Here is a 71,530-nt window from a genome sequence, read left to right as displayed (position 1 = left end):
TTATGTGGTTTATCAGTGTGTCCTCATAGGCCTTACCCTTATAAAGACAGTAATTAGAGGGTCCCTTTCTTATTGTTAGCTTGTGTTTTGTCTCTATAGGCCTACATATGAATTTGAGTCAGCACTTAAGACTTTTATCCTCCCTCTGTAGATGACTGGGGGTTTACAACACAGTCAAAATAAGTGCTTTGCTGATAAGTGACAGAAAAAGCCAGACCAGCTCAAGCCTGTTTTTTTGACTGAGACAGTGATGTTGTCAAAAGCTATTTCCAAGAGTGCTGTTTAACAAATGATCCCTATACTTTGGCCTGCTGCTTTTTATGTTGTTGTTCATCTTACATCAGCTACAGGTTTTTCACATGATGAAAAACATGAAATCTCCTTAAAGGCTAATACTGATGTTTGTTGGCTGAACAGTAGTTTAACCATGAAACACTCCCACTAGGGCTGTGGCAATCATGACATTTTTGTCAGCTGGGGATAAACATAAACACGTTTAGCATCTCTTGGCTTCCACTCATAGCCTACAAGCCACTGATGCAGACCTTTTGGAACATCTGCATTTAAAATGTCTAATTCCATTTAATATAGCCTACACCGTCACAATAAGTCCATTATTTATTTTAGACGGGTCTAAAGAAACATGTTATGAAGAAAAATGTAGTCTAGTTGTCCTTATGTTAGGCCCTGATATGGCTGTGGGCTACACTAGTTCATTTAGCAGACAAGATTTGCTTAGAATTACATGGCATTATTTTTATTGTATTCAATTTTATGAAGAATACAATTGAAGATAGCTGAATAACATAGAAATGATATTTTCTCCAAACGATTTCCAAGGAAGTGCGCAGATGCGGCTATTCTGTGTTGAGCGGTTATCAAAGAAACAGGTCCTCCTATATGCTTAATTTTGAGTTATTTATGCAACTTTAGTTGTGAAACAAATGTTGGGCTATATGTTTTGATTTGTAATACATTCAAAGGCTGCATGATGCGACTCAAATTATGATTTGAAAAAAATTGCATGAAAGGCATGAGCTCTGATTTTGTTTCTTGTGCAGGCTGCACACACTTCATCAGTACTTGATAATAATCTCACCAGGTCTTGAATTTCCTGGCGGCATCCCAATTGTGTGGCCGTAATGCCCCCTAAAAAATCCATGCCTTTTTCTGCCAAAGTGGCCGTGGTGCTCTTGGGCTGAATATGATAATTATAATTCCCTTCCCCTGGCTGCCATGCTCCGAAGCACCTCTCACTCACATGGCTCTCTCAGATATCTCAATTCTTATTCGCCAATGCCTGTCACATGATCAGGTCCTTTTCACAGGCCTTTAGCTAAGAAGTAGGCTACAAGTGAAGACTGACACATTGGGGACACAATTGCGCTTATTCGAATTCTGAGGTGCATATTGAAGATGCTGGATGAACTGTCCACATTTAGCCTATTTTACAAACAAAATTATTATGCCTAATGAACAGCAAAAGCACTGTCACGTATACTCCCTCTCTGGCCTCTAGGTCATCAGGCTGCTGATTATCCCGCACACCTGTCACCATCGTCAAGCGCACCAGCGCCTCATGACACTCACTTGGACTCCTTCACCTCCTTGATTATCTTCCCTATATCTGTCACTCCCCTTGGTTCTTTCCTCAGGTGTTATTGACTCTGTTTCATGTCGGTGAGTTGTTTGTGTTTCGTGTTTATTGTTTTGTTTATTTATTAAAACACTCCCTCCCTGTACTTGCTTCCCGATTCTCAGCACACTCATTACAGTATAACACCTCACCTAAGGGGTGTCAGTGTAAATGACGTTGGGTCCGCGAGCCGCCACAGGCTCTCATGCCTCAGCCAGATTGCCAGGCTCCCCTGCCTCAGCCGGCTCGTCGGGCTTTCATGCCTCAGCCGGATCACCAGACTCCCCTGCCTCAGCCAGCTCGTCGGGCTTTCATGCCTCTGCCAGATCGCAAGACTCCCCTGCTTCCACCGGCTCGTCAGGCTCTCATGCCTCAGCCGGTCTGTCAGGTTCCCACGCCACAGCCGGCTCGACAGGTTCCCGCGCCTCAGCCGGCGTGACAGGTTTCCACGCTTCAGCAGGGGTGACCGATCTGCTCCTGATCCCCGGGTTTGTCTCCTTTGTTGGCGTCCTGTGGCTGGAGCCGCGCGTCGGGGAGGGGGTAGTGTCACGTATACTTCCTCTCCGACCTCTAGATCATCAGGCTGCTGATTATCCCGCACACCTGTCACCATCGTCAAGCGCACCAGCGCTTCATGACACTTACCTGGACTCCATCACCTCCTTGATTATCTTCCCTATATCTGTCACTCCCCTTGGTTCTTTCCTCAGGTGTTATTGACTCTGTTTCATGTCGGTGAGTTGTTTGTGTTTCGTGTTTATTGTTTTGTTTATTTATTAAAACACTCACTCCCTGTACTTGCTTCCCGACACTCAGCGCACTCGTTACAAGCACTAGCTTATGTCAATCTACTATCCCCCATCGTACAAAAGTTTACCTATTATATTGGTCAACTTGTCCTTCTGTGCAATAAATAAATATTCCAAACAAACTCTGGGACAGTTGTCGGATGCAATAGACCCCAAATTAATACAAAAACTTTTAAAAGTAACGAGGCTGATGAAACCGATCAGAACGTTTAGCTGAAATGTTAAACTATTAGGCTATTTCTTCACACGTTACACTAAGCGTAGTGTAACGACCCTGGGTTTATAAGCGCGGAAATCGACTCTGCCGCTTGAGCATGCTTTTGCGGCACAGTCGATAGGGCGCCGGACTTCGGGCTCGAAGGTTGAGGGTTCGAGACCTGCTCCCTGCTGTTTCATTACATTGGTGTCAGAAGTGATCGGACCTTGCATCCACGACAGTGCGTGTGCTTGGCCGGTGAGCGCGTTCCTGTAAGACAGAGTCGCAAGCTAGCGCGAGGACGCGCTCTTTGAAAGGAGGGAGTAGTGTAACTACCCTGGGTTTATAAGCGTGGAAATCGACTCTACTGCACGAGCATGCTTTTGCAGCACAGTCAATAGCGCACTGGACCTCGGGCTAGAAGGTCGAGGGTTCAAGACCTGCTCCCTGCTGTTTCATTACAGTAGCAATACGCACACGTATTGCTACACGCTATAAGCATGAATGTTCCAAAATTCAATCAATTAGTGGGAAAACACTGTTCTCAAAAGTGACAGCAAATGCCACTATGCATGTAATGCTTTTATTATAAAGGTGCATTTTTATGGTGAAAATGATCTCCCCCAAACTTGAAACTCACGCACCGCCTATGTATTCCAGTTAGGCTCTACACCGGTTGCAAAATGGATTAATGTGCTTAATTTTAAGAAGTTATTTGGCCACTTTGCTTGTGATACAAACATACTGTAGGCCTATGGGCTAGGCTACATGAGGTGTGCGACTATGATTTGAAAAAGTCGCAACAAAAAAAGGCACGGCTTGTTTCTTGTCTTACTGCACACGCTGGGCCTCATTCACAAGCTGTCTTTACATATACTAAATAAATATATGTGTGAAATTAGTTTTGATTTAGAATGGACCAATATCATGCCCCTGTCTCGGAATAGGGGCATGGGAAAAAAATACATGTCATCTATACTTAAATAGCGAATGAAGGACGCTTTTCCCGTGGTTCATTTTCATGCCAGCCAGGTAGGCTATACTCCTGTTGTAAAGCGAAGCAATGTGCTTAATATTAGTAAAATTGATAAATAAACATAGTAGGCCTAGCCTATAGAACACTGATGGGATCCTCTTTTTAATAGAGGGCTTCAAAACTCTTTTCTCGCGCAATTGCATAGCCTATAGAAATGTTGTGCAACATGAGCTCATGGGTTCTCTTGAAGTGTTTGATTTGATTTTCGAAAACATTTGCATTAATGTCAGAGTGATTAGAGGCACAATAGAGAGCTAAGAGTACCAAGCAGTTAGCAAGTTTGGTAGGCTACTAATGACCATCAGCAGCATCAGGGCTTGGAGAAGCCTAGTTACCATGACTAAACGGTCATGTGGAAATTGACAATGGTCATGACTGGTGACCGCCAGTGTGGAGGTAATAGGTTCACCTTAACAGCCCTAGTCATCACCCAATGTTTTGGAATACACGTGTCACTATTGACAAGTAGTTTTGCTAATGGTTTTAGATGACAATACAATAAGGATGGTATAAAACATTTACCAATGCATTGGTTATTGTTCAAAGTCAAACCTCCACGTGACAATGAGGTATGAATACTAATAAAAGGTTTTTCAGTTTGGCGCATAGGAATACATGTTTTATGGCCATGTTAACCTTTGACAGATCGTGTGGTTTTTTTCAGGCAATGAAAGTGCTGATTGTCGATCATAAACTACAGTCAAGCTTACACTTATAAGGTTACTGGAGGACATTTTGATGAAGTGAATGCTGGTGATTCACCACCACAGGTTATTTCTTTAACGTGTAGCCTTAACCATGTGTTGGTAGTTTTGGTCAATGGAGAGCAGTAGGCCTGTACCTGTCTCGTGCTTAATTTGTTGTTTCCTAGTTTTTTGATATCATAAGCTATGTTATAAACATCATAAATACATGGTTGGAGGTAGTCAACCTCAACCGCACATTGTTGGTAACACTTTATTTGATGGTAGTTTCCACTGGTATTTACTAGGAAATGTGTTGTATCAACTGGTACTTTTTGTAAAAGATTAAACTATTGGTTATTAACTTGTACCAAGTGGTGCCTATGGTGTTTATTTTAATGGATATCCTATGAGTGGTTCATGGGTTATTATTGTGTTTTAATTACAATGTTGCCATGTAATTCCTATAAATAACTGTCCATTTTTATACCATCAAATAAAGTGGTAACCTTTAATTTTTACTACATAGTGTAGCTGTTGGTGTAAATCTAAATGAACAACTGTATAAAATATAATGTTATGACATCATAAACCAAAAATATGTGAGTTGTATTCAACTTAAGAAATGAAATTGATTAAGAAATGAACATAGCTTCACATTTTCAATATTGATTATAATTGTTTCAGCTTGCAATGCAGCATGGTTTGTTTTGTACATCTAGAAGCTTAGGTGGTATCAGGTGAAGGTGACTGGAAAATAGGTAAATAGTGAATGCATCACGTGAAAATTTCACCTGAGTACTGTCCAACCCTAATCACTAGGTGTGTGTGTTAAGCAGTTTGTTTATTAGCATCTCCTAGTTTACATGGAGATAGTTTTCCCATCGGTAACACTGATAACTTTGCTTCCTGGAGAGCTCCCACCTATGGGAGTGGAAATAGATTGAGGGAAAATAACAACCCCAAAGACCACATGTGAAAGACAGTCAATAAGGAAACAGCAGTTTCATTGACCCCCCCACTTACCTCGGGAACAGAGAAACTGAACACCACTGTCTACTATCGTCATCCTGCTACTCAATCAAAGTTGTATTATTCATGTGAACAAGGTATCAAACCCCGAACGTATTTCACAAATTAACGCCCATATCGATAATTAAAGCTCTATTTATTACGTGAGTGTGTGCCCATTCAAACCAATCCCACACCCGCACACCTTTTCTGTGGGTAACTAATCCTATGTGATTCCTGAATTGAGTTGAGTTTATCAAACAAACATCCTTGAGCAGAATCTGCATACACTGCCAGTCCAAAGTTTTAGAACACCCACCCATTCAAGGGTTTTTCTTTATTTTTTACTATTTTCTACATTGTAGAATAATAGTGAAGCCATCAAAACTATGAAATAACAGATATTGAATCATGTAGTAACCAAAAAAGTGTTAAACAAATAAAAATATTTTTGAGATTCTTCAAATAGTCACCTTTTGCCTTTGACAGCTCTGCACGCTCTTGGAATGTTTTTCCAACAGTCTTGAAGGAGTTCCCACATATGCTGAGCACCTGTTGTCTGCTTTTCCTTCACTCTGCAATCCGACTCATCCCAAACTATCGCAATTTGGTTGAGGTTGGTGGATTGTGGAGGCCAGGTCATCTGATGCAGCACTCCATCACTCTCCTTCTTGGTCAAATAGCCCTTACACAGCCTGGAGGTGTGTTGGGTCATTGTCCTGTTGGAAAAACAAATAATAGTCCCACTAAGTGCAAACCAGATGGGATGACATATTGCTGCAGAATGCTGTGGTAGCCATGCTTGTTAAGTGGGCCTTGAATTCTAAATAAATCACGACAGTGTCACCAGCAAAGCACCCCCACACCATAACACCTCATCCTCCATGCTTTACGTTGGGAAATACACATGCGGAGATCATCCGTTCATCCACATCGTGTCTCACAAAGACACGGCGTTTGGAAGCAAACATCTCCAATTTGGACTCCAAAGGACAAATTTCCACCGGTCTAATGTCCGTTGCTCGTGTTTCTTGATCCAAGCAAGTCTTTTCTTCTTATTGGTGTCCTTTAGTAATGATTTCTTTGCAGCAATTTGACCATGAGGGCCTGATTCACACAGTCTCCTTTGAACAGTTGATGTTGACATGTCTGTTACTTGAACTCTGTGAAGCATTTATTTGGGCTGTAGTTTCCGAGGCTGGTAACTATAATGACCGTCTCCTCTGCAGCAGAGGTAACTCTGGGTCTTCCATTCCTGTGGCGGTCCTCATCAGAGCCAGTTTCATCATAGCGCTTGATGGTTTGTAGCGACTGCACTTGAAGAAACTTTCAAAGTTCTTGAAATGTTCCATATTGACTGACCTTCATGTCTTAAAGTAATGATGGACTGTCATTTCTCTTTGCTTATTTGAGCTGTTCTTGCCATAATATGGACTTGGTCTTCTGTATACCCCTATACCTTGTCACAACACAACTGATTGGCTCAAACGCATTAAGAAGGAAAGAAATTCCAGAAATTAACTTTTAAGGAGGCATACCTGTTAATTGAAATGCATTCCAGGTGACTACCTCATGAAGCTGGTTGTGGGAATGCCAAGAGTGTGCAAAGTTGTCATCAAGGCAAAGGGTGGCTATTTGAAGAATCTCAAATATTGTCACGACTTCCGCCGAAGTCGGCTCCTCTCCTTGTTCGGGCGGCGTTCGTCGGTCGACTTCACCGGTCTTCTAGCCATCGCCGCTCCACTTGTCCTTGTTCCATTTGTTTTGTCTTGTTTCCCCGCACAACTGGTTTACATTCCCTAATCGCACTACATATATATATTTCCTCTGTTTCGCCCATGTCTTTGGGTGGAATTGTTTTGTTACATGTTTCGTGTTACGCGCCAGGCTGGTTTTTCCCCGGGTACCGTGTTGAACCCGAGTGTGTTTATTGTTTAACTAATGCATTATTGTGACTGTTGTCACGCTTTGCACTTTTGCCATTTTGGCTGGAGGTTTTTTGACGCAGTTGCGTCCGTCTGTTGTTACTTCTGCCAATTAAAGTGTGTGCCTGATTACAACTCTCCGCTCTCCTGCACCTGACTTCCTACCAGTAGCGCACAGCCTGACAAATATAAAATATATTTTGATTTGTTTAACACTATTTTGGTTACTACATTATTTCATAGTTTTGATCTTCACTATTAATCTACAATATAGAAAATAGTTAAAATTAAGAAAAATCCTGGAATGAGTAGGTGTTCTAAAACTTTTGACTGGTAGTGTATTTGCAACTCATTGTTTTGAAGCAAGTTTGTTTTGGTCTGGAAATATGCAAATGCAGGTACACGTGCATATGTTATCAGCACACATTAATGGCATCAGTGTTTAAAGTTCAGCCTTCAGCACAATGGCTAATAGCTCACTCTTTTAACCAGGCACTACTAATAACAGCTAGGGGCTGCACCTGCAAAGTGAGGTACTGATAAAGACAAACTATTACTCTTTGGCTTGTTTGGTACTGTACTTGCTGTTGGTGCCATAGTGTGGAAATCTACAAGCTACTCTTATAAATCAAATGTTGACAGCTTGGCTTGTCGTGGTTTTCTCTATCTTGAATTGATCCAAGTCATATTGTTTAATTGATGTTTACACTTTGGTGAAATTACATTATGTCGAAATACTCTACATGTGGACACTTACTCATCAAACATCTCATTCCAAAATCATGGGCATTAATATGGAGTTGGTCCCCCTTTTGCTGCTATAACAGCCTCCACTCTTCTGGGAAGGCTTTCCACTAGATGTTAGAACATTTCTGCGAGGACTTGCTTCCATTCAGCCACGAGCACTAGTGAGGTCGGGCACTGAAGTTGGGCGATTAGGCCTGGCTCGCAGTTGGCGTTCCAATGCATCCCAAAGATGTTCGATGGGGTTGAGATCAGGGCTGTGCAGGCCAGTCAAGTTATTCCACGCCGATCTCAACAAACCATTTCTGTATGGACCTCGCTTTGTGCACAGGGGCATTGTCATATTGAAACAGGAAAGGGCTTTCCCCAAACTGTTTCCGCAAAGTTGGAAGCCCAGAATCGTCTAGAATGTAATTTTATGCTGTAGCATTAAGATTTCCCTTCGCTAGACCTAAGGGGCCTAGCCCGAACCATGAAAAACAGCCCCAGGCCATTATTCCTCCTCCACCAAACTTTACAGTTGGCACTATGAATTGTATGGCCTACCACTTTGCTGCTCCTATACATTTCCACTTCACAATAATAGCTCTTATAGTTGACAGGGGCAGCTCTAGCAGGGCATAAATTTGACTAACTGACCCTTTGGAAAGGTGGCATCCTATGACGGTGCCACATTGAAAGTCACTGAGCTTTTCAGTAAGGCCATTCTACTGCTAATGTTTGTCTATGGAGATTGCATGGCTATGTGCATGATTTTATACACAGTCAGCAATGGGTGTGGCTGAAATAGCTGAATCCACTCATTTGAAGGGGTGTCCACATACTTTTGGATATATAGTATATGATAAGAACGTGTCATCGCTTGCTTGTAGATTGGGAACAAAGTAAACACTAGAGGGGAAGAGAAACACATTACATTGCAGAGAGGATAGGCTGACAGATACAATAAATACTAAATGAAAAAACACAATAAAACAGTTATAACATATAAAAGTCACCTAGGAGGAAAGTTGTAGATAAGGGAAGGGTTTTCTAGCCAGTGATGGTTCAAGAACATACTATCCCTACATCCTATGTCCTTGACCTTGCCTCTAGATTTCAAGGAGGTGAGGGGAGGGGGGTGTAGATAGCCCTTCACAGACTCTTGAGTGAGCTGCCAAGAGAGAAGGTCAAAGAATCCCATGAATGAGAACAGAACGGAGTATTTTTTTGGCAGGATCCCAAAAGTACATAGTGAAATGGAGCAATTATTTTGGTATGTTTACAATTTGTTCTAGAAGGGGGATCTTTCCTCTGTTAATTGATTAAAGTTGTGTTATGCACAAGTATTTTCCCACTTTGTTTTGATATAGGAAAACACCCTCCTTATGATCTGGACTTTTTATTATGGTCTGGTATTTACCCATCTCTGAACTGAAACCTGCCTTCAGGTGTTAACACACCTCCAGGGTTTTTGATCAACTTCTGGCTCTCCCACTCAGTGCTAGCTTTATTAAAGGCCATTGTGTTGGAGTCTGTAGACTGAGAATTTACGTCTACGTTTACAGAAAATGACAGGTTGGCTCGGCTCACCGCATGCTTTCACCTCCCACGCACAGTCTCTTAAGGAAGCGGCTCTCAAGTTTCAAACACACTCAGGCTTTTAGACACACTTCACTACACTACACCCACACAATATTCAGTGTTTTACCTTACTGAGTCTCTGTGGCATTAAAGGCCAGTCTATGATTCACCCTAAACATTCCAGTGGGGTTATTATGGTTTGGATGAGTAAGCATAGACTGATGCTTATGAGACTTCAATAGAACTGTTATGGTGTGCTGTTGTCTGGTCATTTCCCCTTTATAAATGGCTGGCCAACTCTTTGGATCTCTATTTTTCTGTCACAGTAGCTATATAAAAATATCTAAAATATTCTAGCTAACATGTCTGCCTGGTAGTACTTTTAACCTATTTCAGCTCACATCAACAATCTTCAACAAATAAACTTCTCATTGTGTGTTCCTGGATTCATATTTACTTCCTGCTTTTTTTCACCTTTCCCCTCCATTGTCACAGTCACCTGTCTTGTCCTTGCCATGACAAGCCAGTGACATTTGACACTGACAGTAAATATAATGTTCTTTACAGAAATGTAAGTGTCAGTCAATATTCTCCCTCTCTCCACAGCCTCCACTTTTCTTCCCATAGGCTTTCTGTCCTTCTCCCCACTCCTTGCACATGATGTTTGCTTCCTCCTAAACCTGACCTAAACCTGACTAAACCTGACTGGTTTACCAGTAGGCAGGCATACAAGAGCAGGCTTGTCTGTGGTGAAGCCATATACCAGGAAATGAGATTTAGCACACACAGCTCCTCTCTCATCTGATGTGTTGTTGTCTTCTGGTTATGGCCCTTGATAAACCATGTCCGATCACATAGTCTTCCCACTGAATAAGATGGACAGTATGTGTAAGGAATAAGGCCCGAGGAGGTGTGGCTTTTGGCCAATATACCATGGCTAAGGGCTGTTCTTTAGCACGACGCAACACAGAGTGCCTGGATACATCCTTTACCCTTGTTATATTGGCAAAATATCACAAACCAACGAGGTGCCTTATTACTATTATAAACTGGTTACCAGCGTAATTAAAACAGTAAAAATAAATGGTATACGGTCTGATATACCGCGGCTTTCAGCCAATCAGCATTCAGGACTCGAACCAGCCGGAATAAAATAAGAAATAGCTTATTCTCTCAGAAACTGTTTTTTTTAATTCTCTCAGAAACTGTTTTTGTCACTGTTTGTTTAGTGAGTAGTGCTTGGAATGGTAAGTATGTACTGTAACTGTGTGGTAATGAAGTATCTCTCCCAGTTGCCAGCAAAGCCAATGGAACTGTGTACTGGAGGAAAACAAGCTCTTTCTTGTGTATTTGTTACAAAGTTTGGATTAGTGATTAGATTTGCAGGACAAATTCAATTAAGGTGGATGTTTGGAGGCTAATTCAGTTATCAACCCGAGTTGAGGGTCATTTCAGTTCCTTGGAGTTTTACGATGATTTGGGCTACACTTGGGCTATGCTCACTACTTTGAATATCTATATATCACACCCTTACATGTAAACATTAGTAATCAAACAAACTGCTGGCAATGCCGCTGCAATTAGCATCCTCTTTCAAGATCCAACATGCTCAATTTATTGTTGTTATCATCCGTTCTGTTTTGGGTATGGGTGGCAGGTGGAGGAGGGTTATTCCTAACCAGCAAGGTAGGAGCAGGATTAGTGCAATGTGAGGTATAGTCTTGCCTGAGCTCATTGTTAGCTAGCTACATCTGGCCCTAAAATACAGTGTTCCCACGCCTTTCTCAGGAAAATGAGCTGTTTTTGCTTTGTAAGCACCTCAGGGGAAAACACTGTCAGCTGACACTGGGAGAGAGTCCTGAATTCTGTGAAGAGCAAATTGTATTGGATTATGCAGGTCCTGGTAGCAGACACCACGCCGTACTTACCCAAGGTTTTGGGAGGTGTTTGCTTGGAGTTTGACTTTGACAAAAAGTATTAGGTGTCAAGTCAAAATATTCTGGATCTTTTTAAATGTTTCTATATTTTGCTTGTCGCATACTTTGTTGTTCACAGTCATGCATGTTGAAGTTAATTATAGCTGCCGTGGGAACGAAATTGATAAGGCATTCTAAGTATGTGGTAATGACGTTTTTTCCCCATTCCATTCCATTATCTTTACAGCATTAACAGTGACTGTTTCAGGAAGTCAGTGCCATATATGGCCAGGAGGAAGTGACTCCATCCTAATCACTAAAAAATCTAATTTTATTGGTCGCATACACATATTTGTCAGATGTTATTGCAGATGTAGTGAAATGCTTGTGTTCCTTACTCCAACAGTGCAGTTAAATCTAACAATACACACTCATTTAAAAAGTAAAATAATGGAATTAAGAAATATAGAACTATTAGGATGAGCAATGTCTGAGTCCGGAGTATAAATACTGTATATACAGTACCAGTCAAGTGTGGACACACCTACTCATTCAAAAGTTTTTCTTTATGTTTACTATTTTCTACATTGTAGAATAATAGTGAAGACATCGAAACTATGAAATAACACAAATGGAATCATAAAGTAACCAAAAAAGTGTTAAACAAATCTAAATATATTTTAGATTATTTAAAGTAGCCACTCTTTGCCTTGATGACAGCTTTGCACACTCTTGGCATTCTCTCAACCAGCTTCACCTGGAATGCTTTTCCAACCATCTTGAAGGAGTTCCCACATATGCTGAGCCCTTGTTGGCTGCTTTTTCTTCACTCTGCTGTCCAACTCATCCCAAACCATCTCAATTGGGTTGAGGTCGAGTGATTGTGGAGGCCAGGTCATCTGATCCAGTACTCCATCACTCTCCTTCTGGTCAAATAGCCCTTACACAGCCTGGAGGTGTGTTGGGTCATTGTCCTGCTGAAAACAAATGATAGTCCCACTAAGTGCATACCAGATGGGATGGCGTATCGCTGCAGAATGCTGTGGTAGCCATGCTGGTTAAGTGTGCCTTGAATTCTAAATAAATCACAGACAGTGTCATCAGCAAAGCACCATCACACCACCTCCTCCATGCTTCACGATGGGAACCACACATGCGGAGGTCATCCGTTCACCTACTCTGCATCTCACAAAGACACGGCGGTTGGAAGCAAAAATCTAAAATTTGGACTTCCACTGGTCTAATGCCCATAGCTAGTGTTTCTTGGCCCAATCAAGTATCTTCTTCTTATTGGTGTCCTTTAGTAGTGGTTTCTTTGCAGCAATTCGACCATGAAGATCTGTATCACACAGTCTCCTCTGAACAGTTGATGTTGACATGTCTGTTACTTGAACTCTGTGAAGCATTCATTTGGGCTGCAATTTCTGAGGCTGGTAACTAATGAACTTATCCTCTGCAGCAGAGGTAACTGCTGCAAACTCATCATAGCGCTTGATGGTTTTTGCGACTGCACTTGAAGAAACTTTCAAAGTGTTTGAAATGTTCAGGATTGACTGACGTTCATGTCTTAAAGTAATGATGGACTGTCATTTCTCTTTTCTTATTTGAGCTGTTCTTGACATAATATGGACTTGGTCTTTTACCAAATAGGGCTATCTTCTGTCTACCAACCCTACCCTGTCACAACACAACTGATTGGCTCAAAAATTCATTACACAAATTAACTTTTAAGAGGGCACAACTGTTAATTGAAATGCATTCCAGGTGACTACCTCATGAAGCTGGTTGAGAGAATGCCAAGAGTGTGCAAAGCTGTCATCAAGGCAAAGAGTGGCTACTTTAAAGAATCTAAAATATATTTAGATTTGTTTAACACTTTTGGGGTTACTTCATGATTCCATTTGTGTTATTTCACAGTTTCGATGTCTTCACTATTATTCTACAATGTAGAAAATAGTAACACCCTTGAATGAGTAGGTGTGTCCAAACTTTTGACTGGTACTGTATATATGTGATGGGATGTATAGACAATTTAGACAGCCTATGGATAGATTATGTAGTATATCCTAATAATAGTATATGTACAGCAATAGTTAAATAGGATAGGCCATGACTAAAATACAGTATATACATATCAAGTGGGAAAAGCAGTATGTAAACATTATTTAAAGTGACCAGTGTTCAATGACTATGGTCATAGGGCAGCAGCCTCTGGTGCATGGTAGAGTAGCCAGGTGGTAGCCGTCTAGTGACCGTGACTAAAGTTCAGGGCAGGGTACTGGATGGGGGCTGGCTTGTTCTACCAGTTAAGACAGCTGGAAATCTGAAAAAGGTCCCACGGTGGAATTGAAAGAGACATTTCCAAAAGGGGTAGAATGCGGTAAAACAGACCACTATTAGTGTGTGAGAGTGTACAGTTAGTTAGCGAGAGGTTTCAGATCAACCACCATGTCACATAAAGCTATGAGGTGGAGCAGGACAAGTTAGTGACCCATATACCTATTTGGTAATTGTGCTTTTACAAGAGGAAAGTACCCATGCGTGCCCAGAAAGTACCCATTTTGCCAGGTGGTGCACAATCCAATTAAATTTGTGAGGAATATGGAGCGATTTCAGTGCCAACAGAAATTGTACTTGAATTCCATCATTGTTTTTTTGTATTGGTAGAACAAGTGCTCTGAAATCGCACCATAGAAGTTTAATTCTAAAACGCTATATTTAAGCAATACGGCCCGATGATGTGTGGTATATAGCCAATATACATTTATTGTCTCTCTGACATGAAACCATCAAGTGATATTTTTTTTCTTCTGTTTTGTACTTTCACCCCTTTGGCTATATAACAATGTACCACAGCTAAGGGCTGTTCTTAACTTCTTATGGCTGGGGGCAGTATTAAGTAGCTTGGATGAATAAGGTGCCCAGAGTAAACGGCCTGCTACTCAGGCCCAGAAGCTAAGATATGCATATTATTAGATTTGGATAGAAAACACTCTGAAGTTTCTAAAACTGTTTGAATGATGTCTGTGAGTATAACAGAACTCATATGGCAGGCAAAAACCTGAGAAAAAATCCAACCAGGAAGTAGGAAATCTGAGGTTTGTAGGTTTTCAAGTCTTTGCCTATCCAATATACAGTGTCTATGGGGTCATATTGGACTTCCTAAGGCTTCCAATAGATGTCAACAGTCTTTAGAACCTTGTTTCAGGCTTCTACTGTGAAGGGGGAGAGAATAAGAGCTGTTTGACTAAGGGGTCTGGCAGAAGGCCATGAGCTCAGTCAGGCGTACGCCCGTGAGAGGTAGCTGCATTCCTTTTCATTTCTAAAGACAAAGGAATTGTCCGGTTGGAATATTATTGAAGATTTATGATAAAAACATCCTAAAGATTGATTCTATACATCATTTGACATGTTTCTACGAACTGTAATTGAACTTTTTGACTTTTCGTCTGGCCTGCGCCTCATGAATTTGGATTTGTGAACTAAACGCGCGAACAAAAAGGAGGAATTTGGACATAAATTATGGACTTTATCGAACAAAACAAACATTTATTGTGGAACTGGGATTCCTGGGAGTGCATTCCGATGAAGATCATCAAAGGTAAGTGAATATTATAATGCTATTTCTGACTTCTGTTGACTCCACAACATGGCGGGTATCTGTATGGCTTGTTTTGGTCTCTGAGCGCTATACTCAGATTATTGCATGGTGTGCTTTTTCCGTAAAGCGTTTTTGAAATCTGACACAGCGGTTGCATTAAGGAGAAGTTTATCTATAATTCCATGTATAACACTTGTATCTTTTATCAATGTTTATTATGAGTATTTCTGTAAATTGATGTGGCTCTCTGCAAAATCACCGGATGTTTTGGAAGCAAAACATTACTGAACATAATGCACCAATGTAAACTGAGATTTTTGGATATAAATATGAACTTTATCGAACAAAACATACATGTATTGTGTAACATGAAGTCCTATGAGTGTCATCTGATGAAGATCATCAAGGTTAGTGATTCATTTTATCTCTATTTCTGCTTTTGGTGACTCCTCTCTTTGTCTGGAAAAATGGCTGTGTTTTTCTGTGACTAAGTACTGCCCTAACATAAATCAGATGGTGTGCTTTCGTCGTAAAGCCTTTTTGAAATCGGACACGGTGGTGGGATTAACAACAAGTTTATCTTTAAAACGGTGTAAAATACTTGTATGTTTGAGGAATTTTAATTATGAGATTTCTGTTTGAATTTGGCGCCCTGCACTTTCACTGGCTGTTGTCATATTGATCCCGTTAACGGGATTTCAGCCGTAAGAAGTTTTAAGCACAATGCAATGCGGAGTGCCTGGACACAATCCTTAGCCGTGGTATATTGGCCGTATATCACAAACCCCCGAGAAGCCTTATTGCTATTATGAACTGGTTACCAATGTAATTAGAAATATACGTTTATTTATTTTTATTTAGTTTTAATGCGTTTTGGTTTCTTTCAGTCCTTTCTGAAATCAAGGTGGGTGTTTGAGAGTTTTGGCTTCATCAGTAACTCTGATATAATGTTGTATTATTATGTTGTATATTGGCAATATACCACACCCCCTCGGGCCTTATTGCTTAAATTGCTTTATTGTTTAAAGAAATTATAAAAGAGATCCAATCATGGCATGGGGTTGTTCAATGACAGACATATATTTGTTTAAAATCTATCGCTTGAGCTGGACGGTGTTTCCCCCGACACATTGGTGCGGCTGGCTTCCTGGTTAAGCGAGCAGTGCGTCAAGAAGCAGTGCGGCTTGGCAGGGTCTTGTGTCAGAGGACGCATGGCTCTCGACCTTCGCCTCTCCCGAGTCCATAGGGAAGTTGCAGCGATGGGGCAAGACTTACTACCAAATGGATATCACGAAAAAGGGGTGACAGTACAAAATATAAAATAAATATCTATCACTTGATGGTTTCACGTCAGAGAGACAAATGTTTTGCTAAATGCTCACTATCAGAGAAATAAGTAGTACTGCTAGGTTTTACACAGTCAAATGTAACAAATATCTACGTTTTTAATAAAGACATTTACAAATGATACATTTGTGACATCAATATATATATATATATTTTTTTATACTTCAATACAGTAATATGAGATCTGAATGTATAACTTTGACATTTTAGTCATTTAGCAGATGCTCTTATCTTACAGTACTTACAGTTGGTGCATTCATCTTAAGATAGCTAGGTGAGACAACCACATATCACAGTCAAATATACAGGATAAGAACATTTCATTTAAGCTAAACAATGGATATACATGTACAATGGATATATAGAAAAAAAACATACACCTCTAAAATCTATGATTTAAGAATCTGATAACAGCAATATTTTACAGACACATGAAGGTACCCAGAAGCAATCATTTCTGATGAAAAAACACAAATGTGAAAAATTGGTGTCTATAGCATTTTGTAAATAAACTCTTCAAATGCTTAAGTACATAAAATGGTATAAAAACAATTCAAATATTTAGAATATTAATACTTCACCACTACTGGAATTTTTGACCAAATCGTAAAGACCAATTTGACCAGATAATAAACATTAGCATTTTTTCGCATGTCAGAGTTCCGACATGAATTTGTGTTAAAAAAGTGTTAAACAAATCAAAAGAAATAAGTTATATTCAATGGTTTGTGAGGAGCTATAAAGGACCATAATTGTGTATCCGTCTCCGGGTACAGCACTGCACCTTTAGCCCAGTTTTGCTGTCTGTTGTGTCATTTACTCTGACACTCTGCCAGATCTCATGTTTACAACAGCTGGGAGAAGGATCAAAGCTGTAAAAAAAAAAAAAAAAAAACCTGTGTGAGCCCCACAGTGACGAAATGTAAATGGGCAGATGCACAAAAAGAGCGGATGAAGGCTCTGCAAAGTGGTTTGTAGTGGTCTCCAAGCCAAGGTGATGTGTGTAGACATTCAAACCCAAGATTTCGATATGGTCTCAATAATGTTAATGTGTGTTGTGTTCCAGTCGTCAATAAAGATATATGGGTTTATGTCTTATATGAAGGTATGGGTTTGTGTCTAAGGGTTACCTCTTATCTCAAAGTGTTTAGTATCCAAGACCATACAGTACACGAACACACTTTATGGGCTATATATATTATACAGTAAATATAGCCAGTCCTACACTGAGTGTACAAAACATTAAGGACACCTTCCTAATATTGAGATTGTTAGAATCTTACATATCAACCAAGCTATTATGCCACGCCGCACCCATTAAAGCAAACTAAGGATTGGCTGTCCAGGAATGGTTGAAATGTTCTTAAGTGAAAGATTGAACAATGAAAGGAGCATACACCTTCTTAGTCATGTGGCAGTCATACAGCTCCTTCAAATCACCTGCAGAGGCACGATTGTTTGTTTTTAGATTGAAGTACCAGGATGTTTTCCTGGTTTCTTAATTGCAATGAAATTGTTCATTGTTGAATATACTCATAATTTTCTTGTGCAAATTTGACTAACGAGCTCTGCCTGAAATCCATCCAGAACTTCGCTTGATTCATTGTTTTTATTAGTGATAGAGATATTTAGGCCTATATGCTTTTTCAATTGTGCCCAAGGCTGCAGCTGGGAGTTACATGGGATTTATCTGGTGGATTATGGGTAGATTTCTGTGGAATTTTGGCAATTTTCCACAGACTGTTTTGCCGTGGAATATCTACATTCACAAGTCACACAGCCCTCAAACCCATGGAATTATGTTTACCCAATCAGTTAAGAACAAATTCTTATTTACAATGATGGCCGACCAGGGAACAGTGGGTTAACTGCCTTGTTCAGGGGCAGGACGACAGATTTTTACCTCGTCAGTTTGGGGATTCATTCCAGCAACCTTTCGGTTACTGGCCCAACGCTCTAACCACTAGGCTACCTGCCACCCCTAGTATTAACCCTCTAAAAAGGAACATGACATAACATGAGCCGAAAATGTCATTTCAGTGGTCAGGTCAGGGTCTAATATCTTTGACCTATGTACATTATCAGATGTAGATACAGTAAACATGCAATGTTTTTACACAACCCATCTTTCCTCATAGTCTATGCCTGCACTGTCACTGTACCATATGTGCCCTTGAGCAAGGCTCTTACCCCCCCAACAACAACAGCTCCCTGGGTGCCCAGTGTGGCAGCCCCCCACACCTATCCAAAACCTGTAAAAGCGGAAGACAAATTTTGGTTGGACCTTGTGTGCAATTGACAAATAAAGTCATCTTCATATGACAGCACTGTTACTGTGCGTTGTTATGCACGAAGGAGTGAACACGAGACCAGCTATGTGAGTGTGACAAAGACAAATATTATGGGAAAGGAACTTGTTTCAGCTTGTTTTCAGACTCATGGATGCCTAATGGAACCTTTGCATCATTGGCCAAAAGAGGAACACTATGTCGTGAACAGCAGTTAGGAATCCAGCATTGGGCTGTGCCTGCATGGGGAGCATGCCCCGGCTTGCAGGGGGAATCTTACATAAGAGAGAGGCGTCACCCCTTTAACAGACATTACGTGATGCTGAAATGACATGAAATGACATGGTCTATATAATAGGTTATAACTGGTTATTACTAGGTATGAGCGTATACAAAAGCCAAATTACAGTTGATTTAGTTGCAGTCAAAACACCTTTTATAAAAGTCTGTCAGTGGTATGAATACTTGGTAGAACTGTAATACAGAAACCAGCTATTCTCTGAATGTACATCCTCAGAACAATACAGAGAAAGGGTCAGATGTTGGCGTGACTCCAGCGTTAGGCAGCGGAGGGCACGTATGATGACATACCACTGCAGCAAAACAAACACCCTATTATTGGAGCTAATCATTCTTTTGTAACCCATCAACATGTTCAATGTACTTATTCAGACACCGTAATCCTACTTCATTTCAGGGGTCATATGTCATGCTGTTACAGAATGAGGACAGTATTATGGAACTAAATGTACAGTGGTAAGGCGGACAGTTTGTTCCAGACAGAAGATGATGTGCGTTAGTTTCAAAACATGGCGTAACAGCTTACCATGATGAGAAAATTAGGTCATGGGAATTTGGGGAGGATTGCACTCCATACCTTCATTAGCCAACTTTTGCATTTTCTGTTTTGTTTTGTTGTTGTTTTCTCAATCATGACGTCACCCTTTCACTTTCTGTGTTTCATTATTTAATGTATAGACTTGTCTGTTATGTTGCTTTTGTTGATGTAATTTTCATGTTATGATATCATCTGTTTTTGTGTGTATAACCTACTGGTGCTTTGCGCCACCGTCTTTGATAACGCATCTATTCTCCTACTTTATGACCATCGTGATTTCCATCTTTCTGCCTCTCTCTCTCCCTCTCACCTGTTGACTATTGTCAATATACTATTGTCTTTTAAGTGCTTGAGAAGTGTGAGCTTATTTATTTCAAAGGCCAATAAGGTAAAGTGAACTGAAGTGAACAAAACTGATGCCTATCCAACACATACAGTGCTTTCGGAAAGTATTCAGACCGCTTGACTTTTTCCACATTTTGTTACGTTACAGCCTTATTCTCCCGAGATGTTAGATCGGGTTCAAGTCTGGGCTCTGGCTGGGCCACTCAAGGACATTCAGAGACTTGTCCCAAAGCCACGCCTGCATTGTTTTGGCTGTGTGCTTAGGGTCGTTGTCCTGTTGGAAGGTAACCTTCGCCCCCAGTCTGAGGTCCTGAGCTGTCTCTGTACTTTGCTCCGTTCATCTTTCCCTCGATCCTGACTAGTCTTCCAGTCCCTGCCGCTGAAAAACATCCCCCCAGCATGATGCTGCCACCACCATTCTTCACCATAGGGATGGTGCCAGGTTTCTTCCAGAGGTGATACTTGGAATTCAGGCCAAAGACTTCAATCTTGGTTTCGTCAGAGCAGAGGATTTTGTTTCTCATGGTCTGAGTCCTTTAGGTGCCTTTTGGCACACCAAGCGGGCTGTCATGTGCCTTTTACTAAGGAGTGGCTTCCACCTGGCCACTCTATCATACAGGCCTGGTTGGTGGAGTGCTGCAGAGATGGTTGTCCTTGTGGAAGATTCTCCCATCTCCACAGAGGAACTCTGGAGCTCTGTCAGAGTGACCATCAGGTTATTGGTCACCTCACTGAACAAGGCCCTTCTCCCCCGATTGCTCAGTTTGGCTGGGCGGCCAGCTCTAGGAATTTTTTTCCATTTAAGAATGATGGAGGCCATTGTGTTCTTGGGGACCTTCAATGCTGCAGTAATGTTTTGGTACCCTTCCCCAGATCTCCGACTCGACACAATCCTGTCTCTGAACTATACGGACAAATCCTTTCGACCTCAAGGCTTGGTTTTTGCTCTGACATGCACTGTCAACTGTGGGACCTTACATAGACAGGTGTGTGCCTTTCCAAATCACGTCCAATCAATTGAATTTACCACAGGTGGACTCCAATCAAGTTGTAGAAACATCTCAAGGATGATCAATGGAACAGGATGCACTTGAGCTCAATTTTGAGTCTCATAGCAAAGGGTCTGAACAAGTATGTACTGTAAATAAGGTATTTCTGTTTTATTTTTAATACGTTTGCAAAAATGTCTAAACCTGTTTTCACTTTGTCATTATGGGCTATTGTATGTTGATTGATTTATTGTTGATTTATTGTTATTTATTGGATTGTTTTATTCAATCAATTTTAGAATAAGGCTGTACGTATCAAAATGTGGAAAAGTCAAAGGGTCTGAATACTTTCTGAATGCACTGTACAGCTACTTTAGGCTCATCTAGACTTTTAGTTGTTTTTACTTTGCTCAAGGTTTTATTCTGATTTGTCTCTAGTTCTATTTCATTTTGGGCTTTTGGATTTCCCCTCTCCATTTTGATTGATATAGTGGTTATTTTTTCTCCCTCCACTCCTCATCCACATCCTTTCTACTGACAAACTACTTCTTTCACTTTGTCCTCGCTCCTTTTCTCTTTCCTTCACAGTGTACCAATGTTTTCTCTCTCCCTTGATCACAATTTGGCTTTCTCTCTGACTACTTTCACACTGAGTTTCCAGTAAAGTGCTTTTTTTCTCTACCTTCTCCCCCCCACCCCCTTCTGTGTGGCATGTGGTCTGGATTCCTGCCCAAGGACTATTCAGTAGGGAGAACAAGGCCCCCCGTACGATCTGTTTTCCACATTCCACAGCCCTGACATCAGTCTGGCTGGAGGAAGGACGCTGGGGGGGGTTCTTGTAATGCCGCTCAATGACGCCTGTGTTGCGGGAAGAGGCCCCTGACCCAGGCAGACCCTGTTAGTCTGCAGGAGCCTCTCAGGCAGCCCACCAGCCTGAAAGGAGAGCCCACTCATAATACATTCAAAGGGATGCTTTACATACCACATGTTGTTTTCCAGTATAAATTGGGTGAGATCGTCTCGATCGTTAAGATGGATAATCCTATAGTCTGGGGTGGGTATAGAAATTCAGGTCATGTCTTTTTTTTAATGTAAACATGATAAATACCAAACCCTGCTAGGAAAACTCAAAGGAATAGCACAAATACTCAATTTTGTGCCTAGACATTTTGTCCTAAAGAGGTGTGTTTCGTGGTACATTCAAGCATACTGCTAATTCAGTAGGAGAGCCATGGCAGAGCCATGGCAGATGCTGTTTTATATCAAGTTTCTCTGTATTGCTTGAACAGAGGGTGGAAGGAGGGGGGTAAGGGAAATAGGGGGAGTGGTGTGGGAGGAGGAGACATCAAACAAGAGGGGAAATCGGATCCCCTCTCACAGACAAAGCACCCTGTGAGGTTCAGGGACAAAGGAAATACGATCAGCCATGTGACCATGAACGCTATGTCCTAACTCATAGATCACATACCCGTCTCCATTCAGCTTTTCCCCATTCACTTTTATTTATTTATACATGTATTTATTTCCAAATGTATAAATGGTGAACATTTATTATGAACAAATTAAATGTTAAGAGCATTTCAGGTTGCAATTTCCAAATGTCTTAATTCATGGAATTAATTTAGGAGATTAATTAAACACAATCCTCAATATCTGTATTCTATGCAGAAATTAAACTCCATCTTGATGTTGCCTGCATCATACTACCACCAACTGAGCTATCTGGACCGCACGTGCTCAGAAGAAGAGAAAGGTAGGTGACAAGGAGAGGTTTAAAATGAATTGGTTTATCTCAGTTCTGAAAGTTGACTCTTTACGTGTTTGAAACATGCAACTCAAGGTGGGACCTCATAACCATAGCATGCAGTCTTTATCAATCCCAGATTACTTACCTCCCTATAGGGGCGGCAGGTAGCCTAGTGGTTAGAGCATTGGGCCAGTAACCGAAAGGTTACTAGATTGAATCCCTGAGCTGACAAGGTAAAAATCTGTCGTTCTGCTCCTGAACAAGGCAGTTAACCCACTGTTCCTAGGCCGTCATTGTAAAGAAGAATTTGTTCTTAATTGACTTGCCTAGTTAAATAAAAAAAATATGGCAAACACAAAGGCAATAACCCTGCCCGATGGACAGGTGATATCATAATCATCCGGCAAGGACAGAAATTCAAAAGGTTATTGATATCTCAAGAAATATTTAAGGTAATTTACACACGATTGGAGTCTCGGCTGCTATGCTGGCAATACTCAATACTCACGCTATTTATGTGTTACACCATTCAAGTAATGTAATTCCACCCTGAACACCGCCCAGATCTACAATGCAATACTGTAGTCCCAATGTACCTGATAGTCACTAGACTTTGTATAGGCATTTAGATGAGTCAAAGGGATCGGCCTTCATGCCATTCAGAATCTACCCGTGATCCTAGTCAATGATCTGGTACTTTAACTGAGTTACCACCATGAATTGACCTATCACCAAGGATACAGCTTATACAGTACACACACATTGAACATTGTGGTCACAATTTATTAGACAAACCACACAGGCAGGTTTGAATTGACTTAGTAGGTCTAGCAGATGATCCATATTAAGGTGGTGTTGGAATGGTACAGTATGTGCTTGTTGTCTTATATCCCATGTAGCCTATGGGTGAAGGTGTTCTTCAACCATAACAAACATGGAGGAACATACAGTCAAGTCCAAGAAGGACAGAGCTTGTTTACTGTAAACACAGCACCAACTGCTCTGATCCTTCTATGTAGGCTGCTACACCAGCTCTGTGGGAACATTCCTTGGGACAAAGGCCTATTGTCAGTTATGGGCTCACCATGTTCCATCCTCCTTCTAAACTCAGCAAAAAAAGAAACGTCCTCTCACTGTCAACTGCGTTTATTTTCAGCAAACTTAACGTGTAAATAATTGTATGAACATAACAAGATTCAAGAACTGAGACATAAACTGAACAAGTTCCACAGACATGTGACTAACATAAATATAATAATATGTCCCTGAACAAAGGGGGGGGGGTCAAAATCAAAAGTAACAGTCACTATCTGGTGTGGCCACCAGCTGCATTAAGTACTGCAGTGCATTTCCTCCTAATGGACTGCACCATATTTGCCAGTTCTTACTGTGAGATGTTACCCCACTCTTCCACCAAGGCACCTGCAAGTTCCTGGACATTTCTGGAGGGAATGGCCTTAGCCCTCAACCTCCGATCCAACAGGTCCCAGATGTGCTCAATGGGATTGAGATCCGGGCTCTTCAATGGCCATGGCAGAACACTGACATTCCTGTCTTGCAGGAAATCACGCACAGAATGAGCAGTATGGCTGGCGGCATTGTCATGCTGGAGGGTCATGTCAGGATGAACCTGCAGGAAGGGTACCACATGAGGGAGGAAGAGGATGTCTTCCCTGTAACGCACAGCGTTGAGATTGCCTGCAATGACAACAAGCTGAGTCTGATGATGCTGTGACACACTGCCCCAGACCGTGACGGACTCTCCACCTCCAAATCGATCCCACTCCAGAGTACAGGCCTCGGTGTAACGCTCATTCCTTCGATGATAAATGCGAATCCGACCATCACCCCTGGTGAGACAAAACCGCGACTCGTCAGTGAAGAACACTTTTTGTCAGTTCTGTCTGGTCCAGCGACGGTGGGTTTGTGCCCATAGGCGACGTTGTTGCCAGTGTCTGGTGAGGACCTGCCTTACAACAGGCCTACAAGCCCTCAGTTTTTCAGTCTATTGCGGACAGTCTGAGCATTGATGGAGGGATTGTGCGTTCCTGGTGTAACGTGGGCAGTTGTTGTTACCATCCTGTACCTGTCCCGCAGGTGTGATGTATCGATCCTGTGCAGGTGTTGTTACACGTGGTCTGCCACTGCGAGGACAATCAGCTGTCCATGCTGTCTCCCTGTAGCGCTGTCTTAGACATCTCAAAGTACAGACATTGCAATTTATCGCCCTGGCCACATCTGAAACACATCTGAGACACGTTCACGCAGATGAGCAGGGACCCTGAGCATCTTTCTTTTGGTGTTTTTCAGAGTCAGTAGAAAGGCCTCTTTAGTGTCCTAGGTTTTCATAACTGTGACCTTAATTGCCTACCGTCTGTAAGTGTCTTAATTGTTTATGATTCATTGAACAAGCATGGGAAACAGTGTTTAAACCCTTTACAATGAAGATCTGTGAAGTTATTTGAATTTTTACTAATTATCTTTGAATGACAGGGTCCTGAAAAAGGGATGTGCTGAGTTTTTAAGGCAGAGGCCCCCTGTTTAGCACAGTCCTATTTCTGTCATCGAAAATATGTTTCTACATTCAATTCACAGCCTTGAATGGGGAAGTGTGTACGTTCCTGTGTATGTGACTTCTCTTTTCTAGTTAGTAGGTAGTTGTGTGACGGTAATTCATGGGGAAAATACACCAACTTCTTATTCAAAGTGGTGATCTTAGAGCCATTGGTTACTATTAAAACAGGAGGGGTTTCTTGTGTAATATATATATATATATAAACAGAATTTCAGAAACCACTTCATTTGCTTAGGTCCCTGGGGATCGGGTGCGGTGTGAGTGTTTGAACGTCAGGGGAGAGCCCCATTCTACCTACTCTAGTGTAGTTTCCTGTTGACTGAAAATAGCCATAGCGTCTCTCTCTCTGTGTCTCTCTCTGTGTCCCTGTCTCTCTCTCTGTGTCTCTCTTTGTCTCTCGCTCTCTCTCTCTCTGGTTGTGGGGGGGTTGATTGATGCCAATGTGCAAAACAAATCATGAGGTTTAGTTGAGTTTTACATTGAATGATCAAAACAGTATGTGATAAAGAGCCTGAAATGATCAAAAAACGTCAAAATGAAACCAAAGAGGGTGGAAAACACAACCTTGAAGCCAAACAACATCAGACATACTGTGATAAGACGTAGATCTTGGTAGCAGGTTGTTTGATTAAACTGCTGTAAGTCGACAAAGAAAATGCTTGGAAACACCACCTTGACGACCTGGCACCTAGCTTTGAGAAGGCAGTTTCCCTACATTTTATGATTGATTTAATTCAACAGTAAACCAACCTATTGTTCATTCAAAAAAGCAGAGAACTATATGTCAAGCATGCCATATATGTTGTTGTTTTCTCAACTGGGTTGGGATCCTAGCAACCGATACAACGCAAAAACATCATACTATCAGAAACAACCGCCAAATACAAGAAACTACCCATATTAACTCTTATAAGTCATGAATCATTAGGACACACTCAACTTTGAGTATGTGCTGCCACCGTGTGGGCATTTGTTAGACTGTCTCGTGCACCTGATATTAAACCTGCTGTACTGAATACAGTTTATAGAGGCGCAATTAAATCTTACAGATAGGCCCAGTGCAGTTCTTGGTGCTTAGCACACAGTTCCTCACAGTGAAGAAAACATGCATCAACAAAGAGAATAAATCAAAGAACTTGGGAGAAAGGATGGCAAGGAATATATCTACATAAGGGAAGAGATAAAGCCTGTAGTGACAGTTATTAGAACCCAGGTCTAAAATCCTTATCCTGTCCCTTAATCTCTTCCTAAAAATATCAACTGACCGTCACACTGACCCCTAGAGCTACTTTGTGAAGCTTGCATTAACCCAAACATGTAACCTGTTCACTAACGCTTAGGTAGCCAACCCCTTGGGGACATGCTCCTCCATGTCATGTTCTGTTTGTTTCAGGTCACTGGAAGTTCACAGTTTAGGTCACCCCAGTGTTGGTCAATAAGATGGACTCATCTGATGACCCTATTGGACAAGGAGGCCCCTCTGATACTCAAATCACATGTTGTCGCTAAATGTGGTAGCCTAGCCTAGCATATTATTAAAGTGGAGTCTGGGCGGGAGATGTCGAGTAAAGGTACGATAGGAATTATGAATACCACAGAGTACCACTGTATACTGTCTTAACCTGATAAACTGTAGTTACAACTTTTGTCAGAGATTCAGAAAGCACCAGTAGATGTCACTGTTACCTACTACACTTGGTTGGCTCTGTATTAGTTGAGGCACTGATTAGCACATTGGCATCACTCAACCCCCTCCCTTCATGTGTCTCCCTCTCTCTCTCTCTTTCTCTCTCTCTCTCCCCCCCCCTCTACTTAGTGATTCACAGTCACTCTTGCAAAGCCAGAATAATAAAATGCTGACCTCTCAAAGTGCTGCCAGTATCCCTGTCTCAGCATAGAAGGCTGGACAGCAAGAGAGGGGAGGGGGAGATAGGAGAAGGGAATGGAGGGGAGGGGGGGTATAGAAAAAAGAAAACCGGTGGGAGGGGATAGAAAAAAGAGAAACGCCATTCTCGGGTTCCAACAGCAGGCTTTGCCTTGTAGAGGGCTCCAGCACTGCAACTCTGTGAAGGTAGGTGGGAGGATGCTTCTCTCTCAACTGTGGGGATACCGTTGGCATGAGGGTGGCCCTTTCTTTAATCTCTCTCTCTCTGTGTCTGCTTGGGGCTAAGCTTTACCCAATGTGCATGTGTCTGTGTGTGAGAGACTGTGTCAGGGACAGAAAAGTTAGGGAGACGAGTTTGTGAATATAGTTTGACAGCATTAGAATTGAACGACTTTATTGCAGGTTCATTTCATCCAACATTGGGTTTATGTTGGTATTGCTTGAATACTTAACTTTGACTGTAGAAGTTGGTGTGTTGGTCTTCTAATTGCCTTGGATTATTTTGGCCACGACTTTGACAGTTGACAGTTGGTCATTTCCAATGGGAGTCCAGTGCTCTGATGAAGGTTGACTGACCAAAAGCTCAGCCACAATTAAACACATTTGCATCTGACTGGAAATATGCAGAGACGTTTTCCTATTTCTCCTATGGGAGTCCAGTGAAACCCTAAGCTAAAGTATTGTCACTCAATTGAAGATCTTTTTCTGGTATGCTGGGGTTAAGTCATCTCATAGCTGTCCATCGCTCTACACTTTTGTGGTGTTGTCTCAGGGGATGGTAGATTTAAGGGGTCGTCCCTCAACCCCACTCCCAGCTAACTTCACTGCAACACATGACGTTTGAATAGCTGTGTTGGCTGGATCAAGTCGTCTTTAGGGCCAGTTGCAGCTGATTTGTGCTAAAGTCTTTAAAACAGGCACAAAATGTGTTTATTCACCGTGGACAACGATGTGGAGTTACGGCAGCTTAGAGACGCATGGAGCTGAATTACAATGTCCTTGTATTGCTGTAAAGATATATTCCCACCTATTAGATAGGTCTTACTATTTTCTGAACAGTTGCTTGTACTTGAAAAGCAATTCTACTTGCATTCAGGCTATGACAACTTCAATATTGATGTGTTGTCATCAAAACATTGTAGTTATGGTGAATGGCAAATACCATGGAAGCCAAGAACATATGTTCATACAATGTAGATGAGAACAGTTTCCTCAGCTAAATAAAAATATGAGCATTAACATTTTTCAGGTACATTTGCCTCTTTTTCCTCCCACAATTCAGTGGAACAACAACCCTTCCATGTTGGACAGTAGACGATATTCTCAGACAAGTTGTTTTAAGTCCTCCAAGTGGAACTCCAGTGTGGGGTGAATGCTGCAACCAAAGCCGGGAAAGATTTACACCGTTGGAAGTAGCTGACCTGTGACGCTAAAATTAAGCTGCGGTTGATTTGGAATTTTACACAATAATGTGAAATATTTTGACCTGTCAACCAGAGTGACTCACAGCTTTGACACTTTGGGCAATCTCTCTAATGATCTTTCCAGTATCACCCAAGTCATGTGGCTTGTCCGAACACTGTACGAACAGTCACTTTTGACTGTACAACAAGACAGTTGTTTTGTATGAGTTGTTGTAACTTTGTACCTCTCAGAGACTTGGACTTTGTAGGATATTGAACTTGGAGTGGACATCACCATACAGCTTATGGATGCTTCATTTTGTCCCAAGGCTCCACAAGCTTTTAGTGGACCTGCACAAAGTAGCTGAGATTACAAAGTGGGAGTGAGCGTTGTCAGAACCAGATGCCACCAGTGGAAAAAGCAGAGCCTCTCCAACACAACAGCATGTGACATCATGGCCACCATGCCATGCAGTTGATGGGAAATTAACATAAAGCCATGATGAATATAAGGGGATGCACCAGCTTGGTGGTCCCCACTCCTCTCAACAGATGTGCTCCGAGTGGCTATCTGTGCAGCCAGGTGTCAATTTTCTGAAGTTTTGATTGGCTGAACCAGAGGTCCCCCGGAGCGGCACAGGTCGCTGGGATTTTGCTAACCAACTCCTCAGATGGTTAGCGGCCACAACTAAGATAAAGCTGCTTGAAGTGGTATGTTGTTAAGTAATGTGTAGCGATTAAATAACTACCTTTACCAAGAAAATCTCTTAGCCAGGCATAACCCAGGTGCAGGGAATGGTTGAGATTCCAGATTGAAAGAACTGTCCAGCTGGCTTTGACAGGTGACACTGTTCCCCTCAGATACTAGGTTGGTTCCCATAGGAACCCAATGAGAATACTATGGACAGGTGTGTGCGCACTACTTTCCAGTCTGACGTCTCCCAGGAATATGAAACGTGCTCATTAAATCACGAATTCTGTATGTTTAAAAGCGCATTAAAATCACATAATGAATCAAAACATGGCATTCTGCCTCTTGAACACTTATCAAGCACATTTGTCAGAAGGCTTTTTAAGGTTTCAGATAGAACACTTGTTGTGCTGAAACGGTATAGTCTCATTCATACACAGTAAAACCTCTGCACTTGGTAGTGTTGTATACTGAGGCAAGGATGTTGTAAAACTCAGAGCGATGGTTCATGCGGCCTATTTATTCAAACAAACCTCATGGGCTCAAGGGCTTTGGTGCAGTTGAATCAGGAGATTCATGTTTGGATGTCGCCCCATTGTGTTACACCTGAATGTAGCTCAATGAAGTTATACGTTTGTCCTCATCTGTCCATACAAATGAGAAAAGGAGAAAGCCGTGCTGCTTTTGCATCCAGTCAAGTCCAAGTTGTTCCTGCAGTGTGCAAGAGAACAAACAAAATGCCGATGCTTCTCGGCACTACGCCTTCATCAGGGAAACACATGAACTAAAAGGTACATACAGTTGTTTGCTCCATTAATACTTCCATCTTTTTACACACTCAGCTGTTTGATCCAGTGTTTGTGTCATTGGCTTAACACATTAGAGCTGCACTGTGCTGACGAGGTGTCCCCTCCACTGAACACAAACATACATGGACACATGCCGTCGTCACACACAAAAACACTTCACACACAATATTTCTGTGGTAATGGTATGTTTTACTGTAATTCTATGATAACTCACTAATTACGACATGGCAACACACACACGTGCACACACACAACCACACGTGCACACACACACGCACGCACGCACGCACGCACGCACGCACGCACGCACGCACGCACGCACGCACGCACGCACGCACACACACACACACACACACACACACACACACACACACACACACAAAGGGTATTGTCATCCCCAGAGCATTATTTACAGGTAGACTAAGCATTCTGTGAATGCAGTCTATTCGTTAGTCACAAGGTGTGTAGGTGTGTGTTTGCAATAAGTCACAAGATGTGTGTGTGGCCACTCTAATAACGTTTGACATTGTAACTTGATCTAGGGCTGCAAAGCACACCACTGTTACCTTTGCAGAAAGGAACAAGGTTAGAGACCACAACAATCAGCTGCTAATGGGCTTGTTCAACACTCAGGACATTGATTTCCTATTGATGGATGAATTAGGTTTTCTGTTATTGACTTGGGGTGTTAAATTGCCAATCACTGACTTGAGCTTGTCAGTAACACTTGAATAGCTCTCATAGAACTGTTTCGGTTTCATTGGTAGACTTACGGTTCCTCACATAAAGGTCCAAGTTTGTGTTTTATTTACCATGTAAGTGGTCAGGGTCAACAATTAGAGTCAATTCTGAAAACATTTCCTAAAAAGACTAATATGAAATGGAATGTGGATTTAAAATTGAAAATGTAAATAGCTTTGACCCTACACTTGATAGGTGCGTTAGTCATACCTATGAGTCACCTGTTTTGCCAGAGGTATATACAGTATGATATTGTTGTTGTATTATCTCCACTGAAAGCCAAGGCTTTGTGTTTGTTACATGGTTGAGCTCATCTCTCGCTTGAAACTGACCTCCGGTCTGTGTTGTGTCTCTATCTGGGCTTGTCCACCGGTGGGTGTAGAGGGAATACGGGTGGGGCCGCTAGCGGGTGTCAGCCAGTGATAAATAAGGGAACACACCCCTCTGCTCCGCTGTCCTCGCCTCTGTAACTCTAAACCCCTAGCTCACCACATTGGAACTAAGAATAGCAAAGAAGCTGCACTCTCTCTCCCTCTCCTTCACGTTTTCTTTCCTTCTCCCTTGCTCTCTCCCTCTCCCTCTCCCTTGCTCTCTCCCTCTCCCTCTCCCTCTCCCTCTCCCTCTCCATAGCTTCAGTTCTATAGGAGTGTGTTCATTTCAGTTCAGTTTCCGGAGGGAAAAGGAGTGCTCAGTTCAAATGTTGCAGTGTTTGTGCATTGTAGCAGTGCTTATTTGTGCATTCATGTGTACTGCAGGGTTCTCCAGTGAAATGTGTGTTGATCACTGGAAATACAGTTATTATTACCATCATACCCTCATACAGGCAACACTGTGGACTGGCAACAATAATACTCAATGGAGATCATAAGTTGCTCACGAGACACAGTTAATGAGTTAAGTAGTTAAGTAGTTGGTGTGCTTAAGTCCTAGCTACCCAGGTTCTGTCACACTGGCTAGTCCTAACAGGACACCAACACATAGTATCCTCCACTGTTATTATCAGAGGTCATATCTGTCAAGAGCTGTCCAATCTGTATCCCTGTCTCACAAGTGCATCCTCTCCTTTCTCTTGCCTCTCCCCACAGATTGGAGAGGCTGAACCCCAGGGGTGTGTGGTGTGTTTGTGACCCTAGCTAGGAGCCCAGCCAGCCTGCAGACATGTCGAAAAGCGACCCCCGGGACATCGACGAGGATGCCATCCTCAAAGGGATGAGTCCTGAGGAGATAGAGGCGCTGGAGTGTGAGCTGCTGGAGATGGACCCCGAGGTACTGAGGGCCCCAGAGGGCCCCTGGTGACAAAAAAAAGAGAATTCATTGAAGAAAAGATACTTCCAGCACACAATATATGGGCATGGGGGAAGCCTTTAGGACTCAAAGACTGAGGAATGCACAAGGCTCATAGTATAATAATAATAATATACCATTTAGCAGACGCTTTCCATCCAAACGCAACTTAGTCATCCATGCATACATTTTACATGTGGGTGGCCCTGGAACCGAACCCACAATCCTGGCGTACCTTGCACAACAGATTCACTGATATACACAGAACACAATCCCCATGTTATCTTGTTCTCTGACATTGTAAGACCTACTTAGGAATGTCCTGGAGATTACGTAGCTTTATACTGTAGTCATAAATCGTTTAAATCCATTTTCCAACATCTAAAACAACAGTCTCACACAACCAGTTACTAGAACCCCAGAGGATTCAGAACTCTTTGTACAATGTCCACATGCCCTCTGACCCCTACTGTTTCTGTCCCAGAATGCCATCCTGCCAGCCGGGTACCGCCAGCGTGACCAGACCAAGAAGACCCCAACGGGGGCGTTTGACCGTGACGCCCTGCTGGATCACTTAGAGAAAACAGCTCTGGAGCACGAGGACAGAGACGACCTGGTGCCTTTTACTGGCGAGAAGAAAGGTACGGTACACTACTGAACAGCACTATTGACTCCACTACTCCACACTACACCGGGGGGGGGGGGGCTCTTACATGAGTGGCTTTTGGGTCCCGACCCACAGTTTCAGAACCACTGCTTTAAACTGAAAAAGAATCCAACGTTTTGAACTTTATAAATAAGTAATGGTAAGTGATGACTTAAAAGTGTAATTTTAGCTGTTTGTGTAACATTGATATGGAAATGAGATGCATACAATTATACAATAGAAAATGTAGTTTATTGGAGTTTATTCACAAAGCCCATATAAACCAGGGTTTTCTTAGTGTTTTCAGAAACAATCCAAATATTTTTTTTTACCAAAACACAGACAAATCCACTGTAAGGGGCATATTACAATCATGGCATGTTTATAGTCTCAAAGAATGTTATATGATACAAGATACTTACTGAGAGAACAAAGATTTCCCCCTCGACTGTACCAAACAAACACGTGTGCTATACAGTCTGCTCATGACCCCTTGGATACTAGTTGCCCTGACAGTCCCTCTGTATGTGTGTCTTTCTCTCTACTTCTCTCCTTCTTCTCTCTCTCTCTCTCTGTCCCTCTCCAGGGAGAGCGTTTGTTCCTAAGGAGGGCCATGGAAAGATCCCCGACCATGAGCAGATCACCCTGGAGCCTGAGCTGGAGGAGGCTCTGAAGAATGCCACAGACGCTGAGATGTGTGACATCGCAGGTGAGAATCTATAATTTTTTAAAACATTGTTTGTCATTTAGCAGATGCTCTTATCCAGAGCGACTTACAGGAACAATTAGGGTTAAGTGCCTTGCTCAAAGGCACATCATCAGATTTTTCACCTAGTCAGCTCAGGGATTCCAACCAGCTACCTTTCTGTTACCTGGCCCAACCGCTAGGCTACCTGCCGCCCTATCCCTCTGTGTCCTTACATTGTTTCAATGTGATGTTGCCCAATACTCCCAGCCGGTAGATAGAACATTGTGGCCCCGCCCACCTTAGGGGAAAAAAGCTCATGGTTACCCCATTGGCTCACAGCCAGCCCTGTGTATTGGGACCCAATTGTTTACAGTGACCCTGGCCTATTTGATTATTTTGTCATAGACCCATATTATTCCATTGCTCATTGATCCATAGTATTATTGTTCCAGTGCTTCACAGACCCACTCCCACACATAGAGACATGCAGAGACATAGGATGTGGGACATGGCATGGGGGGGGCTCCAATTCCATGCGCTCAGCAGAAACACGAAAATAAGCTGGCCAAGAGCCACCAAAAGAAGGGAGGAATGGAAAGAGGGATGGGGAGGGAGTCAAAGACTTGTCTGTTGGGTAAAGCTACTATATAAATTTATACCAAACAAGAGGCAACCTTGTTTTAATGGTAATTAATTGAATCAACAAGTTTTCATTTTTTTCATATTTACCCCAATGGAGATGTGAAATGAGTTCAGTTCAGCTTGAACATGTGTTCCACTGATATGTTGGTCTCATGCGGTCAACTACAGTACCAACCCGATTTGTTGGTTGTTTTTACACTCACTGTGCTTACTTCATAACAACGCCTAACAAGGACTTCATCATTTACTGCATCTGTGCTCTCAGACATTGTTTTCAAAACAACAGAATGATTTATGGTTCAATTTGATATAGGTGATTTTCACCCAAAAAACACACAGTACAGTTTTTGTTTCCAAATGATATCTAATTCGATGAGAATTCACGTCTCATCCTCTTTTAAGCTACACAACCATATGAGACCATAACACCCTTATGCATATATCATTCAGAGTATGGCCCAGAACAAACACTGTTTATCACAATAGTTAAATCCCCCATCCGTATCCACCCACTGTGCAGGGGAGCCAGGCCTGCCTCAGTCCGAGGGGCAGGCCTCCTAACTGCTTTTCCTTTAATGGCAGAGCCACCGCCACAGAGCATAGGCGTCTGGAAAGTGACAGTGGGGGAGTTTGGGGAGTGGAACTGTATGTCCACATAGATTAGCCTGTCATTAACCCCCTCATTGAGAACACAGTTTTGACCCTGGAGGGAGTCCAGATGATGATTAAACTTTCGTTAGCCTCTGTCACTCTTTTGTTTGGGGCTGGATCTGAGTCCACAATAGCATAGCTGCCTGGCCGGCTCCACCAGCAGCAAGGGAGGGAGACCTCAGTCAGTAGAGATTTCATTGATGCTTTTTACTCTTAATAATACTGATGGTATTTTGGGAATTGTTGTCATTATTGAGAGGCTGGGTTGTACTGTAAAGCTACTGTAGAGTCAAGCCGGGTGACATTGGCGCATTTTGCACCAGACCAGCTGTCTCTGGATCCCTCTCTTCTCACAAGGCCTTCCCTCCCATAATTCCCAGCCTGCCCCAGGTCGGAGCCTGGGGCCGGTGGGGGGGTTTGCTGTCACAGCAGTTGGTGTGTGACACAGTTTGGTGGCGAGGGGCCGCCTGTAATGAGACTGGGAGAGGCATTCAAAGTGCTGCCCTCTGCTGGAGATTTGAGCAAAGCAACAGCAGCACCAGTCTATATTTTTAGGAGCCCATTGTTCTACGTCCTATGTCCCATCTTGTAAAATTAGCAGTGCTAAGCTAACTCACCGGCATATTTGGAATTCAAAGTACTCGTCCCCAATACAATGGCCTCTGTCTATGTATGCATCTAAATGAGGGGCCGAATAACCATTCATTACGTGTTGGCCCATTTTCAGCTAGAATAACATTGGGCTTGGTGTGTCTGCATGGCTCACATTAATGTTTGGTGTCATAACGTCCTTAGGGCCTGGAGGCACTGAGATTAGAGACAGGGACTGCAGCTCTCTCTGTAAGAACGGAGGAAAGGCTACAATGTCCTTATCTGGTCAAGCAGACACACAGAGTAGGCACGTGCATAACATGGTAAATACTGTACCTAGTATTCTCATGATACAATGTACTGCACAGTGTTGGGTGTATACTGTAAATGTACATTTCAGTTGTTGAAATAGATACACCTCTCTACATGAAGATATGTAGAGTATAATTGAGATTGGGAGACGTGCCTGTCAAAACAATGCCCTCATAAATAATTGCAGTCACATACACTCTCAGTTTAGTTATAATGAAGGCCTTGTGATTACTTACTGGGACAATAACATGCTAAAGGTCTCAGCTGACAGCGACCATTAATTATGTTGAACTGAGGAAATATTACTGGATGGTGAATGAGAGTTACAGATATATAAATCAGTCCCATTTCTTTGCAGCTATTCTGGGAATGTACACACTGATGAGCAACAAGCAGTACTACGACGCCTTGGGCACCACTGGTACCATCGCCAACACAGAGGGCATCAACAGTACGTATGAAGAGGTTGACCAGCAGAGCAGAACATACCTACTATGGTATTCAGTATATTACATGTTTAGGAAATTCTTACACTAACCTGTGATACTCCTGTGCTTTTAGGTGTAGTAAAACCAGATGCATTCAAGATCTTCCCAGACGAGCCCCCCAACCCCACAAACGTGGAGGAGACCCTTCAGCTGATCCAGAAAAACGACAGCAGCCTGTTTGATGTCAACCTCAACAACATCAAGGTGAAGCCAGTGGGCTTTAGATCCTATGGTCTGAACATACAGTGATCAATTCTACAATGGAGGATGAGATCCCTTGATGGTAGCGTGTAGCCTCGTGTGTTATGGCATACTGAATCAGCATAAAGTGAATGATGTCTGTCTGTCCTGTAGGACATTCCCATCCCAACACTGAAAGAGATCTTTGAGGCGATGAAGGGCAACACTCATGTGGAGTTTCTGAGCATTGCCGCTACCCGTAGCAACGACCCCGTGGCCTATGTGAGTACATCCTTCTCCCGCAGACTAGCCACAAATAATCCTAATTTTCACATCCTTATTGTAATTTTCACCTCTTACTAATGAATGTGCCTCTAGTAACATAAGTGCGGATGTGTGTGAACCAGGCTGTTGCTGAGATGCTCCAGGAGAACACCACTCTGCAGAGTCTTAACATCGAGTCCAACTTCATCACCTGCGAGGGCATGAATGCCATCGTCAAGGCCATGGCCAACAACACCACACTGACCGAGATCAAGATCGACAACCAGGTCAGACACCCATACAGAAAGTATGCTGTAGTATGAATACATACATTTGAATAGTGCTACATACTGTATGTATGCTGTATAAACAACTGAATATAAAACAAATTCCTTATGAGTTCCTCAAGAGACATGAAAAGACTTTGGAGAGAGAAAAAACAATGATAAACATAACAAGACAATGCTATGATTGTATTGTGTGGTTATTGAAGTCCTTTTCATCCTTTAACCCACCCCACTCCTAGAGACAGAAACTGGGGGACTCCTGTGAGATGGAGATTGCCACCATGTTGGAGAACAACTCCAGCATCGTAAAGATCGGCTACCACTTCACCCAGCAGGGGCCTCGGGCTAGAGCAGCCATCGCCATCACCAGGAACAACGACATGAGTGAGTGTCTGGAGAATGCATGCATACGGTCAATTATTGTATTTCAGTTGTGCTTCATCTGACATGGTCAATGTTAAAGCTCTTGACATTCTTCCTGTTAGGGTTTTTGTGACGAGGCTGTCATAATACCCTCAGAAAGTGGCAATAATTCTGAGATAATGACAGATTACATTTCAGTTCATGTTTAGTCCTAGGGTGTTCTGCATGTTCGACCTGTTACTGACGTATTTCAGCTTTCGGATGACCCTTGACAATGCACTCTGGCTGACTCATATCGTTCCTTTTCTTTCTCTATCCAGTTCGCCAACAGAGAGTAAGATAAGACGAGAGTGGAGCAACAAGATTGTGCTCTCAAGCCGTGAGCCTATCAACTCAGCCCCTTGGACCTAACAACTCTAAAAACTGCCATTGACAGCTTTGCGCTAGCTTTGTCAATGGGGCGCAACAAACCTTTACAACCCCTCTGTGCCTCATCACAAGTCCGGTGTTAATTTCTATTTCTGTGTCCAAGCATTTCATTTACCACAGCTTTTTGTAGACCATCGAATTCATCATAAAATAATACATAGGTCACATCGTTGTAAAGTGTCCTTTATGCTTCTAGAGTACGCCATGATAATACTCAGAAAATGGAGGTGATAAAACTCCTACATGGTAGTGGTGCTATATCTAGGAAAAGAAAATCTGTAAATACTTTAAATAAACGTTTAAATAATGAATTGTTTTAATGGGCTGAATGTGATATTTTTGCCATTTCATCACATCATGTGAACATACATAACATTCAACATCCATAATGTTTATGGTTCAAAATTCAGAGCTGACACAATGTACAAGAGTACACTGTGTGCTCCGAGATGAGAATTGTAACTGTTCAATACCTCATTGAGCCCGCCGGATCCCCCTAACCCCAACCTATTTTTACCCCCCTCTATTGGGTATGTAACCTAGTCCTCTGGGCTTGAGTTACCCTGCTCAGAATATACCAACTTTTAAAGGGTCTGAAGGGGAGGGGGCACCCATATGCACCCAAGGAGATTCATGAACCCTCACCAAACAGCTGCTAACCTCTGAGGATTTTCACAGCATTGGAGTGGCTCCAATTTCCAAGTACACATTCATTTTATACCTGTATTAAGCAATGCGTTTTGATTATCATGCTCAATTTAAGCAACCTTCAGAATTTCTTGTAAAGAAATGGCACAGGGACCAGGCTTGTAATGACTTAAGGTCAGTATTGTCATACCAGATGCCATTCCCGGGGTTATTTATTACCCTTTGTTCATTCAGCCACAGTAAAATGCATGTGTATTTATAGTTATGTAGGGTACCATGCAAGGTATTTAGTGACTGACCTGGTATACAGTTCTAAGTTAAGTGGTGCTTTATTTTACTCCCTTGTATCTGGGTTATTAAAACAGACATGGTTAGCAGTGGAGGACAATTGTTTTGTTTAGTCATCTAAAAGTAAAATGATAGAATCAACATGACTTATTGCATTGACAATTTAACTCCATAACATCATCAGTCTTGATGACACATAAGACAGTTGAGCTCCTGTGTCGATGCAGTCAACAAACATTCCAAACGTCTTGTGGCAGTCACGCAATGAGCTCACAAATAATGATCAGGTACTCAGTTTGCCACATTTTAAAGTCATCATTTTAAACTAACGCACGTTAAGTCCGCACGCTTCCTTTCTCTAGGGAGGGGGGTTATCCAATATATAGAGTGGTCTAGGGGTGAGCCACAAATGAGAACCTTCTGAAGAATGTTAACCGGTGGTTACACTACCAAGATTAGCAGTAATATTGTCCTATCTGCTGATGATTTATGGTAAGCTCACAGCTTAGCCTTAACAGGGGAAGTGATGGACCTAAATAAACTGGGCGAATGGAATAACACAAAGGGTGCTGAGAATCGTTCCCCTTCCCACCCCTCGCAGGGTGACAACAGTCAAAGCATTGTCTCAAGCACCAATGCGTCTACCCTGAGATAGGGTAAACAAAGGAAGCATGGAGACAGTTCAAGATGTTCTAGTGCTGCTCTTATAGTGTTGTCATTACCGCAACAGAGTGCCATTCATAATTGTTGAGTCAACAGATGTATGTCCAAATGGGACCTTTGTGTCAGCGGCAGGGTTTGAGGAAAGGGCTAGGGATTGTGGGAAGGTGGTGGTGTTGAGGTCTGGTCACTGCTGCTCAACTGGTCAGCCCTCTGTTGAGTCAGTGGGGGGAGAGGATGGGAGGGATGAGGGTTCCTCTTCATCGGAATCAAATTCCACATTCTCATCCTTTACCCCCTGGTCACTCCTGTCCTGCAGCCATCCCGCACTGAGGCAGAAAGTGAAAGAGCGAGGTGGTAGAAAAGTTAAGATGGCATACTGAACTCTAGGTGGTGAACTTACATAACTGCAGCCTTCACATTTGAAAAACAACTAAATTGAATAACGATGTCACACTACCCTGCTAATGTTCACATGGGGAAAGGCAAGTTTAATAAACTATTCAAAACAACACTTAAAATATGCATGAAGCCAGTGAGAAATTGGAATCAACTGACAAATGCAGATTAGCGGTGACGCTGAATGAGAGTCAAGACTTTCTAGGTACACAGTACCTTTTCAATTTAAGGTAATGCTCCATCTCGCTCCTCCTTTGAGCTGTCAAAGGTTCTGACTCCTAGGTCGCCGTTGTCTGAGACTCCTTCTTACACACTTCCTTATTTCTCCCGATTAGACACGATCCCTGATTGACTAGTGAGGATGAATGGCAATGAACAAAAGGGTTAGCGGTGGAGACCAATCATTATAGATTTGTAATATGACAATGTTATTTGCAATAAATCTAGACTTTACCTGCTGTATTACTGTTGGAACTGGGTAATGACATGATGTCTTATCATTGTCTCCACTGACATTTGATGTGGTGATGATAGTCTTGTGCTGGAGGGGCTGATGTCACAGTCTGGAATGGAACACAGTCCGGAACTAGTACTTAGTACTGGAAATACATTTTTAAAAATATCAATGAAAATGTGATTGTAATAACGTGTAGGGTACTACTCACAATAACATATCACTTTCAGCATAGAGTACCAGGTCTTTTTCTGTCAACTGTTGTATGGCACAGTCTTCAGTAAGGCGTGGTGGGTGAGTTTACGTGTCTGTGTCAACAGGGGGGCAGAACTAGAGGGTTCCTATGGGGAAAACAAAAAACAACATGACGCATAGTCAACACTCCAGTTTACACTAGTCTAAAGCCTCAGGTTTACAAAGACAAAATATTTCACTGAGTAACTTAGCTAGTTATATAGCTTTACCTGTCGGCTATCTTCAGCTCGAACATAGTTTTCATGGTTTCGTTTAGATGTCTAATTTTTCAGTTGAGTTCTTTCCATAAAACCACTTCATCCCTGGCACAGAAAGGATTCGTGTAGGCACATTCAGCTTTCACAGATGGTTTTGATATAGCTTCCTGTTTGGTAAAATAATGTATCATTCATATGTACCACCTTCAAGATGTCTTTTCCCCTTCCTGTGTAATGTCAGCATGTCAACTGTATCAACAACAGGGCGGTATGAACACACAAGGCAGGTGTATCTTGAAAGGGAATTAGGAAAAATACAGATGCTCATGAGAAGTGCTTGCTCTGCCAAATGAAAACAACAGTAAGATCTGGGTAAGGATTCATTCCAGTTGACAGCAATGATAACGGTGTGGTGCCGAAAATCTCCCCCCTGCCAGACTTGCTAGTTGAGATTTCTGATCACGTTAGGCTGCGTTTAATTTTTTTTTTTAATGTTGGTTTGATCTTGGGGGAGGCACTAGACTCACCTAGTGCTACTCATTGGACCCTATGATCACTCGGCTACACATGCCTCTCCCTAATGTCAATATGCCTTGTCTATTGCTCTTTTGGTTAGTGATTATTGTCTTATTTCACTGTAGATAGCCCTTTTGTCTCACCCCCACACATGCGGTGACCTCACCTGGCTTAATTGGTGCCGCTAGAGACAAAACCTCTCATTTTCACTCAATGCCTAGGTTTACCTCCACTGTACTCACATCCTACCATACCCTTGTCTGTACATTATGCCTTCCGAACGCACTAGATTACCAGTTATTTTAGCCTTTAGCCATACTCTTATCCTACTCCTCCTCTGTTCCTTGGGTGATGTGGAGGTTAACCCAGGCCCTGCAGCCCCCAGCAACACTCCCATTCCCCAGGCGCTCTCATTTGTTGACTTCTGTAACCATAAAAGCCTTGGTTTCATGCCTGTTAACATTAGAAGCCTCCTCCCTAAGTTTGTTTTATTCACTGCTTTAGCACACTCCGCCAACCCTGATGTCCTATCCGTGTCTGAATCCTGGCTTAGGAAGGCCACCAAAAATCCTGAAATTTCCATTCCCAACTACAACATTTTCAGACAAGATAGAACTTGCAATCTACTGCAGAGATAGCCTGCAGAGTTCTGTCATACTATCCAGGTCTGTGCCCAAACAATTCGAGCTTCCACTTTTAAAAATCCACCTTTTCAGAAACAAGTCTCTCACCGTTGCCACTTGTTATAGACCCCCCTCAGCTCCCAGCTGTGCCCTGGACACCATATGTGAATTGATTGCCCCCCCCCCATCTATCTTCAGAGTTCGTACTGTTAGGTGACCTAAACTGGGACATGCTTAACACCCCAGCCATCCTACATTCTAAGCTAGATGCCCTCAATCTCACACAAATAATCAAGGAACCTACCAGGTACAACCCTAAATCCGTAACCATGGGCACCATCATAGATATCATCCTGACCAACCTGCCCTCTAAATACACCTCTGCTGTCTTCAACCAGGATCTCAGCGATCACTGCCTCATTGCCTGCGTCCGTAATGGGTCCGCGGTCAAACGACCACTCCTCATCACATTCAAACGCTCCCTAAAACACTTCGTGAGAGCAGGCCTTTCTAATTGACCTGGCCCAGGTATCCTGGAAGGATATTGACCTCATCCCATAAGTAGAGGATGCCTGGTTGCTTTTTAAACGTGCTTTCCTCACCATCTTAAATAAGCATGCCCCATTCAAAAAACGTACAATTAAGAACAGATATAGCCCTTAGTTCACCCCAGACTTGACTAACCTTGACCAGCACAAAAACATCCTGTGGCATTCTGCATTAGCATTGAATAGCCCCCGCGATATGCAACTTTCAGGGAAGTCAGGAACCAATATACAGTCAGTTAGGAAAGCTAAGGCTAGGTTTTTCAAACAGAAATTTGCATCCTGTAGCACTAATTCCAAAACATTTTGGGACACTGTAAAGTCCATGGTGAATAAGAGCACCTCCTCCCAGCTGCCCACTGCACTGAGGCTAGGAAACACTGTCACCACCGATAAATCTACGATAGTTGATAATTTCAATAAGCATTTTTCTACGGCTGGCCATGCTTTCCACCTGGCTACCCCTACCCCGGCCAACAGCTCTGCACCCCCGCAGCAACTTGCCCAAGCCCCCCCTGCTTCTCCTTCACCCAAATCCAGACAGCTGATTTTCTGAAAGAGCTGCAAAATCTGGATCCTTACAAATCAGCTGGGCTAGATAAATTATAAGCTGAAATTGTTGCAACCCCTATTACTAGCCTGTTCAACCTCTCTTTCGTATTGTCTGAGATCCCCAAAGATTGGAAAGCTGCCGCAGTCATCCCCCTCTTCAAAGGGGGAGACACTCTAGACCCAAACTGTTACAGACCTATATCCATCCTGCCCTGCCTTTCTAAAATCTTCAAAAGCCAAGTTAACAAAACAGATCACCGACCATTTCGAATCCCACCGTACCTTCTTCACTATGCAATCTGGTTTCCGAGCTGGTCATGGGTGCACCTCAGCCACGCTCAAGGTCCTAAACAATATCATAACCGCCATTGATAAAAGACAGTACTGTGCAGCCGTCTTCATCGACCTGGCCAAGACTTTCGACTCTGTCAATCACCGCATTCTTATCGGCAGACTCAATAGCCTTGGCTTCTCAAATGACTGCCTCGCCTGGTTCACCAACTACTTCTCAGATAGAGTTCAGTGTGTCAAATCGGAGGGCCTGTTGTCCGGAACTCTGGCAGTCTCTATGGGGGTGCCACAGGGTTCAATTCTCAGGCCGACTCTTTTCTCTGTATATATCAATGATGTGGCTGGTGATTCTCTGATCCACCTCTACGCAGATGACACCATTCTGTATACATCTGGCCCTTCTTTGGACATTGTGTTAACAAACCTCCAAACGAGCTTCAATGCCATACAACACTCCTTCCGTGGCCTCCAACTGCTTTTAAATACAAGTAAAACTAAATGCATGCTCTTCAACTGATTGCTTCCCGCACCCGCCCACCCGACTAACATCACTACTCTGGACGGTTCTGACCTAGAATATGTGGACAACTACAAATACCTAGGTGTCTGGTTAGACTGTAAACTCTCCTTCCAGACTCACATTAAGCATCTCCAATCCAAAATTAAATCTAGAATCGGCTTCCTATTTCGCAACAAAGCCTCCTTCACTCATGCTGCCAAACATACCCTGGTAAAACTGACTATCCTACCGATCCTTGACTTTGGCGATGTCATTTAGAAAATAGCCTCCTACACTCTACTCAGCAAACTGGATGTAGTCTATCACAGTGCCATCCATTTTGTCACCAAAGCCCCCATATACTTCCCACCACTGCGACCTGTATGCTCTCATTGGCTGGCCCTCGCTACATATTCGTTGCCAAACCCACAGGCTCCAGGTCATCTATAAGTCTTTGCTAGGTAAAGCCCTGCCTTATCTCAGCTCACTGGTCACCATACCAACACCCACCCGTAGCACACGCCCCAGCAGGTATATTTCACTGGTCATCCCCAAAGCCAACACTTCCTTTGGCTGCCTTTCCTTCCAGTTCTCTGCTGCCAATGACTGTAACAAATTGCAAAAATCACTGAAGCTGTAGACTTACATCTCCCTCTCTAACTTTAAGCATCAGCTGTCAGAACAGCTTACCGATCACTGTACCTGTACACAGCCAATCTGTAAATAGCACACCCAACTACCTCATCCCGATATTGTTATTTATCTTCCTGTTCTTTTGCACCCCAGTATCTCTACTTGAACATCATCATCTGCACATCTATCACTCCAGTGTTAATGCTAAATTGTAATTATTTCACCTCTATGGCCTATGTATTTCCTTACCTCTCTAATCTTCTACATTTGCACACACTATACATAGATGTTTCTATTGTGTTATTGACTTTACGTTTGTTTATGTGTAACTCTGTGTTGTTTTTGTCGCACTGCTTTGCTTTATCTTGGCCAGGTCACAGTTGTAAATGAGAACTTGTTCTCAACTGGCCTAACTGGTTAAATAAAGGTTAAATAAAAAATAAATAAAAATAGTAATGTCTGCAGTTTTCAGTTTGGCTATTTGTTTCAAGCATATTAGTCTATAAATAAATCTCTTTGCCAAAATGTGTAATCTCTCCCATGTCTTATTTGAATGTTTATTGCTTGCCTACATTTTCCTCCCTCCTCTATTTTAATATAACACACATACATTAATTATTCATTTCAGTTGCCTATCCTGACCTGAAGTTTGTTCTATATAAAGTATTTAACTCAGATGTGTGCCACAGAAAGTATTTGACTCTAGCCACAAAATTAAGGAAATTAAAAGGGGGGGGGGGGGGGGGCTATTTTCTTGCCTGCTGAAATCCCCCCTCTCTATCTTGGGACTGTAAGGCCTGGCACACTTCATAATCATTTTTTGTAGATCATGTTGACCAGTAGTGTGTGCCACAGAAAGTAATTGACTCTAGCCACAAAATCATGGAATTTTGGGAGGGTTCTGGCGGGGGGGAGAGGATTCTGGCGGGGGGTGATTTTCGGCACAACAGGTACTTCACCTTCCATTTTTCATCAAGGCTGCCTCATCCTCTGGAATGAAAATAGGAGATCTGCAACACGCCGTTTCTGGGAAATAAACTATTAACGTTAGCTACCTACGTTAACTAACTAGCTAGTTAAAATGACAAACGTGTCCGTTTCGCATGTAGCTAGCAAGCTAAAGTACAAATTGATTTCTGTGTAAGTAACAACTAGTAAAATGACTCGCCTTGAGGATATTCGATTGACTCTGATCATTGCCCTCTATTTTAAACGACATTTAGAATAATAGGTTTAGCTAAATATATTTGTTAGTAAGGTCCATCCTTATTTGCGAATCGCTAGCTAGCTATTACAAACATCTTCAAAACCGTTTGTAAATCTAGCTACTTCCTGCTTTCAGTGAGGAATTATGGGACTTGGTCATACCACGGCAGCCATGGAAACTGACAGATGACTGAATACATTTTTCCTATGGCAAGATTTTGTATAGAAGCTAACTAACTAGCTAGTCGACGAGATAAGGTAAACTATCTACATGCACTTAAACTCATGTTATTATTAGCTAGCTGCCACCTCCATACAATAACGATGATACAGGTTTTCTAGCTGTATAATCGCATGGTAGGCAATTTAGCTAGCTGGCAAACTATAGTAACTAGTATAGCCAGTAACGTAAACTGGTTTACGCTAGCTAACGTTATTGCTAACTTAGCAAGTCAATAGGGGGGCTAGATAACGAACAGCAGTTAGCTTGCCAGTTGTAAGCTCAACCATGTTCCACGGGGAACGGGCTCTTCTTTCAACGGGTGGAGCCGGTCTACTCCCCGTGAACCGCACGAGATCATACGGCAGTCTTGTACAATCCAACCTTTCTCCGGTACGACAAAGACGAATTGAACACCAAGTTCAGCCAGGAGAGACGTTGCAAGGACTCGCGTTGAAATATGGAGTATCTGTGAGTAGCTAGACATTGGCATTGTCATTCTTCCAAAATGTTTGAGTATTTGAAATGTTGCCCCAGCACACATCCTGTCAAGGAGGAGTTTTAACTGCATGACAATTTAAATGGCCAATTTGTGGACTTATGCTATGGTGATAAATGTGTTTACCTTCATAAACCCAGATCTTCTGCAATTTTCTCTTTTTAACAGATGGAACAAATCAAAAGAGCAAATAGACTGTACACGAATGACTCAATATTCCTAAAGAAGTATCTTTCTATCCCTGTGCTGTCAGACTACAACAGTGATGCTAATATTGGGGTAGATGTGACTGAGGAGGACTCAGGCCAAGTACAGGACAGTACAAGTAAAAAAGGCTCTACTCAAAATGGGAAGCCAGTGAACAATTCTGAAAAGACACAAGAAGAAGAAGGTACATCAGAACTTTCTCCAATGAATTTCTTGAAAAGGATGGATCGTATGATCAGCCAGTCCAAGCAAGCAGCTGTGAAAAGATGCCAAGAGGGAGAGAAACGGTAAATTCACCCAGATAACTTCATAACTTTGTATTATTCTGTCCTGTCATAAATTAGTGGTCAGTCTAGTTTATGATGCACTATGCAAAATCGCTCCACCATTTTCTAGTTGCAAAAAATCTAATAGTTTGCCTAATTTCAGATTGTGACAAAACAAGCAAGTATAGTGTGGAGAATCATTGTACCATCTAAATCGCTGTGAAATGCCTTTTCCATAACCAAAAATATTGTTTTCAACTGTTTGAAGATGGTGTACAAAACCGAAAGAAAAAATATGCAAAAACGATCTGAAGAAAAGGAAGCATAGAAATAGCTCACATAGCACAGGTACCGCTTTTTAGACTTGCATTCAATGAGAATGACAGATCTATAACACAAATTTCTATGTGTAATTGGTCGGTCGCCCAAAAATTACATATTGCAGCTTTAACTTTGATGAAATGCTAATATCCATTTAAACGAGTAGGGTGTCAATGTGATGATGTCATGACATCAGTAGCATGTTATTATGTCAAGGGTTCCCAAACTTTTTTGGCCCTCGACCCCATTTTGAAATAAAAATGTTTGCCACCCCACCATGTAAAAAGGGTATGTAATCAACGGCCAATGTTTCTTTTTTTAAATTGTGACTAAGACAGTCTATTACAAATCAGTCTGACAGTTCTTTTGACAGTATTTCAATCTGAAGGAAGTATGGTTTGAAGTGACAGAAATGCAACAGAAAGGTATTGGGAAGTTCAGAAGATGATCTGGCAATATTTTTGTATGATCTTCTGTGTAAAAAAAAGTCTGATTTAGTTCCTGGTCTTGTCCACTCTATTAATTATTCCAATGCAGCATTGTGGTCATTCTAGAAGGAAACAAAGTCTTGTCTTTGAGTGATGGGGTCATAACATTTTTAAGCTTAAACGGTTCAAAAGATGGAGACATATTTGTAGGAAGAAAACAGAAACCGTTCTGTTAATTGCATCAAATGGCAACGGCAATTTAAAACAAATGTATTTACATTTTTCTCGCGACCCCATAGTTTGGGAAACACTGTATTATGTGCTTAGCTCTTCATATAATGCTTGATTTTGTCAAGGTTCTGTTTATTTCACCTGTTGGGGTTTTCCATCACAGTTTGACGTCTTTGGAAGGAGCTTGTACCAGCAAGACAACAGACCGTCGATTTACAAGGTCAAACAGTGCCACGGTCGTCACCTCTCCCAGAATGCATCAGCAAGCCATACTTGGTGCAGTGCCCCTCACCATCACCAAATGCACCAAGAAACTGAGAGAAAGAGAGGATGAGATCTTTGAGTTGTGATTTCATTGCTTCTGTCAGGCAGATCATGGGACACATGGTACTAATGCAAAAATCAAAGGGATTGACGTCCAAGCTAATCTGGCATTACAGATTTAGGAGAGTTCTTATTTTCACTGATGAGTAACTTGCTGCTCTATGGACTTGGTAGTTGAAAGTTGATCGTTAGCACTGTTGATATAATTGTTTTTCTGACAGGGTGAGTTTCATTTTGACATATAAGAATACTTCTTATTAGGCAAGTAATTAACTACTACCAAGTTATTTAAAGTTGTAGTACATTGATTACGTTGCCATGTCCAGAACAGCACTGGCTGGTTGTCCATTTATTACACAAAACGAGAGTCAGAATGTGGTACTTTGAGTTGTGTTTGTATGTTAGTGTGATCATATAACTATCCAAATTATGCTTGGCCACAGGCGCTAGATCATGTGAGTTATGCTACCTTGTAGTGTCTTATGCAATGTCAAAAATGTGAAAAATATGCAAGTCTTAGAGAACAATAGAAGTTGACTCTAAATGTTTTATTTATTATTGAAACCAATGTGAGTTGGTATAGCCTAGTCTTCATTGGGTGTTTGTTACAATTATGCAATGATGTACATATTTATTTTTAGAAGAATACTGAGCATTGCACTTTCATTTTCTAATCTTGGCACTAGGTTGTAGTCAGTGGTAAGGTTGCCTTGGTATTTCATTTAATTTTGCCAACCAACTGTATTGTTACAGTACTGAATTGGCCATACTCAATCAAAGTGAGGAACTTGTTGTTTCTCCTTGCTATTTCAATGAAAGGCAGAACGATATTCCTCTGGTATGGTTTCCTTTTTGTTTCACACTGTAAACTTTTCTGCTGTTTAAATAAATCCAGAGGTGTAGTTTCGAAGTACAATATATATTTTTATTTTGCCTTAGTTATTTCAGAAGCATCTGTCCTGGTTACTGGTTTTATGTGATGTTACTGTTAATTCACTAGTTTGTCCCTTTTTTACCCAGGTATTTCCATTTAGCTAACCACCTACAGTACCAGTCAAAAGATTGGACACATCTACTCATTCCAGGGATTTTCATTATTTTTTATCTTTTTTACATTGTGGAATAATAGTGAAGACATAAAAACTATGAAATAACACACATGGAATCATGTAGTAACCAAAAAAGAGTTAAACAAATCGAAATATATTCTATATTTGAGATTCTTCAAAGTAGCCACCCTTTGCCTTGATGACAGCGTTGCACACTCTTGGCATTCTCTCAACCAGCTTCATGAGGTAGTCACCTGGAATGCATTTCAATTAACAGGTGTGCCTTGTTAAAAATGTATTTATGGAATTTCTTTCCTTAATGCGTTTGGGCCAGTCAATGGACATTGACCGGTGGAAATCTGTCCTATGGTCTGATGAGTCCAAATTTGAGATTTTTGCTTCCTACTGCCATGTCTTTGTGAGATGCAGAGTAGGTGAACGGATGATCTCCGCATGTGTGGTTCCCACCGTGAAGCATATAGGAGGAGCTGTGATGGTGTGGGGGTGCTTTGCTAGTGACACTGTCGTGATTAATTTAGAATTCAAGGCACACTTAACCAGCATGGCTACCACAGTATTCTGCAGCGATACACCATCCCATCTGGTTTCCGCTTAGTGGGACTATCATTTGTTTTTCAACAGGACAATGACCCAACACACCTCCAGGCTGTGTAAGGACTATTTGGCCAAGAAGGAGAGTGATGGAGTGCTACATCAGATGACCTGGCCTCCACAATCACCCAACCTCAACCCAATTGAGATGGTTTGTGATGAGTTGGACCGCAGATTGAAGGAAAAGCCGCAAACAAGTGCTCAGCATATGTGGGATGTCCTTCAAGTCTGTTGGAAAATCATTCCTCAGGAAGCTGGTTGAGAGAATGCCAAAAGTGTGCAAAGCTGTCATCAATGCAAAGGGTGGCTACTTTGAAGAATCTAAAATATCATATATTTTAATTTAACACTTTTGTTTTTGATTCCATATGTATTATTTCATAGTTTTGATGCCTTCAATATTATTCTACAATGTAGAAAATAGTAAAAATAAAGAAAAACCCTTGAATAAGTAGGTGTGTCCAAATCTTTTACTGGTTGTATGTACACACATTGCTGTCAATTTAATGATAAATTGCACATATTGTACATTTAATAACATTGTACATTTAATAACATTAACTAAAGATGTGAAGTCAATATATTCACAAATAGACAATAAAAAAGGCACTAATTTACAAGGCATTTATTTTTTTCCAATCCTATGATGTACAAGGCCCAAATAATGCCCAAATTATTTTTAAATATTCCAATCCAGTTTCTCTTTGGGCCTTATAAAATGACTGTCTTGTATCTCCACAATAAATGTGCACTGTTTTCTCCATAAGCTTTTATATTTTCTTCGATACATGCAGTACTGAGTCATTGCCAGCTAGACCACTAGATGGTAGTACTCTATTCTTATATTTCACCGCTTGCTTTTAACCCTTGTATTCATTCTGTTAGTCAGTATTGTGCAGTCGTTGAGGTTTATCTTTCCTTATACAGTACATAATATGGCGAGCGAGAGAGAAAAAACTACAGAAAAACTAGAACAGTAAATGAGTATGTGTAACCTTGGACGGAAATTCCACTGTATAAAATCAGGTGGTTGACACAATCTTAACCTAATCCTGACTTTCCAGGAACTCCATTCGTGGAGACACAATTCATCAGGAGACATTAACTTTACATCATCCTGCATATTCTATTATTTTTTCACTTTGGGCAGTACCCTTTTTGGAAAATAACAGATCAGTGAGTGACTACATCAAGTTAAACTTGGGTCACAAATCTCGCCAGTTCTCATTTAGAGCATGGACACTTCCTGTCCTTACACACAGTCCTCTCTTGAGTTCTAAGCAGACCCCTTCAAGCAGATCTCCCAGTGTCTCTCTCACAATCATAGACTTGCTCACACTCTCATAACGTCCCCTCCTCCAGCAGACGGTTGAGGCCGGTGCAGATTTTGGTGAGGTTGGGTTTAAAGGGTCCATCAGGGTTGTACAGCTGGGTCAGAAGCTCTGGATCGGAGTAATGGTTGAATACGTGGTTGATGCGACCATGGGATTTGGGCTTGAGGTGGGAGACGACTAGCTTCAACAACAGATCTCTGCATCCTGTCAGGATCTCCGACATTACTGTCTTGTCAAAGGTGAATTCCACCTGAACAAGAAGAAGTGGGAAATAGAGATCGGATAACAATGTTGTCATCATCTTATCTGTTTTCATAGAGAATGATGAGCCGTTAATGCATAGAGATCTATGATCGATTAACTCACTGTAACATTATAGTGTTATGCAAGGTGCCGGCATGTTTACCTCATAGAAGCTGATGGCTGTCATGGCTCCTTGATGCAGCTTCTTCTTGAAGTCCTGGGCCAGACTCAGCTCCTCTGGGCTGAAACGGTTGTGTCTGAACAGCACGCCAATCTTCACTGCTATCTTGATCAGGTCCTTCACCACCTTCTGGGCCTCTGAGCGGTTGCCTGAATACTCTTTGGAAACACGGTAGAGCTCGTCCAGGATCTCACTGCTGGTGTCGTCTATGAACATATGGACCACAGACTTGTTGGCCATGTGGCTGAGGATCTTCTTCTGGGCCTGCATGGCCATATCCTTGGAGCTGAACGACTCCATCCTTACCTGGGGGTTGGGAGAGAGAAGTGAGCAGAGATAGCTTATTATGTTATTTCAAACTCATAGCTCAGCTGTGCCACAGGAGCTCCCTCAGTTCAGTTTTCTGGGCTTTTTGTTTTTGTATCACAGAGAATCCAACTGAGACATACATTAGGCTCAGGGGATGTTCCATGGGTAATACCCGTGGTGGAAAAAGTACTCAATTTTCAAAGTAAAAATACCTTAATAGAAAATGACTCAAGTGAAAGTCACCCAGTAAAATACTACTTGAGTAAAAGTCTAAAAGTATTTGGTTTTCAAAAGTATCAAAGTAAATGTAATTGCTAAGATATACTTAACTATCAAAAATAAAAGTATAAATCATTTTAAATTCATTATCTGAAGCAAACCAGACCGCATCATTTTCTTGTTTTTTAAATTTACAGATAGCCAGGGGCATGGTGCAACACTCAGACATCATTTACAAACAAAGCATGTGTTTAGTGAGTCCACCAAATCAGAGGCAGTAGGGATTACTAGGGATGTTCTCTTGATAAGTGTGTGAATTAGACCATTTTCCTGTCCTGCTAAGCATTCAAAATGTAATGAGTACTTTTGGTTGTCAGGGAAAATATATGGAGTAAAAAGTACATAATTTCGTTAGGAATGTAGTGAAATAAAAGTTGTCAAAAATATTAATAGTAAAGTAAAGTACAGATAGCACAAAAAACTACTTAAATAGTACTTTCAAGTATTTTTACTTAAGTACTTTACACCACTGGGTAATACCCACCGAGGCTACAGCCTCTCCCCACACCGTGTCCCTGTCAGGGGAGTGAAGATACAGAGAGCTAACCCTCATGGGAGGACATGAGTGTACCTACATCACGTAAACACACACAACTGTTGCACCACACACTGTTTAACAGGACTAGTGTCATTGCAGCTTTGTCCTGCAGCTGTGTTACAGGTTCATTTGATGTATTCAATATCAAATTAACACAGTAGGTTCCACGGTACACCTATGGAATTGGGCCTAACCTACATGTAACACATAGTCTAATGCTCAGAAGGTACCACTTTTTAGTATACGCCTTTATACATGAAATAGAGATTTTTTTGTGTATCTTTACATTGTGGCCACATCATTTCGACATCATTTTCAACATTGTAAAAATGGGTACGAACTATGTATAAAAGGTTACGCAATTCCTACCATTGGTTTCTGTTACATGTTGAGAGCATACACAATCATCCTGTGGTGATAATTTCAGGACTGAATCTCCACTTAAGGCCTGTGTGGACAAGTATGTGAGAGAGGCAGGTAGACTGCATAGCTCAGGCAGGTTTCTACAAGTGTTCCTAGATTGCATCAGAACAGGGGGAATGGAGCAAGTCATGGCCCTAGATCCAATGGCTATCCCATAGGAAAAAATATTTTTGGTTACAGGTAGCCATGGAAAGGGTTCTACCTAAAAATATTTTTGGTTACAGGTAGCCATGGAAAGGGTTCTCCTCTGTGGAAAGGGTTCTACCTGGAACCAAAAATGGTTCTTCAAAGGGTTCTCCTATAGGGACAGCCGAAGAGCCCTTTTAGGTTATAGAAAGCACTTTTTTCCCCAAGAGTGTATATTTACTGTCTTAGAATCCTCCCTTAGGCAAAATGTCTTACATTGAGGTATCCTTTAAGTGGCAACAAGGCCTTCACACATACGGGTATTTTTAAATTGCTTCAGGGCCTTTATTCACAAAGAGTCTCAGAGTCCTGATCTAGGATCAGTTTAAGATTTTGGATAATAATGACAAATATTATATTGACAGACAGGAAATGGTCCTACATCAGCACTCCTATTCTGAAAGGCTTTATGAATACGGGTCCAGGTGTGTGTGTACTCGTGCATGTGTCCGTGATCCTAATGACAGTCGTCTATCTGACTCACAATTGATGCAGTAAGCACTGAATGCAAATGACTTTTCCACCAATAAATCAAATGATCCTGACGTACTAATAGGCATACCTCGCTAATAGCCTATGTTCCATAATCAGCAAACACACATCTCCCATATGACATCCCACTGGGTTTTTATTACATGCATATCCAGTGTCACATTTCTAATGGTACGCTCCAGTACAAAGCCTCCGCTCTCTGCGGGAACATTCATTAGATTAATTTCCCTTAACGATGATAATGGAAGTGGAACAGCATGATAGCTATTTCAGATTCACTCTCAATCTCATTCCAGTGCAGAAAAGCCCAGTGTGGATTGAGAGACATGCGCACCCATCAGCCATGTATCCTCCCTCCAGAAATATGGAGCCACAGCTGGAGACAGCTGGCTCTTTGGCTGGGCTAAAAGGAAAATTCACTCTGTTTATTTAACTAGTCTGCTAAGGGTCAATTGTTTACAGTAATAAATATGATTTTTAGGTTGACTTCATGCGACAGCCCAGAGTACAACAAAAAACACTCTCCTGTAATGGACAGCACAGGGCGGGCTGATAATGCTTTTTATGTTTACACAGTTCATGTGGAGTACAGCAACAATGAGCATGTACACATTTAGAGAGCACTCAAGAAGGTACATTTGAGTTGCTGTCCATTAGGCTATGGATGGAAGAGCACTAACTTCTCCTATAACAAAAGGAACCAACCAGACATTAGTACATTTTCAGGAATAGGAAAAGCCAAGCAATGTGGGTCTTCCATGACTCCAGTGTTAGGAGGGCAGGTTGTGTGGATCAAGAAGAGCTGTGCTGACTGACTTGGAGATAGTGATCAATGATTGGAAGATTATGCGCAGGGGGGGCGGGGTGGGAGAGGTAAATATTTAGCATTCCATAGATGACTGCTGATGGTGTGTGTGTACGTGTGTGTGTGTGTGTATCCACAGGGCTTAGCAGGGGAATTGGGGAGCCCCTTCCACTTCCCTGGACAGAACGTGACTTCTACTGCTGCTATTACAAAGCACCAGGTCAAGCAGACATGTTCCACTAACACTAGCCCTATAGGCTTATGTCACCTGCTGCCTGTCACCAGACTTGAGTGGTATTATGGGGCATTGAGGCCTCCCAGTTCCTATAGTGTCTATTCAGAAGGGCGAAATGTTCAGGGTATTTCAGATAGAAATATATCATATAGGATGGACATGACTTTTAATATTATTAAACAGAATATGTGCAGTTCTACCACCTCATTGAACACACTCCTGGTGCCATTATCCTGAGCTCAGGTCCAGGCCTTTCTTTTCAATAGAGGACCTCACAAAGTGTGGAACTTTCCAGTTTTTCTCTCAGCATTTAGTTGGTATGGGTTTCTAAATCAGGTTATGTCCCGTGTGTGTGCAGGTTCAGCATGTGGCACAATAATGGACCAAAAACTGGCATCACAACGGTATTGCTTCATTAACAATGGTGTTGAACTGAATGCTTGCTGTTTGATGCTGGCAGTTTTTCATTCAAAAGTGTTCATACAATATGATTTTTGCACATGTTTTGTCAGTCTTGTAACGTTTCTCAAAGTCTTTGAAGAGTTGTTGTTCAAGACTGACACACAACTCTGCTGGCTTATTAGGGAAGCGAAACAGAGCAGTTGGTTTGTGGTGACCAATTTAGTTTTTACCTCTTACTGTCTGTCCAACACATTGATGTGCCATTTCCATGTCTTTGTCTTTCGCTCTGACTGGCTCTCTGGCACTCTCAATGCGTGTAGGCTAGGAGAGGAAAAGAAAGTCCACAGCTTGTTTGATTGTGCAAGCTCCACCAGGCACAGATGGTTTCTCTCCTCACTTATACAGCAGTCTGTCAGGACCGGGTTCCGTTTGTACCTGTTCCAGCATGACTCTGAGTGTACATATATACACGTCTCCCAAGTGTAAGTTAGAAAAGTATCGAAGAGGAATTCACACATGATCTTATTTGGTCCTTCAGTATCACCTCCCTTATCACTTTATCCATATATGCCTAAACTGTATTGAAAGATGTAACAAAAAACGACAAGCTCGCTATAATAACAACACAAGTGTTATATTTGCAAGAGTGTACGTTATTTCTGTCAAAGGTAGTGCTATCTGTGCATAGAAAAGACATGGTTGAGTTGTTATCAGATAGAGAAATCCCTGAGTCTTCTTACCTGTGTGTGTGAGAGAGTCCCCCTCCCTCCTTCGTGTCAAACGTCTCAGTCCCCACGGCACGTGGCTCAGGTTGTCAGCATTGAGCACTCGTTAATGGAATCCCTTCATTTTATCAGGTGAAAATAAAATAAAATCCCTCTGTGTCGCGTCTATCTGTGCTGCTCGCCACCGTCTCAAGATAAATGTCAGTTGCACTTCCTTGAGGAACTAAATTTCTATGACACACCCCTTAGTTTGTTTCTATCTCTCTCTCCTTCTCTCTCTTGTATTTCCTTCTAAAATTCTAATTAAAACTTGTGTTCCTCTTCAAACTACAGTATCTCTCTCTTGCTTTCATCCCTCTTCATACTTTATCAGTCTCCCTGTTTCTTTTTGTTTCTCTCTCTCATCCACTCTATTCCTCCCTCTCTCTCTCTCTCGATCTATCTATCTATCTATCTATCTATCTATCTATCTGCTGACAGTGGGCCTCTGCTTGTCCTGACAAGTGAAAACACCAGAAAGAATTTAGCAATAATCCAGGAACACGATCATTTGAAAGGGGAGCGGCTTAACTCTTTTTGGGTTCATCATTGCAGGAATGCAGCTTCTGTCAGCAATGGACTCCATGTCACCTTTGCTCTCCAGCAATGTATAAATTCATATAGTTCATCTGTTAATTCTAAACCTTTAACATTTTCACTGCTTTACTTTTGTCATTGTAATTTTGACCCTGGTGACACAGTAGAGTATTAAGGGATTATACCGTATGGAGTGTTTACTGTATTATAACTACATTGGCATGAATGAACAGTATTTCAAAATACTGAGCTCACATTGGTTTGAAATGGAGGGAAGTCAGTAAAGACTGATGGCTATATAAGACCTATTTACCAGCTTTGTTTGCATTGGTTGCCATATATTTTATCTCTCCTTGTGTTGTCTTAGTTTCAATTGATGTTGAATTTGTGAAAAGCAAATACATAGACATAGGTAGACTGAGGTAAAATAATACAGTGCATAGTGAAAGTCTACACATCCCTTGTGCATTCTTCACATTTTGCTGCACATTTTGCTGCTTCACATTTGATTTTCAAGTGAAAGAAAATTATAGGATTTTTTCCAAATGAATAAAAATAAGTAGAAATACCAAATATGTTTTGATTGTGTATGTCTTCCCACCCCAGAGTTAATACTTAGTGGAAACACCTTTGGCAGCCATTACAGCTGTGAATCATAAGAGTCTACCAACCTTGCACAACACTTAGTCTAAGGTATATCCATTGTTTTTGTCACAATTGCTCAAGCTCAGTAAATTTGTGTTGGAATCATTGATGGACAGCAATATTCAAATCTTGTCTGACTTTCAAGCAAATTTAAGTCAGAACTGACATTGGGCCACTCAGAAACACTCAACATTTTGTCATTAACATTTGTGTAATTGTTCCTCTGAAAAGTAAAACTCTATCCCAGGGTTAGGTTTCTATAAGAGTGAGGCAGGTTTTCCCAAAACATTTTATTTTACCCCCTTTTACTCTCCAAATATCGATTGTCTCATCACTGGAACTCCCCAACGGGCTCGGGAGGCGAAGGTAGAGTCATACGTCCTCCGAAACATGACCCACCAAACTGCACTTCTTAACACCCAGAGAAACACTCAGAGAAAACACAGTTCAACTGATGACTGGCCCGCCACAAGGAGTCACTAGAGCGTGATGATCCAAGTGAAGCCCCCCCAAAAGTTTTTTTTTACCCCCTTTTCATTTTACCCCCCCGGCCGCTAGCAACTGTATATTCCAGATATCCTAGTCTCATATCTTGAGTTATAAAGGGGGTGCATTTGATAAATCTCAACAATTCCTACTAAGGGAAGTGTGTTTTGTGTTTACACTGACAGGCTAACAGGCTTGGCCATTTCCTGATTCAAAAGCTCTGTTTATCTGTAGGTTTATTTATGTGAACGACATCCAGCTGGACCAGCCTGCTGAGGCTCAACCCATAAAAAAAGCTCCATCCAATGGGGCCAAGGCCTTTGACCCAATTATTGTTTTCAGGTGTCAGGGTGAGAGGTCAGACCAAGGCCCAGTTGAACTGAAGGGAGAGTCTGAACAGATAAAAGCCCCAGTGTGCAGTGGGGATTCAAAGACACCTGCACCTTTGTTTATTTTCTCTTTCCTCCAGCAAGAAATTAACTGACTAGAAATAGTCAACTGTAAAAGTGGGCCTGTCGCCATGGCAACAGACAGGAAATAGGACTTAAGCGGTTTCCTGACGGCTTCCTCTTAATCATGTAATGACATCTCCCTCAGAAATGGCTACAAGGAGAGTTCAGATGTGTGTGTAGTAGGTAGGCCTGTAGCACTCACTAACCGCTAAGTATTCATACCCCTTGACTTGTTCCACATTTTGTTACAGCCTGAATTTAAAATGAATTCAATCTTTTTTTTTACCCATCTACACCGCATAATGACAAAGTGAAAACATGTTTTTCGAAATTTGACAAAGTGAAAAAAAAAAAACATTACATTTACATTTACTGAAAATGAAATACAGAAATATCTAATTTACATACACTACCGTTCAAAAGTTTGGGGTCACTTAGACATTTCCTTGTTTTTGAAAGAAAAGAATTTGTTTTTGTCCATTAAAATAACATCAAATTGATCAGAAATACAGTGTAGACATTGTTAATGTTGTAAATGACTATTGTAGCTGGAAATGGCAGATTTTTTATGGAATATCTACAGAGGTCCATTATCAGCAACCATCACTCCTGTGTTCCAATGGCAAGTTGTGTTAGCTAATCCAAGTTTATCATTTTAAAAGGCTAATTGATCTTTAGAAAACCCTTTTGCAATTATGTTAGCACAGCTGAAAACTGTTGTTCTGATTAAAGAAGCAATAAACCTGGCCTTCTTTAGGCTAGTTGAGTATCTGGAGCGTCAGCATTTGTGGGTTCGATTACAGGCTCAAAATGGCCAGAAACAAAGAACATTCTTCTGAAACTCGTCAGTCTATTCTTGTTCTGAAAAATGAAGGCTATTCCATGTGAGAAATTGCCAAGAAACTGAAGATCTCGTACAACTCAGTGTACTACCCTTCACAGAACAGGTAGTACACTGAGGATCTGGGAGACTGGTAAGGATAGAGGAAACAATAAATGGAGCCAAATACAGGCAAATCATTAATGAGAACCTGCTTCAGAGTGCAAACGACCTTAGAAGACACCAAGCATACAGCCAAAGCCATGCTGGAATGGCTTCAGAACAATGTGAATGTCCTTGAGTGGCCCAGCCAAAACCCAGACTTGTGGAAAGACTTGAAGATTGCTGTTCACCGCTGCTCCCCAAATCGAGATGTGCGAAGCTGATACACACATACCCAAGACGACCAAAAGCTGTAATCACCGCCAAAGGTGCTTCTATAAATTATTGACTCGGGTGTAAACATTTCATTTTCAATTTGCAAAAATTTCTCAAAACATGTTTTCACTTTCATTATGAGATAATGTGTGTAGATGGGTGAGATATATATAAATATGTTTATCAATTTTGAATTCAGGCTGTAATAACAAAATATGGAATAAGTCAAGGGGAATATGAATACTTTCTGAAGGCACTGTACCTTTTCTTTGAGGACAGCTAATGTATAATATGTTACCTCCTTAGTTAAAAGATAAAGGACATTGGGCTTCCCACCTTAGTGAAGAAATTCATAATCTAGAATAAGTATATTAAATAATTGTCATGTGATTTCTATTTGGACATTCATTGAGCTCAGTAGGCCTAAAGTCTTTGTATTTTCTGACTGGTGCTTAGCAGTTTTCTGAGCACACATAATCTCCGCATTAGATAAGATAAGAGTGTGTCGGTTCAGAGAAGATCATTGATTTAATCTTATATGTCTGCAGCTGACTGTGACTTGCCTTTTCCCCATCACCTGCACTGATGAGCGTGTTATAGAAAAAAAGTTACTATCCCCAGTTTTATAGAGCTATAGCTTCACTTTTTTCTTTGCCTTCATCTGTCCCTCTGACATTGTGAGCGAATCACAATTCGCTATTAAGCAAAACATTTAAAGATATCAACAATGAAATGAACACGTTGACGTGCTTGTCTGTACAGTTTTTATGGACAAGGATATGCTAACATTCAGTAAACGTGCAACAAATTACAAATACAAAACAGAAAGGTAAAGCACTTACAGCAAAAGGAAAAGCGCTATTATATAAATTATTATTAAAGTCAATATTATTCCATCATCAAACACAGTATCAGAACTGTAACTTGGGTCAGACTTCTCAGAACTAGTTTATGCAAATAAAATACAACCATCTCTTGACATCTCATCTTACTCTGTATACCAATCCATTGTGATCCTGTAATTCGAAAAAGGTGTTTTCACCGACAGTAATAACTTAATAAATAGTACATGAACTGTACATTTATTGACCTGTCCTTTCAACAACATGCACAAATCTGTGACATTAGCCAGGTGCTTGTATTACCAAAAGAGGCCCACTGTTTAACACGTCATCAAGACATGAGTATCGGTATATATTTGTTGGAAGATAATAATTTTTTCCCTTTTCAGCAATGTCACATTTGTTTAATTTTAGGGGCATCAATGTTTCCTCTATTAATACTTAAGTGGGGTGGTCCGTCCTGTCTACCTCTGTAACTCCACCTTGAATAAATGGATGAATACATTACATTAGGTGTGGGCTGCCCTGAATGTTGCTGTGGGGACCCTCAGGTCCTGCCTAAGGAAAAACATAGGATAAACAACAGGGCGTCATACAATATATTGAACATGAAGGATGGCCAATAATCTGAGATGAGAGGTCTTGAACTCTGGCCTGGTCCATCTCACAGTAGGGAAAAACGAAAGGGACGTGACTGACCAGCGAAACCATGTTGAATTTTCTAATTGGTTAAGGTTCAAGGTTAGGGTCAGTTTCAGGGTTTCCCTTCACAGGACTGTCAATAAGATGCAGGCCAGTCACATTATTTTAGCCTCTCCTCTCACAGTAGGCAACAGGAAGTGCTGCGCATGGGAAGGTGGGCGGGCAGCTTGGTGTGCTGCCTGAAGCTGTTCCTCTTGTTGTTGAGCACTGGGGCAGCGGTGGCCGGGGGGGCCGTGGGGGTCTCCTGGGCAGCAGCAGGAGGCACTGCACTCTCCTGCACCACATTGACCTGCTGGGGAGGAGCTTCGGGCTTGGCCGCGCCCCCTTTGTTGTTGTTCTTAGTGTTCTTTTTGACTTTCTTCTCCTGGGGCTCGGTGGGGTCTGTGGAGTCCTCGGGGGCGCCCTCTAGTGAAGGTAAGGGCTCTGCAGGCAGCTCTGTGGGGGTGGGCTTGCCCTCTGCCTGCTCCTCGTTGGGAATGTTCAGGTTGGAGGTGGAGCGCTTGGTGTTGGTGCAGGTGGACCTGTGTGTTGGAACGTATAACAAAAATGACCACAAAGTATGTACAAAAGAAAAGCAAATTAGTAGCAGGTGTGTTTTTCTTATGCAAGCCCTTCGCTCCACAAACAGGCTGGTGTTGGAACCTTACTAACTATACAGTAGTGAAATTCAATGAACAGTTCACAGTCATATGATATAGGGCATCTTGCAGTATATCCCTACAGAAGAGATTGGTGTTGCCTCCTCCTCGGCTCCACTTACCCATTGGAGCTCCTGTCCTCTGAGTCCTTCTGTTCACTGCTGTAGCGGAGCTCTGCTGGAGTCTTAAACGACAGGTCCTTCTTCCCCTTCAGCCAATATGTCTTCATGTAGCCTTTACCCTGTGAATGGACAGAATTTAGGCAGAAATAGTACCGTGTTCATGATCCTTATGTTCAATACCAGTCATAACTCAGCCAATGGATGGGCTGCAAATGACCATTTCAAGACTTTTTGAATTTTGATAAAACTCCTGAAGAGATCAAAATATATTTTAATAGATAGATTTAAAAAATAGATTTAGTGTGGTGCATTTTTGTCTATTTGGCAGGTGGAGCATCACAGTGTCATGATGGAACATCGTACACATACCTTCACAAAGATCTTTCCTCTCTCCTCAATTATGTAGGGCTCATGTTCCAAGTGGTCCTTGGTGGTCTGGCTGATGTGGATCTGCATGCCCTGTACAGACAGACACACAGAGGCTGATGTGGATCTGCATGCCCTGTACAGACAGACACACAGAGGCTGATGGCTGACATGGTGCTAACTATTCTGCTCACTCAATGTCGCATTAACCTACTTGCGGCCTACTTACGAAATAAATGATTTGCTATACAGTGCTAATTGATCGTGTCTATTGGGTAAATCCATTTGAATTCAATCAGTTTTTGACAGAACCCTTTTCGTTTGAACACATTTTTCCATATAAATGTGTCCATTGTAGAAGTGCTCAGAAAGTGACCTTTGGACCTGAATGCCAAAACATTCAAGAGATAAAGTTGCTCAAAGTTGACCTATTCTGCATACCCCACCATACCATGACATCCATGTCTTCATCACTGGAAAATATAAACGATTGATAATTGGTATAATTTAAAAGCTTACAAACAGGGTTGTCAAACTATTTGATAATTATTTTTTTTTAAGTATGTAATTCTTTAACCTTAAACGTCAATTATCAAAAAATGCATTAACTCAGATATTTAAAAAAAATATTCACATACATTGTAGCTTAGACCCTATTTGACATCTGAGGTTTTTGTGTTGTGACCAATGTTCCCTCTAAGCTACGCGTGGGCACGCAGCTCCCCGGGACTGCCACTCAGAAGAAATATCAGCCTGCGCAGACAAGCAAGAGATTGACTTTCACTCAACTATCTAGAGTTTTCCCCATTAGTTAACACTATCAACGTTTCCCATTTACTGTGGGAATTGTGATTGAATCAATGCAATATTAGCCACATTCAAGGCAATATACTGAAACACAACTAAGTATGCAAGACTTAGTATGCAAAACTAATAACTATGCAAGAGATTTTGTTGTAGGCAGAACATATTGGAGTAGGTTTCTATTGCAATGACAGGCACAACTCAGGCCCTTACTCTACACAGACCAGTGCGCCATAACCAATCAGCGCTGCAGTAGGCATGTATGCAAATAGACCATTGCCATATATGAATATGTGCCATTCACTTTGAACTGGACAGTGTTTACAGCATGAGTGGTTGTGAGTAGATGCGCTTGTTTTGAGATCAAAGCACATTTCTACATGTTCATATCCTTTGCTAGTTAGTGCGTTATTAGCCCAGTTATAGATCATTTGTAGTCAGCAATAGGGGAGTGATTGCTTCCTACAAGAGCACAAAACATGTACATTTCTAAATATCTTTGAAAAGCGAGTCAGGTAAAGAGATTTATTTTTGTCTTAAAGAGGCAGTTTTGTATTTTTAGATAGGGATGAATAAGCTAAGTAGCCAATAGGCAAAGGTAGCATAATTTGTCTGATTCTCTGTAATAATGGTACAGGAATAATTATGGGTCTTATTTTGTAAAGTGGTTTCTTGCATCAAACACAACAACATTTTCAGTCACCTCCTTGTCTGAAGGACAAGTGGATAAACAGGTTAATGTCAAGCCCTGCATGTTTTTTTTCAAAAGTCTCATGGAATGTAGGCCTATATTGAACACCACACATTGGCTGCTACTATTTCCATGTAAACATTTTATAGGATGCATGTTCTCTATTGTTTTTGATGGTAGGCCACTCTGGTAGGCCTACATTATGATCAAATAGCCACAGTAGCCTACTTGACCACTGTTAAAACTAACTTAAACTGGGAACAGCATCAGTGTTCACAGTAAATGCGCGCCGGAAGTTGCACAGAATCTTCACAACGTTCAGGTTTGCGCTCAGCAGACCTGAAATTTGCTCAGTGCCTACATTTTTTTGAGGGAACTTTGGTTGTGACCACCATTGGTTGAGACACAACATGCTCTTGAATACAGAGTGGGTGTCAATCATAGAAATATAACATGTATGGAACCTTTTGTTTAAATCAAAAGGAATGCTGTCAAAAAGTGATTGAATTCATATGGATTTACCCTATAGTGAGGTTATGTTCTAATGTCAGAACTCACCACCCCATTGCTCTCCATGCGGGAGGCAGTGTTGACGGTGTCTCCAAACAGACAGTAGCGAGGCATCTTCAGCCCCACCACCCCAGCCACCACCATCCCTGAGTGGATCCCTGAAGGGAAACAACACACAATGAAGTTAAACTGCTTTACTGAACCTGGATCAGTGGCTCTAGATTCAGGGTGCCTTAAGGAGTATAAATCTGGCAGCATTAAGGAGCACAGTCAGGACATGGCAAGACAATATCAAGCCTTTGACTTCCTTTTGACCGGATTATAAAGAGACACCGTACAGTATGTGTATGCTTTATGTCTGTCATATGCAGGGTTGGGTAGGTTACTATATAAATGCAATCTTTTACAGTTACTAGTTACATGACCAAAATTGTAATCAGTAATGTAACTTTTGTATTACCCAAACTCAGTAATGTAATCTGGTTACTTTTGAATTACTTTCCCCTTAAGAGGCATTAAAGGAAGACAAAAAGGATCCATCAAACACATTTTGGTGTGTCATCATAGTGGTCTCTGACTTGTGGAACAAACTTAAACTTGCGCCTTTTTTTCAATGTTGAATTGAATGTCATTGAGAAAACAGAAAGGTGTCATAATGTATTTTGTTCCGCAATCGTCCTTTATGAATTTAAAAGTAATCCATGAAGTAATCATCTAGTTTTTCAGAAGTATCTGATTACAATATTTTTTGCTAGTAATGTATTACAGGTACAGTTTTTTTGTAATCAGATTACATGTAATAATTATATTTCTATGGTAAGGCCCACTCCTGTCTACACTGTCTGTGCCATAAGAAATAGAGTGACTAGATTGTATTTCAATGGTCTCTGCTCACCGACTCTGATCTGGATGTTGTCTCCAGTGGAGGGGTCTTTGAGGTGGTCGATGGAGCTCAGCATGTCCAGGGCCATGTCACATATGTGGTGGGCATGGAAGGTTGTCTTATTGGGCACGCCTGCCACCACCATGTAGGCATCTCGGATGGTCTCCACCTGAACCCAGGGGAATAAGAGTCAAGTAGTATGTTTAGATGCATTACTGTATACATTATATCCTACCAATGAAATAAACTAAACATTCCACTCTGTAAAACATTGCAACAGCCACTCAATGCATGATAATAGAGTCTGTTCTCCTTTTTGGTCCAGCCAACCTTGGTTGAGTATTCAGGCATATTGTTCCCACAGAGGCCCTTGTTTTGTATTGTCCCAGTCATTCACCTTGTAGACGTTGTGCTTCTCGCTGAGCGTGTCGAAGACGATGTAGATCTCGTTGAGCATGTCCACCACCTGCATGGGCGTGATGTGGATGCAGATCTCGTTGAACTTCACCACGTCGCTGAATAGGATGGTCACGTCCGGGAACACCTGGGAAACGGAAATACCAGCACACTTAAATGCTTGACATTTTACTGTGGTGTTTCTTCTGGCTTGATAGAAATGAGGTGGCTAGTTGGCTCCAGAATCCAATTGAGCCTTAATGTCATTGAATGTTTTGAGCCAACATGGAGGATAGTTTCCTCTACAAACTCTATGGCTGTGTCTGAAATAGCACCCTATTGCCTATATACTGCACTACTTTTGACCAGAGCCTGGGCCCTATATAGTGCACTATATAGGGAATGGGGTGCCATTTTGGATGCATCCTGTATATCTGTATATGTATCTGTAAATTTACAGCTGTGGGTTAGTACCTGGCATGTCTCCAGGGCCGTGATACCCTTCCTGAGCCGGTCAGCCACAGCTTTGGGGATCATGGCGTAGAGGAGGGAGTCTCCTCTCTTCTTCTCCTCGTCAAGCTTCTTGATGATCTCCTGGAGCTGGGCGTACTTCTGCTGCTCCTGGAGTGGGAGGAGCCACCAGAGAAAGAGAGCTGTCAGTCAACTAACTCCTCCTCATCCTCCTTCAAAGGCCTATCCAGCCCTGCCCTTGAGATGGTCTTTGCCTCTGCCTTTCAGTGTGAACTATACACTGCATATGTCTATTTGTAACTTTGAAAATGAAGCTGCCTATGAGCAGGACTGTGTGTGGGTATAGTGGTATGTCTTGCATTCTTAGATGAGGCAAACTTGGCCCAGTTAGTAGAGGAGTTATCTGATAACGTTAACGATGTACCAAGGTACGGTTGTGTGCTATTCTAAAGGGTGGTATGTGGTATATATGAAATGTGTATGACTTACCTGGTCAAGAGCCAGCTGAAGTTCAGCCGACTGCTGTGTTCCGGCTAAGATGAGCTCTCGGCTGGAGTCATGGAGGTTCAGATCATTCACATAGACGCCCATTTTAATCATGTCCTCTACTGTCTCTATACTGGAAGAGGAAGAAAAAAGTGGAAGAGGAATGAGAGAGACAGCAAGGATGGGGTGAGTGGCTGAAAGGGAGATAAGAAGGGTTTGGAAAGGTAGAGGGAAGTGGATAAATGGAACATGCAACAATTTCAATGATTTTACTGTTACAGATCATAACTAGCATAGGCCCACCCAATTGGGAGCCAGGCCCAGCCAATCAGAATGAGTTTTCCCTCACAGAAGCTGGATGTGGAGCTCCTGGGCTGGTGTGGTTACACGTGGTCTGCGGTTGTGAGGCTGGATGTACTGACAAATTCTCTAAAACAACGTTGGAAGTGGCTTATAGTAGAGAAATTAACATTCAATTCTCTGGTAACAGCTCTGGTGGAAATGTATGCAGTCAACATGCCAATTGCAAGCTCGCTCAAAACTTAAGACATCTGTGCCATTGGGTTGTGTGACAAAACTGCACATTTTAGAGTGGCCTTTTATTGTCCCTAGCACAAGGTGCACCTGTGTAAGGATCATGCTGTTTAATCAGCTTCTTGATATACCAGACCTGTCAGGTGGATGGATTATCTTGACAAAGGAGAAATACTCACTAACAGGAATGAAAACAATCTTCTGCACAAAATTGGAGAAAAATAAGCTTTTTGTGCATATGGAACATTTCTCTGATCTTTTATTTCAGCTCATGAAACATGGGACCAAATATATTATATTATGCATACTGCACATATTTAGAGGCATACAGTAATATTATAAATATTGTATGTCGTTTTTATTATTTTCATATGCTAATAAACACAGACATAGCATAAGGTAAGGACTATCTAAGGTAAATGTTGGAGCCAAATTCCCTAATGTTTAGTCTCATTATGAACGTTTATGGCTTGTCTTATTAGAATCGTAAAATATAGATTTATTGAAATCTGTCACGTCTGCTCCCCCTCTGGTGCTCGAGGTTGCCAGGTTGCTTATCATTACGCACACCTGTCACCATCATTACGCACATCAGCGCTTCTGTAACGGCTGTCCTCCTCCTCTTCATCCGAAGAGGAGGAGCAGGGATTGAACCAAGGTGCAGCGGGTTGTGAATACATAATGAATTTATTGACAAGACGAAAAAACGAACACGAACTACACTTGAAATGATACAAAATAACATACGACGTAGACTGACCTAAACATGAGAACTTACATAGACACGAAGAACGCACGAACAGGAACAGACTACATACAAACCGAAACAGTCCCGTGTGGTACGAAATAACATACAGACACGGAAGACAACCACCCACGACAAACAATGTGAAACAACCTCCCTATGTATGTCTCTCAATCAGAGGAAAACGAAAACACCTGCCTCTGATTGAGAGCCATACAAGGTCAATTAAACCTGACACTTAACATAGAACAAACACAGACTGCCCACCCATCTCACGTCCTGACCCACTAAACACAACAATACAAAAGGAAAACAAGGTCAGGAACGTGACAGAACCCCCCCCTTAAGGTGCGAACTCCGGACGCACCATAAAAAAAAGTCTAGGGGAGGGTCTGGGTGGGCATCTGTCCGCGGCGGCGGCTCTGGCGCAGGACGTGGATCCCATCCCACCATAATAAATCCCCGCTTCTGTGGCCTCCTCAAGGTGGCGACCCTCGCCACCGACCTTGGACTGGGAACCCTAGACATGGGTCCCGCTGGATTTAGGGGCAGCCCCGGACTGAGGGACGGCAGCTCCGGACTGAGGGACAACACCGGACTGGCTGGCGGATCCTGGCTGGCTGGCTCTGGCGGATCCTGGCTAGCTGGCTCTGGCTGGTCCTGGCTGGACGGCTCTGGCTGGTCCTGGCTGGACGGCTCTGGCTGGTCCTGGCTGGACGGCTCTGGCTGGTCCTGGCTGGACGGCTCTGGCTGGTCCTGGCTGGCGGAAAGCTCTGGCTGGTCCTGGCTGGCGGAAGGCTCTGGCTGATCCGGTCTGGCGGAAGGCTCTGGCTGATCCGGTCTGGCGGAAGGCTCTGGCTGATCCGGTCTGGCGGAAGGCTCTGGCTGATCCGGTCTGGCGGAAGGCTCTGGCTGATCCGGTCTGGCGGAAGGCTCTGGCTGATCCGGTCTGGCGGAAGGCTCTGGCTGATCCGGTCTGGCGGAAGGCTCTGGCTGATCCGGTCTGGCGGAAGGCTCTGGCTGATCCGGTCTGGCGGAAGGCTCTGGCGGCTCCTGTCTGGCGGACGGCTCTGTAGGCTCTTGGCAGACGGGCGGCTTTGCAGGCTCATGGCAGACGGGCGGCTTTGCAGGCTCATGACAGACGGGCGGCTTTGCAGGCTCATGACAGACGGGCAGTTCAGGCGCCGTTGGGCAGACGGGCAGTTCAGGCGCCGCTGGGCAGACGGGCAGTTCAGGCGCCGCTGGGCAGACGGGCAGTTCAGGCGCCGCTGGGCAGATGGGCAGTTCAGGCGCCGCTGGGCAGACGGGCAGTTCAGGCGCCGCTGGGCAGACGGGCAGTTCAGGCGCCGCTGGGCAGATGGGCACACCTGTAGGGAGGAGACGGAGAGACAGCCTGGTGCGTGGGGCTGCCACAGGACCCACCAGGCTGGAGAGACCTACAGGAGGCTTGATGTTACGAGGCACCTGAAGGACCGGGCTGTGGGGGAGTACTGGAGCTCTGGTGCGCAGCCTTGGCACCACTCCCCCAGGCTGGAATACTACACCAGCCCGTACCCTCCAGAGTGCAGGCACAGGTTGAACCGGGCTGTGGATGAGCACTGGAGATCTAGTGCCTACTACGCGCACTTCTCTCTTAGGCTCCACTACCACATTTGCCCGGTACGAGCGGAGCGTAGGCATAGGACGCACTGCACCCTCCCAGCGCTCCGGAGACACAGCACGCAGAGCCGGCGCAGGATACCCTGGACCGAAACTGCGTACCGGAGACCAGACGCGCTGAGCAGGCACAATACGCCCCGGCTGGATGCCCACACTCACATGACACTTTCGGGGGGCTGCTCTATAGCGCACCGGGCTATGGGCACGCACTGGCGACACCGTGCGCTTAACCGCATAACACGGTGCCTGACCAGTGACGCGATGCTTATAATAAGCACGAGGAGTGCGCTCAGGTCTGCTACCTGGCTTAGCCACACTCCTCTCTAGCCCCCCCCAAAAAAAAATTCTGGGGTTGCCTCTCGTACCTGTCCCGCTGCCGTGCTGCCTCCTCATATCGCCGCCGCTCAGCTTTCGCTTCCTCCAGCTCAGCTTTGGGGCGGCGATATTCCCCAGCCTGTGCCCAGGGTCCTTCTCCGTTCAACTCGTCCTCCCAAGTCCACAAGTCCTGGGATTTCTGTGGTTGCTGTCCTTTTCCCCGCTGCTTGGTTCTGGTAATTTGGTGGGTGGTTCTGTAACGGCTGTCCTCCTCCTCTTCATCCGAAGAGGAGGAGCAGGGATTGAACCAAGGTGCAGCGGGTTGTGAATACATAATGAATTTATTGACAAGACGAAAAAACGAACACGAACTACACTTGAAATGATACAAAATAACATACGACGTAGACTGACCTAAACATGAGAACTTACATAGACACGAAGAACGCACGAACAGGAACAGACTACATACAAACCGAAACAGTCCCGTGTGGTACGAAATAACATACAGACACGGAAGACAACCACCCACGACAAACAATGTGAAACAACCTCCCTATGTATGTCTCTCAATCAGAGGAAAACGAAAACACCTGCCTCTGATTGAGAGCCATACAAGGTCAATTAAACCTGACACTTAACATAGAACAAACACAGACTGCCCACCCATCTCACGTCCTGACCCACTAAACACAACAATACAAAAGGAAAACAAGGTCAGGAACGTGACAGCTTCATTGGACTCACCTGGACTCCATCACGTTATTAATTACCTCCCCTATATCTGTCACTTCCTCAGTTTATTTCCCGAGTCAGCATTAATGTCATTATGTTTCCCTTGTCCAGACGCGGTCCGTGTTTTGTTTCATGTCGGTTATGTATTAAATATTAACTCCCTGTACTTGCTTCTCGTCTCCCAGCATCTGTCCTTACAGAAATCATGTTTTGGGATTTCTATTATGGTTATCATGGGTATTTGAAAGCAATCAAATTAAACTTTATTTGTCACATGCGCCGAATACAACAGGTGTAGTAGACCTTACTGTGAAATGTTTACTTTCAAGCCCTTAACCAACAATGCAGTTCAAGAAAGATTTAAGAAATATTTACCAAATAAACTAAAGTAAAGAAAAGATTAAAAGTAACACAAAGTAACAATAACGAGGCTATATGCAGGGGGTACCGATACGGAGTCAATTTGCGGGGGTACAGGTTAGTTGAGGTAATTTGTGCATGTAGGTAGGGGTAAAGTGAATATGCATAGATAATAAACAGCGAGTAGCAGCAGTGTAAAAACAAATGGGGGGGGGAGTCAATGTAAATGGTCCGGGAGGCCATTTGATTAATTGTTCAGCAGTCTAATGGCTTGGGGGTAGAAGCTGTTAAGGAGTCTTTTGGTCCTAGACTTGGCGCTCTGGTACCACTTGCCGTGCGGTAGCAGAGAGAATCTTTTGGGCTTTCCTCTGACACCGCCTAGTATATAGGTCCTGGATGGCAGGAAGCTTGGCCCCAGTGATGTACTGGGCCGTACACACTACCCTCTGTAGCGCCTTACGGTCAGATGCCGAGCAGTTGCCATACCAGGCGGTGATGGAACCAGTCAGTATGCTCTCGATGGTGTAGCTGTAGAACATTTTGAGGATCTTGGGACCAATGCAAAATCTCCTGAGGAGGAAAAGGTGTTGTCGTGCCCTCTTCACGACTGTCTTGGTGTGTTTGGACCATGATAGTTCGTTGGTGATGTGGACACCAAGGAACTTGAAACTTTCCACTACAGCCAGGTTGATGTTAATTGGGGCCTGTTCGGCCTGCCTTTTCCTGTAGTCCACGATCAGCTCCTTTGTCTTGCTCACATTGAGGGTCTAGGGTATCCGGGATGATGCTGTTGATGTGAGCCATGACCAGCCTTTCAAAGCACTTCATGGCTACCAACATGAGTGCTACGGGGCAGTAATCATTTATGCAGGTTACCTTTGCTTCCTTGGGCACAGGGACTATGGTGGCCTGCTTGAAACATGTAGGTATTACAGACTCGGTCAGGGAGAAGTTGAAAATGTCAGTGAAGACACTTGCAAGTTTGTCCGCGCATGCTTTGAGAGTACACGTCCTGGTAATCCGTCTGGCCCAGTGGCTTTGTGAATGTTGACCTGTTTAAAGGTCTTGCTCACATCGGCTACCGAGAGCGTTATCACACAGTTGTCCGGAACAGCTGGTGCTCTCATGCATGCTTCAGTGTTGCTTGCCTGGAAGTGAGCATAAAAGGCATTTAGCTCACCTGGTAGGGTTGTGTCACTGGGCAGCTCACGGCTGGGTTTCCCTTTGTAGTCCGTA

The 71,530-nt window shown here is 42.5% G+C and overlaps 4 protein-coding genes and 1 long non-coding RNA gene across 8 annotated transcripts in view; 2 read left to right on the top strand and 3 right to left on the bottom strand.

Annotated features, from left to right (window-relative positions):
- The first annotated feature begins 27,207 nt into the window (after positions 1-27,207).
- Positions 27,208-37,914, top strand: LOC139564541 (tropomodulin-4-like). 2 transcript variants are annotated; one of them, XM_071384137.1, is made up of 10 exons: positions 27,208-27,320; positions 31,864-32,044; positions 32,547-32,703; positions 33,295-33,417; positions 35,951-36,043; positions 36,154-36,284; positions 36,435-36,542; positions 36,668-36,811; positions 37,051-37,195; positions 37,495-37,914. In XM_071384137.1, exons 2-10 carry the CDS (start codon positions 31,937-31,939, stop codon positions 37,515-37,517), a joined length of 1,032 nt encoding a protein of 343 aa, XP_071240238.1. In that variant the 5' UTR covers positions 27,208-27,320; positions 31,864-31,936; the 3' UTR covers positions 37,518-37,914. The 2 variants fall into 2 exon arrangements, with proteins under 2 accessions (XP_071240238.1, XP_071240239.1); XM_071384138.1 differs by lacking the exon at positions 27,208-27,320 and adding an exon at positions 28,417-30,019.
- On the bottom strand, positions 37,898-45,996 carry LOC139564544 (uncharacterized). Of its 2 annotated transcripts, none has more exons than XR_011672770.1 (6): positions 45,861-45,996; positions 40,517-40,671; positions 40,264-40,393; positions 40,053-40,161; positions 39,815-39,950; positions 37,898-39,528 (listed from the first exon to the last, which is right to left on the bottom strand). It is a non-coding gene; the product is annotated as an uncharacterized lncRNA (long non-coding RNA). The 2 variants fall into 2 exon arrangements; XR_011672769.1 differs by lacking the exon at positions 45,861-45,996 and adding an exon at positions 45,123-45,259.
- LOC139564542 (lysM and putative peptidoglycan-binding domain-containing protein 1-like) lies at positions 45,878-48,781 on the top strand. Its single transcript, XM_071384139.1, has 3 exons — positions 45,878-46,060; positions 46,257-46,582; positions 47,705-48,781. Exons 1-3 carry the CDS (start codon positions 45,878-45,880, stop codon positions 47,889-47,891), a joined length of 696 nt encoding a protein of 231 aa, XP_071240240.1. The 3' UTR covers positions 47,892-48,781.
- A 1,355-nt stretch (positions 48,782-50,136) lies between these two features.
- Positions 50,137-56,154, bottom strand: LOC139564543 (tumor necrosis factor alpha-induced protein 8-like protein 2). Of its 2 annotated transcripts, XM_071384141.1 has the most exons (4): positions 55,694-56,111; positions 55,184-55,274; positions 51,267-51,590; positions 50,137-51,110 (listed from the first exon to the last, which is right to left on the bottom strand). In XM_071384141.1, the coding sequence occupies exons 3-4, from the start codon at positions 51,582-51,584 to the stop codon at positions 50,868-50,870; spliced, it is 561 nt and encodes a 186-aa protein (XP_071240242.1). In that variant the 5' UTR covers positions 51,585-51,590; positions 55,184-55,274; positions 55,694-56,111; the 3' UTR covers positions 50,137-50,867. The 2 variants fall into 2 exon arrangements, with proteins under 2 accessions (XP_071240242.1, XP_071240241.1); XM_071384140.1 differs by lacking the exon at positions 55,184-55,274 and having other exon boundaries at positions 55,694-56,154.
- A 3,631-nt stretch (positions 56,155-59,785) lies between these two features.
- The window catches only part of LOC139564252 (soluble guanylate cyclase 88E-like), a 20,764-nt gene continuing 9,019 nt past the window's right edge, over positions 59,786-71,530 (bottom strand). Inside the window, exons 10-17 of the mRNA XM_071383621.1 lie at positions 65,950-66,079; positions 65,464-65,610; positions 64,991-65,137; positions 64,606-64,762; positions 63,759-63,868; positions 61,709-61,798; positions 61,340-61,458; positions 59,786-61,100 (exon numbers count right to left, since the gene is read on the bottom strand). Of these exons, the coding sequence (XP_071239722.1) occupies positions 60,698-61,100; positions 61,340-61,458; positions 61,709-61,798; positions 63,759-63,868; positions 64,606-64,762; positions 64,991-65,137; positions 65,464-65,610; positions 65,950-66,079 (1,303 nt within the window). The 3' untranslated portion in view covers positions 59,786-60,697. The remainder of the gene's footprint in view (positions 61,101-61,339; positions 61,459-61,708; positions 61,799-63,758; positions 63,869-64,605; positions 64,763-64,990; positions 65,138-65,463; positions 65,611-65,949; positions 66,080-71,530) is intronic.

The sequence above is a fragment of the Salvelinus alpinus genome, chromosome 35 (genome assembly GCF_045679555.1).
Source record: "Salvelinus alpinus chromosome 35, SLU_Salpinus.1, whole genome shotgun sequence".
In the NCBI taxonomy this organism is placed as follows: domain Eukaryota; kingdom Metazoa; phylum Chordata; class Actinopteri; order Salmoniformes; family Salmonidae; genus Salvelinus; species Salvelinus alpinus.
This window is presented reverse-complemented; position numbering and strand designations above follow the sequence as displayed.

Coding starts and splice junctions, on each gene's coding strand:
- LOC139564541 (XM_071384137.1), top strand. CDS start 31,937: ATGTCGAAAAGCGACCCCCGGGACATCGACGAGGATGCCATCCTCAAA. Junction 32,045..32,546: donor TGCTGGAGATGGACCCCGAG/GTACTGAGGGCC, acceptor TTTCTGTCCCAG/AATGCCATCCTGCCAGCCGG. Junction 36,044..36,153: donor CAACACAGAGGGCATCAACA/GTACGTATGAAG, acceptor CTGTGCTTTTAG/GTGTAGTAAAACCAGATGCA.
- LOC139564542 (XM_071384139.1), top strand. CDS start 45,878: ATGTTCCACGGGGAACGGGCTCTTCTTTCAACGGGTGGAGCCGGTCTA. Junction 46,061..46,256: donor CGTTGAAATATGGAGTATCT/GTGAGTAGCTAG, acceptor TCTTTTTAACAG/ATGGAACAAATCAAAAGAGC. Junction 46,583..47,704: donor TGCCAAGAGGGAGAGAAACG/GTAAATTCACCC, acceptor TTTCCATCACAG/TTTGACGTCTTTGGAAGGAG.
- LOC139564543 (XM_071384140.1), bottom strand. CDS start 51,584: ATGGAGTCGTTCAGCTCCAAGGATATGGCCATGCAGGCCCAGAAGAAG. Junction 51,111..51,266: donor CAGCCATCAGCTTCTATGAG/GTAAACATGCCG, acceptor CTTCTTGTTCAG/GTGGAATTCACCTTTGACAA.